This window comes from Cynocephalus volans, chromosome 6 (genome assembly GCF_027409185.1).
Source record: "Cynocephalus volans isolate mCynVol1 chromosome 6, mCynVol1.pri, whole genome shotgun sequence".
Classification (NCBI taxonomy): Eukaryota; Metazoa; Chordata; class Mammalia; order Dermoptera; family Cynocephalidae; genus Cynocephalus; species Cynocephalus volans.
The window spans coordinates 14,483,026-14,551,427 of record NC_084465.1 but is presented as its reverse complement, the minus strand read 5'-3'; the positions used below and the strand labels follow the sequence as shown (position 1 = coordinate 14,551,427).

The 68,402-nt window shown below is 40.6% G+C and overlaps 3 protein-coding genes across 3 annotated transcripts; 1 reads left to right on the top strand and 2 right to left on the bottom strand.

Moving 5' to 3' along the window:
• Positions 1–12,767: 12,767 nt before the first annotated feature.
• LOC134381258 (olfactory receptor 9A4) lies at positions 12,768–13,704 on the bottom strand. The gene is given in 2 exon segments (XM_063101338.1): positions 12,768–12,966; positions 12,968–13,704. Coding segments are annotated over 2 exon segments (936 nt in total).
• A 25,612-nt stretch (positions 13,705–39,316) lies between these two features.
• Positions 39,317–40,261, top strand: LOC134380838 (olfactory receptor 6V1). Its single transcript, XM_063100993.1, has one exon. It carries the CDS (start codon positions 39,317–39,319, stop codon positions 40,259–40,261), a length of 945 nt encoding a protein of 314 aa, XP_062957063.1.
• A 7,881-nt stretch (positions 40,262–48,142) lies between these two features.
• LOC134379941 (olfactory receptor 6V1-like) lies at positions 48,143–49,090 on the bottom strand. The gene has a single exon (XM_063099348.1). The coding sequence runs from the start codon at positions 49,088–49,090 to the stop codon at positions 48,143–48,145; it is 948 nt and encodes a 315-aa protein (XP_062955418.1).
• Positions 49,091–68,402: the final 19,312 nt, after the last annotated feature.

Sequence of the window (68,402 nt, the reverse complement as noted above, 5' to 3'; positions counted from 1 at the left end):
TCATTGTGAGTATTAATAATGCATGCAATGTCTTGGACGTGACTGCTGAAGGCATGTTTTCAATGATGGTGGATAGTTATTGTCAAAAGCTAAGTTTCACTCTTAAGTGGATTTGCTCTATCTGTGGTATTTAGAGACACTCCCTTCCTTTCATACTGGACCCTGGTTTTTCTGTCCTATCATCAGCCAGCTGAGCTAGTGGTGGCCTGGATTTTGTATGCATAAACCCTCCTGAGTTTCAGCAGCCCCAGTCTCTGCTTCTCTCTCCTCGGCCCTGTCTCCTTGAATCCGACCTTCAGTTCCTGAAGTCTTATCTAGTTCTGTTCTAAATGGAACCGTAGTTTCTAATATCATGTACTTTCTTCTGTGCTCAGTCACCAAGTCTTCCTCCATCTGTCTCTTTCCCTCTGCACACCTCATGGTCTTAAGTTTTCTTGATAATTGTTCACCATCTAGTTTCTCTTCATCGTCCTCATCTTTCTAGTTTCATCTTCAAATTTACACCAACACACAGTATGTTTATTTTAACTCAAGGGAAAGAGTTTTAAATATAATACACTTATAAATAAAAGATTGGCCTATTTATATCATTAGACACAGTCAACCTAAACTTTTTCTAACACCTCAATTCTGCATGTTGACTTCTTTCAGAGTGTTTACTTGTATAATTCATCTCACAACAAAGCAAGGTCTATGGAGATGGTTTACACTCAGTCTCCCTCCCTCACACACAATATTCTGGAAGCATCGCTTACCATCAGCACCACCTCCCTCTTTTAGAGACCCTGAAATCACTGCAGCAACATTTTTTTTTTTTTTTTTTTGGTTTAGGACCCATCTCTCTTATCCTGGCTTGAGCTAAAGCTTCCAGCTTATAAAGAAACTGATCTCGGCACAGTGAAAGGAGAACAGGGAAATGGTCAACAGACTTGGGCAGGTAGATGTCTTCCTCTGCACTCTGGCCCCCAGCCTCGTCCCTGCCTTTTTCTTCTGTCATGTCCTGCCTGCCCTCAGAGAGACAGGGGGCATCTTACCTTGACGCTGTAGTCCTAGTCAACAAATCCCTTCATCAATCATCATTCATCTACTTTCTTTGTTGTTGTTATTTCATATGTTATCTACACTTCTGCTCCCTGGAAAATTTGTTCCAGGATTTGACCATGAACCTTTCCTGATTTCCATTGGTTACCTAGCAATCTAACCAATTTGCAGTGTTTGCTACCATGAAATTGCTTATTAAATACCTATTTTCTCTCCATTGCACCTTTTCCTCCCAGTTCACCTTCTTCTTTGTCATTCAGCAGACCTAAGTTTAGTTTCTACCATAGACACTGACTAACCACGTGAAATCAGACAATGATTTGTATAAAGGAAATTGCAGATGAGCTCAGATGCCTGATCGACCTCTGAAACTTATTGAGGATCTGATATGTACCTGTTCCTTTAAATATTGTATTTTTTATTTTCTCCAACTCCTAAGAAATGAATGCTGTACCACTCAGGGAGGTCGGATGTCTGACATAAGGTCACACAGCTCAGAAGAGCAGAGAGACTTGAGAAAAGCAGAGACTTGAGTGTTTTCCCATTAGTCATCTTCCAAGGGCAAGATGAAGTTCAGGGGAAAGAATCTGGGCCTCTGGGAAGACTACTCTTCTGCACTTACAGCTTCTCTAACCAGAGTCGTTTCTTGTTCAAATTTTAGAGTGTTCTCAGAGGCTTCCGGAAGGTAGCTCATCCGTGAGAGAGAAATAAAATAATCTGGCAGGAGCCAGTTACCTTCTGGAACCCGTACTCCTAAGGGGGAATTTCCTGCTTATGAGATAGCTTTCCAAATGTTCTCATGGTTGGTTTAACACCAGCTGGGTCTTCTATGAAATGTCTATTTAACATGAGTAGAAATACATGCCAAGAGATTAACCTTGAAGGAAGCCGTGTCCCAGTTGAAAGTGAGCATGAGAACACAGGGGAGTCTCCATTTCCTGCCTGATCACACTTTTTTTTCAGACATGAGGTCAAACATCATTTAACCTGAGAAGCTGTCCTTTATGTCCCCCCTGGCTGAGATGGACATTCCTCCTCTATGCTACCACCCCCCATCCCAGTACATAACTCTGTGACTCAGTGAGGTCCTTGTTACAGTGTGATGTTCTCTGACTTGTCCCTCGCCCACACTGGACTCTTTGATGGACGACCCCGGATTTCACGTCTGTGTTTTGAGTGCCCAGCAGAGGGCCTGATACAGAATGAGTGTTCAGTGTGTGTGTGTGTGTGTGTGTGTGTGTGTGTGTGTGTGTGTGTGTGTGTGTGTGTGTGTGTGTGTGTGTGTGTGTGTGTGTGTTTGTGTGTGTGTGTGTGAGGGAGGGAGAGGGAGAGAGAGGACTTGGGGGGTAGGTAGAATCAGAGGGGAAAAGAGAAGAGAGAAAGGGATTGTATTAGTCCATTTCTGTTCCTTGTAACAAAATACATGAAACTGGGTATTTTATAAAGATACCAAAATTTATTGCTTACAGTTTCTGAGGCTGGAAAGTCCAAAGTCTAAGGAATACATCTGGTGAAAACTTCCTTTGGTGGTGGCTTTAGTGATGGCAGTGTATCACATTGCAAAAATGGTGAAGCAGAGAGAGCAGAGAAGGAAAGACTCCCTCGTCTCTTAAAGCCCTCAGAACCACGCCCCTGACCACCATTTTTAATCCATTCACTACTGCATGGTCCTACAATCCAATCACCTCTTCAAGGCTCCACCTTTCAATTACCACAAAAGGATTTCCCACCATCTTAAACGTCATAGTGGGACTAAGTTTCTAATACATAAAAGTTGGGGGACACAATTCAATCTTCAATGTGTTTGGGGGGGACATAATTCAATCCACTACAGAGAGAAAGAGGGAAAAGGGAGAAAAAGAGAGTGAAAAACAGAGGAGCCAGTGGAACCACTGTTGGAAGGATGTAGATCGGCACTCCATTAATTACCTGACCATTGATGGTGCTTTGGTTCCTTGTGTGTTAGTTTCAACTCACATACTACTATATCATGCAGCCCTCAAAATATCTGAATGTCCCCCTGTGTTAGTCCATTTTCTATTACTTATAACAAAATACCTGAAACTGGGTAATTTATAAGAAAACAAAATTTATTTCTTACAATTTTAGATGCTATGAAGTTCAAGGTCTGAGGGCCTTCCTCTTGGTGGGAACTCTCTGCAGAGTCCAGAGGTGGGGCAAGGAATCACAGGGAGGAGGGCTGAGCATGCCAATATGCTTTAATCCTCTCCTTATAAAGCCACTAGTCTCCTCCCATGATAACCCATTAAGCCACTGACCCATTAATCCATGGGTGGATTAATCCATTCGTAATATTACTCTCACAATCCAATGAGCTATTAAAGGCCCTACCTTTCAAATACCATATTGGGGATAAAGCTTCAACATGAGTTTTGGAGGGGGCAAACATTCAAACCATATCACCTCGGACTGGGGAAATCGCTACTGGGTACACTTATGGTGTCACTGGGTTCTGCTTCTAGTGCCTCAGATTCCTCTTCATTTAATAGATACTGGGTCTGAGAACTGGCTTGAATCTGGAGACTGATCATGACTTTCCATCGGGATGACTGCTCTTAGCCTTCTTCTCATTCATTCTTGATCTCTTTTGATTGTGCATATTAAGCAATATTCTTGCTGGTTGCCCATATATCCTTCCCCATGAATACCGTGTTCTATTAGCCATCCCCAGACATCCATGCAATTCATACTCCTCCTATCTGCCATCGCAACCTTTCTGTCTAATAGGATAAGTATGCACACCTTACATTTGACAGTTAAGTGATGCCACCTGGCCTCTACTATTCTAGTTACCCATGTCTCCTTGCTGCTAGGAAGCTCAGTTTTGTAACAGCAGTTCTTAGCATAAGCTGCTTCAGTTGATAGCTCCTTTAGCAGACTTTTTATTTTAATCGCCTTGCTAGGTAGAGTGTCCTCCAGGCCTTCTGAGGAACATGATCAGCTGGTAAGTTTCTCAGTTTTATATAGTAGACCCATTAAAGAATTTCTACTTTTGTAAGCCTTTGGTCCTTTCCTTCATAGTATTATGAGGTGATTTTTGGTATCTCTACTTCATTTAATGAAGGCTGTTACTTTTTCCAAACTTCCATGAGTCAGCAAATAACATATATTAGATTCATTTTCCAGGCTCCTTGTCAACATGTTAAATCCTGCATGATGGGAAAGTGGCTCCATATCAACAAACTCTTCCTTATCCAACTTTACATCCCAACCATTCCTAGATCTACTGCTCTCTGGATGTGCCTGTAGGCATTATCTCCCAGTGCCTGCTAGTGCATGGTATCTAGTTCTTATAGGAGCTATGAGGTATAGTATTTCTTTTCTGTTAGCAGTCTCAATTCTTCCCCAGCTTTTGTTGAGACTTAACCTTATTTATGAATCTGGTAGAAGTGAAATAGACAAGGCAGATTCTAAGAAAAAAAAGCATTATCTTGTAAAGCACCTTATTTGTAGAGCACCTTATTTGAGCTCTGTGTATATTCCTAAAGTAAGAGAGGGGGCCATATCTTCCAATAGGAGAGTGGGACATTTCTTCAGGCCAAGTGAGTTCAAAGGAATCTGGGTGTTCAAGGTTCTCAACTGTATCTACATAGATATCTTCATACCAAGACTAAGAGTTCCACTCATTCCCTATCAGAAGCCTGTCTTTGGTACAGGAGACTTGGTTAGGCTGAATGAATCTTCCTAGAAATTTTGTTAATGTTACAATTAAGTTCGCAGTCTATCCTTTGCTTTGCCTTCCCTCTGACTGCAGAAAGTGTCTCTTTAAATGCTGCCAAAGAGGCCTTCTGATTCTCATACTTTGCTTTAAATAGAGCTGGGCATGTCATTTTCTCTTCCCAACAATGGCACTTAGATACATCTACCACACTTCATGGTCCTTGTAGGTACTATTTTCCCCGAATCTCTCAAATATTAGTACACCAGAGGGAAAAAATGTTAATCACATATGCTCCATCACTGAATCATTCTAACAATGGTGGGGTTCTCGTTGACACCAGCCAGCAAGTGATCCACCTCCAGATCCCCTGCTTTCAGGACCCCTTCCAAATACCAACTGACTTGGACTGGGTACCCTAGACACAGAGCCTGAGACAAAAATTCCATGGAAGTGATTCATTGTGGGAGTACTGTCTGGAAAAGGAGAGTGAGAGAAGCAGGATAGGTAAGGGAAGAAAACTACCCAAGGATGTGATCTCAACTGGAGACTAGTTCAGCCTGGTCCCATGAAGAAAGAATTGGTCCACGTAGTTGGTCTCATGGAAAAACAAATGGAATGCCTTTTTTATCTCTCTGTCAGCTGGTGCGTCTCAAGCTGTGGGCTTTCCTTGGGAAAGTTAGAGTATAAACTTCCTGTATAAGGTGGTTCCTGTCCAACCAAAATGCAATTCTCTGAAGAAGAGTAATTAGCAGTCAACCCTCACAAGAGTTGGGGGATGGGTGCAATAGCCTGACAGAGGGGACAGTGAGTAGGGACTTCTACAGCTCCCAACTCCACAACAATTTCCAACAAGTCATCTAGGAGAAAACAGACTGTTTGATATCCAGTGAGAGAAAGGTCTAATATATAGACAGAGTTGGCTCATGTAACTAAACAGAAGATTCCAACATTAAGCAAATTTCAAAGAGGCTATAGATAAGCTATTTATTTATTTATTTATTTATTTATTTATTTATTTATTTATTTATTTATTTATTTATTTATTTATTATTGATTATGCATATTCATGGAGTACAAAGCTAACCATCACCATCTGTGTCCAAGATGTGATGATCAGATCGATACTATCAGTTTATCCATGACCACAAATTGCCGTTATTCCCCATGTTCTCCCTCAGCCCCTCCCTGACCTACTTGCCTCTCCACTACTTAACCCCGGGCAACTCTAGGTATGTTTTCTCCCTCTGTAAGTTCAAAGCACCATTGTGGTCTTTCTTTCCTTCTTTCTCTCTTAGCTCCCACTTATGACTGAGGACATGTAGTATTTCTCCCTCTGTGCCTAGCTTATTTCACTTAACATCATTTTGTCCAAGCTCATCCTTGTGGCTGCAAATGGCAGAATTTCATTCTTTTTTATGGCTGAGTAGCATTCCATAGTGTATACATACTACATTTCCCTTATCCAGTTGTCTACCAATGGACACTTAGGTTGGTTCCATATCTTGGCTGTTGTATATAGAGCTGCAATGAATATGAGAGTGCATGTATCCCTTCAACATGATGGGAAATTGGAGTTTCATATGCAGAAGAATGAAACTAGACTTCCACCTCTCACCATATACCAAAATCAACTCAAAATGAATTAAAAACTTAAATATAATACTTGAAACTATAAAACAAACTGCTAACAGAGTACACAGGGGAAACACTTCAGGAAGTAGGACTGGGCAAAGACCTTATGAGTTAAAACCTAAAAGCACAAGCAGCAAAAGAAAAAATAAATAAATGAGATATATCAAACTGAAATGCTTCTGCACAGCAGAGGAAACAATCAACAGAGTGCAATGACAACCTACAGAATAGGAGAAAATACTTGCAAACTTACATCTGACAAGGGATTAATACCCAGAATATATAAGGAACTCAAACAACTATACAGTAAAAACAAACAAACAAACAAATAATGCAAGTAAAAAAAATGGGGAAAGGAGCTGAATAGACACTTTTCAAAGGAAGACATTTAAATGGCCAACAGGTACTTTAAAAAAATGCTCAACATCTCTTATCATCAAGGAAATGCAAATTAAATCCACATTGAGATATCATCTCACCCCAGTTAGACTGGCTATAATCAAAAAGACTGAGAATAACAAATGCTGACAAGAATGTGCAAAGACAGGAACTCTCCTGCACTGTTGGCGGAACTGTAACGTGGTACAGCCACTGTGGAAAACAGTAGAGTTTTTCTCAGACAACTACGGATAGATCTACCATATGATCCAGCAATCCCACTTCTAGGTATATACCCAAAGGTATAGATAAGTTATTTAACTGCCTGCTGTGTTGGGTTACAGCCCTAATTAGTCTTCATTAAATTATAACTTCTTGTAGTCCTCAGTACTGCTGCTAACATCTTATTCTCAAAAAGCAAATAGGAGGTGAAAATAAAAATAAAAAAAAAAGTTTTGTCTCCTCTTCCGTAATTCTAGAAAAAGTACCCAAGTCTTTATGTAGTAGTAATAAAAAGAAAACAGATTTAAAACCTGGTCACTTCTCTAAGAATAATATCTAGTTCTCATCATATGAAAGAAAGTACCTGTAAGTCCAGTGAAATTAAGAGGACATTTGTATATATGAGTAAGTTTGTGGAAGACTGCATAAAACTGTTTTGAACTGCATAAATTCATGTCCTTGTGAACAATAGAAAATAAATTCAGGAGAAAAGGTAGTGAACAAATTGTTTCACCAAGACCAGACTGTCTCAGAATACTGGAAATAATGACCAAGGGATGGGGGATTACCCCTCACACAAATAACTATCCGGGTAGGCCAAAAAAAGATCAACATCAAAAACAGCTGTGATAACACTCTGAAGATTTTAAAACACCTCAAAAATGTAAAGTATTAAGGTGGTTATTGTTTCTGCATTAAACCCAAAGTATTTACCCAATCTAAATACCCTAAACCCAAGACAATAGCAGCCCATGACTAAAGGAATTTGAAGACAACAAAATACCCCAACTGAGATCAACTTCTTGACTAGATTAACTGAACCCCTCAAACTTATAGCTGAACCCCCCAAAAAAATTGTTTGTCTATTTTCAGGTATAAATACTCTTTACCTCAAACTCAACTGTTCTATATACAATTCACAACTTTTGATTTATGAGACAGACAAAGAAACAACAACCCATTTTCAAGAGAAAAAGCAATAGAACAAAATGCTGAGCTACTCCAGATACTGGAACTATCAGTGAGCAACTTTAAAATAACTATGATTGACAGGGGAGTTCTGCAGTTTGCTTAGCCAGTTAAACAAGAATATTTGGTTTAAAAAAATGGTAATTTAAGAAAAACATTGAGTCTCTGAAAATTGTACTAAGAGCATGCAGCAGGAAACATTTATTCAAGAAAATCTACTAAAACTTGGAAAAAAAGAGTAAGAGTCTGTGACATCTGAACCATAACCCACTATTTTCCTGACCCCTTGCTCAGTGTGATAGAAAATTCACCCCAGACATGTGTAGCCAAGGACATTAAGCTCCTTTTCCCCCAGCTCTCAGCCAAGAACTATGGTATCTTCCAAAAAGGAGCAGGTAGCCAGGATTTCTAATTTCTTGTTTTCCAGCTACACATTGCAGAAGCTAATTTCCAGGAGAGGGAAAATGAGAGGTCAGAGACTCTACTTCTATACAGTTCTCATTCATAGAGCATAGGCTCTCTCTCAGAAGGAGCATGTTGAGAATACTGGAGTCCCAATCATCCTCATTGATAGGACTAAGGTTTCACACCAGGAGAGAAGGCCAAGAAGCTCAAAAGCTACTACCCCTACCCAACACCCTGACACTAAAGCAGAGATGTCACTTAGAGAGAATTGCACCTCTGCCCCTCAGCCCCCAAGACATGGCTCAGATATTTGCTCAGGGGGGAAAGACAGGTCATAAAACAGACAGCTCAGAAGGAACTGACTTTATTTGAAACAGACTGTGGGAAAGTTCAAGTCTAAGGACACTTTCAAAAACAATGGAGGTTTTAGTGGAAATTAAGTGAAGGCTGATAAATTCATAAGAGATGCCAAATAAATTATAGGCTAGACAGTTTGAAAGAACCAAAAAACATAACACTAAGAAATACCTTTCTGGCATCAGAACAAATTTCAAACTCTAATCTCAAAAACCACTCTTGTAATGAGATCCAAACTTAATTGGATCAGATGGTGATGGTGGAGTGATTTATACCCTAAGCATTATCAAAAATAATAGAACAATCAACTGGCAATTAGTGGAGCCTAACAGTTGAATGTAATCAAGGTGACAGTCAAAGAGGCCTCTGTTAAAACCACTGAAACTTCAGGGTGACTGTGTGCATGCCTGACTGTACCCTCTGAGGAGTGACACTAGAGGGTACACATAGCCAGGGAAATACACTTCACTGAAATAGTCCAGCCAGAACACTAAACAAATTGACAAGAACACTACAGTAATAAGCTGGGAATGGGTTATTAGCATTCATACTGGTACAATATAATATCCAAAAAGGTCTAGCTTCAAAAAAATAATTATAAAACATGCAAAGAAACAGGAAAGTGTGACCCATACACAGGAGGAAAAGCAGACAACAGAAACTGCATGTAAAAGGGGCCAGATGTCACATTAACATTCAAGTTCAAAATAGACATAATAAATATGTTCAAAGAACTAAAGAAAACAATGTTTAAGAAGCAAAGGGAAGTATATTGACAATGTTTCTCTACATAGAGAATATTAACAAAAATATCAAAATTATGAAAAGGACCAAATGGAAATTCTAGAGTCTAAAAGTACAATGAGTGAAAAAAAAAATGCTAGAGGAGTGCAACAACATACTTTAACTCACAGAGACATAATTAATAAACTTGAAGCTAAGTCACCAGGAATGATACAATCCAAAAAACAGAGAGACAGAGTATGTTGGTGGTAGAATGGTGAGCATGGCTGCCTTCCAAAAAACAGACAAAAAAATGAAGGAAAATGAAAAAGCCTCAGAGAGGTATGGGACACCACTAAGTGCACCAACATATATGTAATGGGAGTCAGAAAATGTGTGAACCAGAACAATAGGAGAGACATGGAAAAAACATTTTTTTAAAAATTTGAAGAAATAGTGATTGAAAACTTTCCAAATTTGATGAAAGACATTAATCTACATACCTACAAATGTCAGTGAACTCTTACTCGGATAAATGCAAAAAGATGTACAAAAGACTCATAATACTAAAATTTCTGAAAGATAAAAAAATCTTCAAAGCAGCAGTAGGAAAATGACTTCTCCCATGTAAGTGTACCTCAATAAGATTAACAGCTGACTTCTCATCAGAAACAATTGAGACTAAAAGGCAATGGGATACTATATTTAAAGTGACAAAAGAAAAAAAAAAACAAGGTCAACTGAGAATACTACATCCAGCATAATTATCTTCCAAAAATAAGGCAAAAGAAAGGTGTTTCCTGATAAACTAAAAAATAAGATCTATTGCTATCAGACCAATCTTACAAGTTATAATAAAGGATGTTCTTCACACTGAAAACTAGCAACTTCAAGCACTAATTAGAATTTACACAGAGTAAAAGAGCACTGGTAAAGGTAATTCTGTAATTATTAAAAAAAGTATAAATGCATATATCTTCTCCTTCCTTCTCTTAACTGATTTAAAAAGCAACTAAAACAATAAATATATAATTGTATTGTTGAGTGGAATCATATAGAAATGTAATGTGTTTACTAATAATAGTACAAAAATGAGAGATAAGAGTAAAGCTGTTTGGGAGCACAAAAATGACACTAAATTGTAACTTGAATTTGAAGAACAAATGAAAAGAACCAGAAAAGGCAAATATGGTTACTGTAACAAATGCTAGATATATGTACTTTCTCTCCTTTCTTCTCTCAGCTTCTTTAAAAATTGTAAGCAATAATTATAACAATGTATTATTGGGTTTGTAACTAAATAGATGATATATAATAGCACAAAAGAGGGGAAGGGAATAGAGCTATATAGGAGTAATTTTTTTATATTTCACTGGCATTGTTAGTATAAAGTTGAAGTCAATTCTGATAAGTTAAGGTATATATGGTAAGCCCTAGAGCATCCACTAGTAGTAAAAAAAAAAAAAAAAAAAGAAGAATAAAGTATTTAAAACGTTATAATAGGAAATATTCACTGAATGCAAAAGTAATATAATTAGTACGTTAATTAATGTAATGGGAAAAGTGGACAGCATGTGTAAGATAGGAATTTTTGTGAGAGACAAAAACTATAAGAATCAAATGAAAAGGTAATAAATAAAATACATGATATGAGGAATGAGAAATTCTTTTCATGGGCTCATCAGTAGACTGAACATGGCTGCAAAAAGGATTTAAAAACTTGAAAACAGGCCATCAGGTATGCACAGTTTATGTTTACTAAGTTTGCTACTATCTAATTATTTGGACCATACTATTTTATATTCCCATAAGAAATGCATAAAAACTCCTATTCTCAAGCCTTCATGTCAACACTTAATATTCCCAGGGTTTTCCTTTTTTTCAGTCTAATGGATGTGTTACAGTTTATTGCTAAGTCAACTCTGGCAAGTTATTTAACCTCTCTGAGCCTCTATTTTCTCATCTGCTAAAGTCTCCTTTTCTAGGTTAATGAATTAGAAATATGATATTACTTCTGATGATCTGAGCTTGGATACAAGGGGCACCTTAAGTTTAAGCAAAAGGCTCTCTTTTCTCCATCCAGTGCAGTCCCACCAGGGCCCATTGGTTGGCTCACAGAACATGGGCTGGCTGGATTTAAGGCACACTCACCACCTAGTTTGATGACTTTGTACAGTGCAAACTACCCAATCATACATGACGGTCTTGCCTTTCCTTAATAGAAGAACGGGCATGCTCATACGGTATTCTTTGAAACCCTAAGTAGCCCCATCACCTCACTGCAGGGCAGCTCAATTTCCCCACCCACTTCAGGGCTGGAAGGATCTGCTGATTGTTATATTTTAGGCAAACCCCTTTCTTCTAAATCCTTCTTCCAACTTTTTGTGAAATTCTCACAATTACATTGCCTAAAATCCAAGCCTTGGAATTGCTCGGGAGTTAGGAGACAAAAAAATAGCCTCTCTTTTTTAAAATTTTGGCCACAGAGAAGATATATGGAAGGGTATTGAGACTGTTGGATTTGGGAGACAGAGAAACAAAAAGCATTATGAAGTTTAAAGTGTAGGTCTGGGAGAAGTTGTTTTAAGCACTGTGATACACAGGATACTTGCTCTAGAATTAGTCATTTAATTTTTATTTACTCTATCTCTATACCGACCACAAGAAGGAGCAGTTTAAGTAATACTTTTAAGTTTAGTGAAAGGAACTTTTCTCCCATTCATATCCCCAGATATTTTCATCTTCTTAATACCAGCCTGATTCTTTGAAAGAGAAGCATTCCAATCCCAATATCACTACTCTAGGTTGGTTGTGAGGCAGTGTACAGAACGCTAGATTTATTTTGCAGTAGCAATGGAGCCAAGATGATACGATCTACAATCAGAGAAAAAGGGAGCTTTACGATGTTTAAAATGCATTTAGCCAACTTGTCAAAAAATTGCACAAAACTATAAGGAAAGACTTAGCAACAGTTGACAAAGGCCCAAAGTAAGTGTCTCTACCTTTGTATTTGGATTCCACCTCTCTCATTCCACATACTCCCTCAAAAATGGGTTAGAAACAAATTAATTGGGCTAACAGACCTCTTATAAAAATGTATTTGTTCCTCCCTCATCACAAGAATATGCTTCCTTGATTTCAACAGTGGAAACAAGCAGAAACTAAGGCTTTTAGATTCTGGTGGAAAGAGACTGGATTTCATTTTTACCTGTCTTATCTCCTTTCATGGCCCTATTGGATTTGCACACACTATCTGAGTTTTGTAATGATGATAATGGAAGACAGGAGTTAGGATTTTCTAGTTTACTGAATAATCCACAGTGAGGACAATTCCACCAAAAACTAACTTAGAGAAGAGCTAATCTTTGAGGAGTTAACAGCAGCGTTTCACTCCATCTTGAAGGGCCTCTTTGACTTTGTCATTCCGAAGAGTAAAAATGAAAGGGTTCAAGAAAGGGGTTAACATGGAAACCATCAGAGAAACTATCTTATTGTACTCGGCTGCCTGCGTTTGCTTGGGTCTCACGTAGAAGAAAAAGCAGCTGCTGTAGCTGATCACAGGTGCAGTGGGAGGCACAGGCGGAGAAGGCTTTCTTCCAGCCAGAGGCTGTGGGGATCCTGAGGATGGTGAAGATGATGTAGGTGTAGTAGACAATTACAGGGATCAAAGAACCAAAAAGAACAAAAAGAGCCATTAAGAAGAGGGTAAACTCTATGAAAAGAGTATTATTGCAGGATAGTTTAAGCAATTGGCCTCAGTCACAATAAAAATGGTCTAACAGGTTTGATTTGCAGAAAGTAAGATGAAACGTGGCATAGAAGCACCAGATTTGAAAAATGAACCCAAACAACCATGACACAATTACCATCCAGATACAGGTGATGCTGTTCATAATGATGTTTTATCTCAAAGGGTTACAGACGACCACGTAGCAGTCCACAGCCATCACTCCCATTAATGCCAACTCTATGGTCCCCAGAGCAAGGTACAGAAAGAGTTGAGCAACACTGGCACTCAAAGATACTGTCTGCATCCCAGGGAGCAGCAATCCTCAAAGCATTATGGGGACAATTATGGAAGTGATCAGGGTCTCCAGGATGGGGAGGTAGCTGAGGAAGAATTGCATGGGGGACCGTAGACATTTATCAATAAAGACGATCATGATGACAATCGTGTTTCCCATTAATGTCACTAAGTAGAAGAAGAAGAGGATAGCAGAAAGAATATGGTGTAGTTCTTGGGACCCAGGGAAGCCTAGAAGGCAGAATTCAGTGGCGCTAGAGTGATTGTCCATTGTTTAGTCCTTGATTCTGGTGAAATCTAGAGATCAGAAGAGGCAGCATCATCCACATGGTTCTGCTCTCAAAAGAGAAGAAAGAAAGATGAGGGTGAAGAACTATTTCCAACCTGATAGTCAGGTGCCATGCCCCTGCTACTGTGCTCTGCACACAACCACAGCTCAATGTTGTCACCTCAAGTCTATAAGTGAGTCCCCCACTTTACTGTGGAGATAACTCCCTGAATTGGATGAAGACACCTTTTTCTCTGTTGGTGTGAGAAAACCCTTCCTTGTCCTTTTTCTCACTGGATGCACCTTCTCGCAGGAGTAGAGGCTAAGACCTTATAAATAGGCTAATTTTAAAGCTGAGTCAATCAGAACCCCCTGGTCCTGGGATTGTCCTACGTTCTCTTAGGTTAACTGTACCAGATGACATTAAGGCATTCAAGACGATGTTCGAGGGATGTAACTTTAAACCCTAGCCCTCATCCGTAAGGGTAGTGCAAAGAAAGACCCACCTTGGGGACAGCAGAAAAGAAACACTGGGTCTAAGACCAGCATCCCTACTGTCCCCAGATTCTAAAACCTCTATATTACAGAGCAGCAAGATCTCCAAATGAGAACTCTGGAGCTTGGGATAATTTCCTAGAGCAGATTCATTCTTCTCTAATTCTATTTTCTCTCCAAAGTCCTGGGAGGAAGGGAAAATGACACCTGGCACAGACAAGGAATAGATCTGAGGCCATCTGCTGCTTGGGATGTCTGGCTTCCTGCCTCTCACTTCATTTATCTCATTACTCAATGTCACTCCTTCAAGGGACTCTTTCCAATCATCCTACCCAAAACAGAAACAACATGCTCATTATTGGACTTCCATTTTCTTCACAGCACTTATTACCTGATATTATATGTCTCATTGTTTATTTTGTTTTTCATTTAACATTAAACAAATGTAGCCCAAAACACAACAAACAAAAATCCCTGCTCTGTGGAGCTTATACTCAAGAAAGGTGTGGGTGCTAGAGCATACACAGGGCAAGTAAATAAAATATATAAATGTTAGTTTATTGATCATGCCATGAAAAAAAAATAAAGCAAATAAGAAGGATAAGAAATTTAATTTTATTTATTTATTGTTCATCGATGACATTAGAATATAAACTCCCTGAGGGCAAGGTTGAGTCTTCTTTAACCCTGTATTCTGAGACTGGCACATAAAATTTATATATACATAAAATATTGTTTAGCCTAATAAGTAGTACTGAAAATGCTGGTGGATGACATATGAACGAATGGATGATATATGATTAAATAATCCTTGTCCTGGCCAGGGCTAGTTAGGCCACATTCCGTCAATCCTACTCTCCTTGCCTTCCATTCCTGCCTCATATCACCATTTTCTCTTCCTCCCTTCCTTCCCGAGGCAGCCCTCTCAATATCCCCATGGTGGTTTTACTCATGGGAAAACAGCCTTCAAGGACAGAATTGTTGGGAGAGCTCAGTGGTCTGCTTTCCCACAACCTCTGCATAACCAGCACTAAATGAAGGAAAACAAGAGAAAAGGACCCGGCTAATGTCAGGGAGCTGTGCCTGTGTCCAGCACTGGGTCAGAGAAAAGCAGAAAGTACTCTTTGCTGTGCAGGAGGGATTTGGAGATGCATTCTGCAGTTCCCCTACCCCTCCAGGCTCTGAGTGTCCTTGTTCTAGAAGCCCAGACCTTCCCATCCTGATCTCCTATCCTTCATACAGGAGAACCCTTAAGAAGACACTCATCTCTGTGCAGAGGTTTCCTCAACACTTATAACGTTCTCCAGGACTCTGCCGAGGTTAACTTCTGCCTGGCTAGTGTTGAGCCGTGCTCAGGGGCCACAGCAAGTTCCTGCTGTCTTCATTCATGGTGAAGAAGAAAGTTGACCTCACAGAGGAGCTTAGGAAAAAGCCCATAAATAATAGTGTTATAATAGTGTTCTGCAGAGTTGAGAGTCTCTCTCCTTCTCTCTCTCTTTCCCTCCCTCTTTCCTTCTTCCCAAGGAGACTTAGTCACTGAGGTCCCACTTCTTAATTAGCCCAGGTTCAGGGAGTCCCTAAGCAATCAGTCTAAGGAAAGCAGAACAAACTTTTAGTTATTCCCACTTTTGACCAATTAAGTTTTAGAACTTTTGAAAGTTACTGATTCATGGGAAAACCTGAAATCTCAACAATCAGGGATTTCTTAATATCAAGGCTGCCTTCCCCCAAGGCTCCAAGTCCAGGTTTCCAGAACGTGTCTTAGACTTTAAGCAGATAATTCCCATTGTCCTTTATCCCAGGCCCTTCTCAGGATTCTCTGTTATTTGGATCTAAAATCAACTCCCTTCCCCCAGTGAGAGAGATCATAATTGGCCTGTAAAACATCCACCCGTACCTCAAAAAGCCTGCATATTGGTCTCAGTTGAAGCCTTGACTTCACCGAAAATCCCCGAGGAAGCCTGATGACCTTATTCATTTAGGCTCCTGCTCCTCGTCCTGTGAAACCTACAGAATACAGTAGAGAGGTTCTATCCCTAAATCTAGCTCCACTCTGCAGTATTGCCTCAGGTTTTCACTCTTCTAAACATATGTGCATCTGTATGCATTTGAACAAGATTCTTCCAGCCATTTTTTCTATGGCATGTCCCTGACGACCAGCTGGGCCACTTGGAAGTGGAGAGAGCATAAGGACAGCCTCTGCAGGCAGTTATATTTGCAACCTGGAAGAACTGTCAAAATGTAAATTGGAAATCTGCTTGGTCCTGGAATAAGACAGAAAAACAGAATTATAAAACACATATCTGGATTTTGGTTTTCATTTCAAGTGTACCTGTTAAATCTGAGAATGTCAATTGGTGCCTAAGGATATAAATTGGGAATAATCTTTCTTTCAGTTTCTTAAATTGCTGAAGCCCAAAAGGTTTGCCATATAATTTTAGAAAAATTTTCTAAGCATGTACCTCCATATTATTTTTAAGAAAATGCTTTGAAAAATTTGTTTGCAATCTTTTCTCTCTCACTTAACATATAAATGATACCTTCCCACATCAACACTTACTGCTGTACCTCTTTTTTTTTTTTTTTTTGGCATAGTATTACATTATATGGATGGTCAATTCTTTATTAGCTAGCCCTCTATTAATCAATTTTTGTTGTTCCCATTTTTTATTCCATGAAAAATTATGCTATAAATCTTCTTAGACATTTATAAATACATGTGCAATTGTATTTCTGAAATAAATGCTTAGAACTAAAATTTGTAGGCCAAGATATAGATGTATTGAAGCTAGTACATTTTATTGGAAATTATGTTCCTAAGATTTAGATTGTTTCACACAACCGCTAAGACTGTAAGATGGGAGAGCTTTTGTTTTATAACCTACTATGAACCAAAGGTATAATTAAATTTTTTTTAAATTTTAAATTGGAGAGAACAAAATAAGTCACCTTAAAAGAGAAAGTAATTGACAAACCTGATAAAATACAAAATCTTTTCAAAGATAAAATTTACCAAAACTGACTCAAAAATAATTGGAACAACTTAATATTCCTAAATATGTGAAATAAATTTAATTAATAATTAAAAACCCTCCCACAGAGAAAACCGCAGATCCAGATGGCTTTACTAGCATATTCCATCAAATTTTTAAGGAAGAAATAGTACCAATCTTACACAAAATCTTCTAGAAAATTGAGAAGAAAGGAACACTTCCCACTTCGTTTTGTAAAGCTAGAATTATCTTGATACCAGAGACATCTTGAGAAAATAAAATCTACAAATCAATATCCCGCATGAACACAGATGCAAAAGTCTTTAACAAAATATTAGAAAAATAAAATCCAGTAATATGTAAGGAAAATAACACAGCACAACAAAGTGGTGATTTTATCCCAGAAATGCAGGGTTGATTTAACATTAGGAGATTAATTACTGTAATTCATGATATTAACAGAATTAAAGAGAAAAACCATGTGATCATTTAAACAGCTACAGAAAAGGCCTTTGACAAAAATCAACATCCATTGATTAAAACTCTGAGCAAACTAGGAACAAAGGGATCTTCCTCCAACTGATAAATAGAGTCTATGAAAATATCTGGCACTAACATCAAACTTATTGACGAAAGATGCAACACTTTTGCTCTAAGGTAGGGAAAAAGGCAAGGATATCTGTTCTCATCATTTCTATTGAACATTGCACTGGAATGAACATTGGAAATGGAAATATATAATGTACAAAAATATCCAAAAACATGAAGAAAACTAAGATATATATTTAACAAGCTATATGTAAGACCTGTGCACTTAAAACTATAAAACATTGCTGAGAGAAATTAAAGAAGACCTAAATAAATGGTAGTGTGTTCTATTTTTATAAATCAGAAGACTCAATTTTGTTAAAATGCCAATTCTCTCCAAATGAATTTATAGATTTAATGCAATTTCAATCAAATATCAGGAGGCTTTTTGTTAACCCTGAAAAACTGGGTCTAAAATTTATATACAAATGTGAAGGACCTAAAATAGCCAAAACAATTTTGAAAAAGAACAAATCTGAGGGGTTCACAATACTTAATTTCAAGACTTACTTTAAAGCTACAGTAATCAAGAAAGTGCGGTTTTGGCACAATATCATGTAGATCAATGAACATGTAGATAAACAAAATAGAGAACTTAGACACAGACCCAAGCATATATCTTCAATTCATTTTGACTACTCTAAACATTCAAAAAGATGCCAAGCAACTGAAACTCTTATACATTGCTGGTGAGAATGTAGAATGGTACAAACAACAGAAGATAAACATGCACTTACCATACATACCTGCAATTACACTCATAGATATTTTTTAAACATAAATGAAAACATGTTTACACAAAAGACATGTTTATGAATGTTGATAGCAGTTTTATTCATAACAAACTGCAAATAATCCAAATGACAATATATAGGTGAATGGATTAAATAAATTGTGGTATATCCATACAGTGGAATATTACAAGGCAATGAAAAGGAATGAACTGTTGATAGATGGATGCATCATCCTGGGTCATGCTGAGTCTCTAAAAGGTTCTATTAATCCAATGAATCATGCATTAAAGTAAATGCTGCATTATTCTATTAATAAACTCAAAAAATGAAAAATCTAATCTATAGTAAGAGAAAGCAAATAGTTGCCTGAGTCTGTGGTTGGAAATGGAAATTGACTTGGAAGGGACATAAAGACATCTTCTGGGTGATGAACACATTCCATAGTTTGATCATGGTGGAGATTAGGTTTGTGTATACATTTGTTAAAACTCATTGAAACTTACACTTAAAATAGATGTGTTAATTGTATATAATTTAACCTTAATAAAGTTGAAAATATTTTTCAAAACTCCAAAATATATAACAGAGGATGTAGCTCATCATTAGGGGCCTGATGGAGAGTGAAATGAGATAAAGGTAGGAAAAGAGTAAAGATAACATTGGAGTGAATCAGAAAGGGATTAGAATAGGTGAGACAAGTAGAATCTGGCTGTGAGGTGGGCATAGAGATGTGGGTGGGAGAGTGAGAGGAACCAGGAGGAGGAAAGAGTTTATGTAACCCTAATGGATATCTGAATGTGACAGGTAACTCCTGGACCTTTCCACAAACAGGGGTCTCTTTGGCCAAATTCTATCAAAACGTTTTGAGTAACTCTCTGCAAACACCTCTTAAAGGGATAGAAAGTTTTCTTTGTAAAAAGAAAGATAGGTTTACAATAGCCAAGAGTTGGAACCAGCCCAGATGTCCATCATTGGATGAGTGGATACGGAAAATGTGGTATATCTACACAATGGAATACTACTCAGCTATAAAAACGAATGAAATACTGCCATTTGCAACAACATGGATGGACCTTGAGAGAATTATATTAAGTGAAACAAGTCAGGCACAGAAAGAGAAATACCACATGTTCTCACTTATTGGTGGGAGCTAAAAATAAATAAATAAATTCACACACACACACACACACACACACACACACACACACACACACACACACACACACAAAAAAAAAAAAAAAAAAAAAAAAAAAAAAACCGGGTGGGAGGAAGAAGATATAACAACTACAATTTCTTGAAGTTGATACGGCAAGCAAACAGAAAGGACATTGTTGGGTGGGAGGGAGGAGAGGGAGGAGGGAGGGAGGTTTCGGTGATGGGCCAAAATAATCAACCACATTGTATATCGACAAAATAAAAAGAAAAAGAAAAAAAAAAGATAGGTACCTCCCACCACTACAGTCTGTAATATTGGGAGCATAATTTTTAAGTGTACAATATCTTCCCTACCCGACAGAAGGCAGGAGCACAACCGGGGGCTTCACAATACCGCAGCCCCCTCCACTGCCATCACCACTGCTTCCGCACAGGTGGTCCACCACAGCCACAGCCACTGCCACCACAAGGGTGGCTCACTGCCACAGCAGCAGCTATGGCCACCATGCATGTGGCCCACTGACCATTCAACTACATTGACATGAGCAGAGTCACCAGCTCAAGACAACTCTCTCTATACAGTAAGTTCCCCTCACACTTGACTGAATTTTTGTTGGTTTGCAGAGGAAATTGGGCTAAAAACCTAGTGGGCTTGTCAGAAGCTGTGGGGGTTCCATTTTTGAAGCTTTTAAATAACTGTACTAAAGTAAAAGAAAACCAGTTTCTCTGATGTGAAATTATGAATTATGAACTTATGAAACAGCATACTATGAAAATATGCTGTTTTCTGTGCATTGGGAATTTTAGAAAGGTACAAGTATGTAAGAAGTAAACAAGACAAATTTTTGCTTCAGAAAGGAAGAGGGCAGGAAGGAGCATATGGACAGAAGGAGAGGGAAAGAGACACACCAAAAGAAAAGACTTTGGGAAGCATCAAAGTTCAGAGATCAAAATGTCTTCGGAATCAGAGCAGTTTCCAGATTTCACTCAACAGACGGAACTGCTCTCCTGTCCTGAACTTCAGACTTGTCTATTTAACTCAAACTCAGCAAGTCCCAAACAGAGCTATTTATCTTTCATCCATCCATCCGTCCATCCGTCTCATATCGTCATATGGTTTACACCAAATGGAGCTTTTGATGTTCACACTCAAACTATTCCTCCCAGTTTTCTCCAACTCAAGAAATGCCAGCTGCTCATGACTAACATCCAGGAAACATACTTGACTCCAGTTTTTCCTTCATAACATACATCTAATCAGGCTGGAAATTCTGTTGGCTTTAACTCTCAAATATTTTAGGAATCTGATCATTTCTTGATCTATCTCCACCACTCCCACTCTGATTATTCCAGTGGTCTCCTAACTGGTCTTTCTGCTTTTACTCTGGCCCCACTTCTGTCTGTTCTTGACACTGTGGCTCTTGTGATGTTATTAAACTGTTAATCAAATTATGTCACTTATCTTCTCAAAATCCTCAGTGACTTCCCATATTCCTAGAGTAAAAGGCACATGGCCCTGTCACATGCTGTGTTATCTAGACCCTTGAGGGCCTGCAACCTCATCTCCTGCCCTTTTGTTTCCTCCTCTTCTGGATTTCTGGCCCCTTTATCTTGAATAGACCAGGCAGACTCCAAATCCAGGGCCTTTGCATTTGCCGTCCCCACTTCCTGTAATGTGCATCTCCCAAAATGTCAGTATTGTTCACTGCCTTGGATTGAGTGTTCCCCCAAAACTTGACCCCACTGTGACAGTGTTAAGAGGATGGGAAATCCTAGTATAGTAATTGAAAGGTGGGGCCTTGTAGAGGGGGTTAGATTGCAAGGCCTTGCCTAATGAATGGATTAATAATGGTCATGGGCATGGTTCTGAGAGTTTTAAAAAAAGAGTGAATATAGCACAGTAAGAAAAGTTAATTGATATGTTTTCAAATTCCATGTGGCAACTACCCTTTAAGAAAGTTCAAGAAACTTGTTGAGCTTTAGTGAAATTTTTACTGAATCCAAGTCAAGCTGTCTGCCCCGTACAAAAACCCTGGCTTGGCTCGACAGAATCTGTTACCCAGGTCATTCAGCTCGTGACTTGGCTAGCCAAAATCTTGTTATCAAACCAAAGTCCAGCTGCCTGCCCCAAACAAAAATCAAACAATGTAAAAGTCAAATTGATGTTGGAATAGGAAGTCAGCTTTATTCAGGAATACCAGTGACCTGGGGAGAGATATCAGGCTAACCCATCTCTCTGGTAAACCTGAAGGAGAACCAGACTAAAACACGTCTCAAAGATTCAGATTTACTGAGCAGTTTTAATTTTTTAATTTTTTTTTACTTTTTGGAGACTGGCCAGTGTGCAGATCTGAGGGGGTTTTAAAGAGGGGATTAAGGGAATGGAATGTGGGAAGTGAAATGCAGGAGGGAGGGAGATGCATAAGGGGCCAGATGTAAATTCTTGCCAAAGCTCCATCTGGCTTCTATTCTCGTCCTTGACTTCATCTGAGGGTCCTGCAAGATTTTGATTTGCTTTGGGGTGGAATCAGCAGAGCTTTATTGATGTCTTCCTTGGTTTCTCAGGGTCTGGATAGAATGTGTCTCATGGCAAGTTTGCAGCTCCAGGCTGACTGCAAAAGAACTTTACATTTATGTAAATAATGTCATCTTTCCCCTTAATCAAAGTTGAAAATATCAAATAACCATGGGAAAAGAGGAAATTCAGAGAAATGCATGCTAAGAAAAAACAAAAAACAAACATTGTTTTTTTTTTTTTCCCTAAAGTGCTTGCAGTTTTATATCCCAACATGGCTTCAGTCCTCCCCTCTCCAACAAAGCATCAAAAAAGAATAGTTCCAATTTTCTGAATGGCTGTTAAAATACAGCTCTTTTCAACTACATATCTGTGTGAGATTGCATTTACTTCATATACTTCAACCAAAAGAGGATATCACAACAGATAAAAGCAAAAGCAAATATAAGAATCTAGCCCTCTTCTGATAAGCTAGACATTAAAAAGATTTGCCTAAATGTAAAACAATACCACTTATCTCAGTGATTGTTTTTGTTTCAGAAAAGCCATTTGTATAAAAATATTATTTTTGCTAAAATGTAATGGGTTGGTTGATATTTTTAAATAAATTAATGTTCTCACTTTTACTTTTGAATAAGGTAAAAATAAATAAATAAATAAATAAATTTGTTTGATGAAAGTGAAAGGATTCCAAGATAATGTAGGATCATGGATAAACCACCAGAATTGGAGTCAGGAAACCTGAATGCTAATTCCTTTTCATACTTGTTAGCTGTGTGATCTTCAGTGTAAGCCTTAACCCCTCTGGGTTTGATTTTCTCATCTGAAATATCAGGGCAATGATGTATATATGTGATTTTTCTTTCATCTCTATCTTGGCCAAATTCAAGGAGCAGAAATGGAGCTAGTCCTTGAACCACCACTTTTTAATGCTAGACTACACTCTCAGCCTCCCACTAGGCCTCCACTCATTACTCTTGTGATGAGACCTCTCTACAAAGATTTTTTGTCAGAATCAGCTCTCTCTAGATAATATCATGGACTGTTATAGGCCACACCAGATCCAGTACATAAATTTATCCTAGGCAACTAATTATATAGGTGAGTAAAACCATTCAGTGAATATTCTTTAAGCTCAAGGCCATCTCATGTCTATGTGTGACTTTCCCACATGAGCACACGGAGGACACAGGTGTGAAGAGAAGTCATCATGGCCCAGAGAGAGAAAAAGCCATTTTAGTGACCCAGTAGGACAGAGAGGGTATTACCCTGTTATATATTATTATATTAACTATAGAAAGAGATAGAGAGATAGATGATACATAAATTATAGTTACTATTATATTGTATATTATTATATCAATTAGATAGATGATCAATACATAGTTATTCAAGGTGCTCTAGTGCATGCTGCTTTATCTCTCAGAGAGCTCGTTCTGTTTCCCACCAAGTTTTACACCAGATATTAGTTAATGATCAACCTCTTGTAGATGTTTCCCCTAACATCCTCAGACACATCCAGGTTACCTGCCAGGTGCTCTGCAAACACCCTTAGAGTGAGTGCTGCCAGGTGTTGCTTAGACACCTGTTCAGGACCAAGGTACTCATTTTCCCAGCCTACAACCAAGGCTCTTCCCATAAATTACTCCCAGTCAAAGAAAAATGCCTTCCCCAAGGTTACAGGCCTTCCTGTAGGGCAACCCGTATCCAGTGGCCTGTTGATGCAGGGGTGTAAATGCCCAGGTATCATGTTTCAATTCAGGACATAGTTCAGGACAACTCTGAATATCCAGCCACCTCCAGAGCTCCCAATGGGCTTTAAGCCTCTGTTGCAGTCTCATCGCAGCTCTATCCAAACCTCTTCTCCCTCATAGCATTACAGGGATCTTGTCAAAGATCACTCCCACACATAAGGTAACTGTGCAATTTCTTTCTCAAAATGATTCACTATTTGTAATTGTGTGTGTGTGTGTGTATGTGTGTGTGTACATGTTCTTATAATGCATGATAATATCAGTCTTCATCAAATGTGTTGCATCAAGGAAGAGACCATGTCTGTTCCGTTCACTGCTGTATCTTCAGTACATTGTCTGAAAAATAACTGTTATTTAAAAACTATTCTTGTTAGATTTTCTGTTCTTTAATTTTTAGTAAGACCGAGCTTCTTCATATTTTTAAAAACCATGTATATTTTTCTTAATGAACTTATTGGTTTGTAAGAGAACTTTATGTATAAATCGAATAAACCTTTCTTTCATGTGCTTTTATTTTTGTATCTTGTTTTTGTTATGTGTAAATATTTCATTCTTATGCAGTTACATTTAACAGTCTTTAGTCTCCTGGGATCTGTGTTTTCCTTAGAAAGCCTATGTTCATACTCCAAGGTAATTAAAAAGGGAAAAAATTTCCATTTGTTACTTTTCACATACAAATCTGTTTGAACCATCTGTAATTTATGTTTTTGAAAGCATGGGGTATAGATCCAGAGTTATGGTTTTTCCAGGTAGTCTGTGAATGCAATACATATTTCTGGGCTAAGGGTAAAAGGTGAAGAAAGAAGAAAGCAAGAGAGACAGATGAGAGAGAGAAGAAAAGGGAACCAAACAGCTTAGAAAACTACCGCAGCAAAAAAATACTGGGCTGGGGCAAGGAGTGTGCCATATCTGAAGAAAAAGAGATTAGAATGACTAATAACAATAATAAGGGCCAGAGAATATCAGCAGTGAAAAGATAATGTCTTCTAACACTTTATTTTACATGTGATGAAACTGACACTCAGAGATTGAGTGACTTGTTGAAGTCATGCAGCAGTTTACTAGCTGCGTTGGGATGAGCGATCAGGAACTCCTGATGCCTAGATCAGCCTTCCACAGAGTGGAGAGAGTGTTTCCAACACAGATTGATGTACTAGGTAGACCGTTGGCTGGAGTATTCTCTAAGGGTCCTACCAACTCTGAGATTCTAAGACCCAAAACTATGCTTTTGAAGATCATACTGCCTACAAAAGTCTCACAATCAAAGACAGATGCTATGAGTTGAATAAATCACACTGGCACGGAGTATGTGCTCAGTAAATACCACAGCAAAATATTAGCAAACAGGATTTGGCAACACATCAAAAAAATTATACACCATGATCAAGTGGGATTCATCCCAGTGATGCAAAGATAGTTCAACACACACAAGTAAATAAATGTGATGCATCACATCAACAAAATCAAGGACAAAAACCATATGATTATTTCAATAGATACAGAAAAAGCATTTGACAAAAAATTCAACATCCCTTTTTTATCATGATAAAGACACTGAACAAATTAAGTATAGAAAGAAAGTTACTCAACACAATAAAAGCCCTATACAACAAACCCACTGCCAATATCATCCTGAATGAGGAAAAGCTGAAAGCTTCTTCCTTAAGAACAGGAACAAGACAAGGACACCCACTCTCACCACTCCTATTTAACACAGTATTGGAAGTACTAGCCAGAGCAATCAGGCAAGAGAAAGAAATAAAGGCCATCCAGATTGGAAAAGATGAAGTCAAACTGTCCCTATTTGCAGATGACATGATCCTATATAGAGAAAAACCTAAAGACTGTACAAAAAGCTCTTAGAGCTGATAAACAATTTCAGTAAAGTTGTAGGATACAAAATCAACATGCAAAAATCAGTAGCATTTTTATACTCCACTAACAAACTAGCAGAAAAAGAAGTCAAGAAAGCAGGCCCACTTACAATAGTCAAAAGAAAAGAAAAAAAGCAAAAAACAAAAAAACAAAAAAAAAACCCAGGAATCAATTTAACCAAGGAAGTGAAATATCTGTACAACAAGAACTACAAGTTACTGCTGAAAGAAATCAAAGAAGATATAAAAAGATGGAAATACTTTCCATGCTCTTGGATTGGAAGAATTAACATTATGAAAATGTCTATGCTACTCAAAGCGATGTACAAATTCAATGCGATCCCCATCAAAATACCAATGACACTCTTCATAGAAATAGAGAAAACAATCCTAACATTTATATGGAACAACAAAAGATCTCAAGCAGCCAAAGCAATCCTGAGAAAAAATAAATAAGTAAAGCCAGAGGCATAAAACTACCTGACTTCAAGTTATGGTACAAAGCTATAGGTACCAGAGCAGCATGGTACTGGCATAAAAAGAGACACTCGGACCAGTGGAATAGAATAGAGAACCCAGAAATCAGTCCACGTACTTATGGCCAACTGATGTATCTTTTTTGGTTCTTTTTTTTTTTTTTTCTTGGCCAACTGATCTTTGACAAAGGCACCAAGAGCATATATCAGGGGGAAAAATAAACAAACTGCCTCTTCAATAAATGGTGCTGGGAACACTAGATATCCATCTGTAGAAGAATGAAACAAGACCTCTTGACATATACCAAAATCAACTGAAAATGGATTAAAGCCTTAAATGTAAGACCTGAAACTATAAAACTCTTAAAAGAAAACATAAAGAAAATACTTTAGGAAGTAGGAGTGGTCAAAGACTTTATGAGTAAGACCCCAAAAGCACAGGCAACAAAGGAAAAAATAAACAAATAGGATAATGTCAAACTGAAAAGGTACTGTGCAGCCAAAGAAACAATTAACAAAGACAATCTACAAAATGGGAGAAAATATTTGCAAACTATGCATCCAACAAGGGATTAATATCTGGAATATACAAGATCTCAAACAACAGAAAAACTACAAGTAATCTGATTAAAAAATGTGCGAAGGAGCTGAATAGACATTTCTCAAAGGAAAACATACAAATTGCTAAAGGGAAAGTGAAAAAATGCTCAATATCACTCAACATCAAGGAGATGCAAATTAAAACCTCACTGAGATATCATTTCACCCCAGTTAGACTAACCATTATCAAAAAGACAAAGAATAACAAATGCTGGCGAGGATGCAGAGAAAGAAAAACCCTCCTACACTGTTGGTGGGACTGTAAATTAGTACAGCCATTATGGAAAACAGTGTGGAGGTTTCTTAAACAACTACAAAAGAACTGCCCTCCAATACAGTAATTCCACTGCTGGGTATATACCCAAAGGAATGGAAATCATCGTATTGAAGGGATACCTGCACAGCCATGTTTAGCATAGGTCTATTTACAGTAGCTGAGATATGGAATCAACCTAAATGTCCATCAAAAGACAATTGGATAAGGCAAATGTGGTATATATAAACAATGGAATACTACTCTGCCATAAAAATGAATGAAATTCTGCCATTTGCAGCAACACGGATGAAATTAGAAAAAATGTTAGTGAAATAAGCCAGGCACCGAAAGAGAAATACTGTGTGTCCTTACTCATAAGTGGGAGCTAACAAACAAACAAACAAGCAAACAAACAAAGAAAAAGAAAGATACAACAATCACAGTAATATGTTGAACTTTCAAAGGGAGAGAATGGAACTGAGGCCACCAGAGTCTGGGGGGTGGGGAGAGAAGGAGAAGGAGGGTGGCAAGAAATTGGTAATGGCCCCCTAAAGAATGATTACATTGTGTAATGTCGAATATACTAATTATCCTGATTTGAACATCACATAGTGCACACAGGTATTGATATTCAACTCTGTACCCCATGGGTATATATAATCAATTATGTTTCCATAATAATAATTAAAAAAAACTTTTCTATCATGAAACATAATAAAATAACATGAAAGCATCAAATCTGTACTGAGATGTTTTGATAATATTACATTTCTAATCATTTTTTAAAAATTAAAAAAATAAAATTTCCTCTGGATATAAGGAACACTTTCTCCATAAGTTTAAGCTTATGGCTTATGACAATCTCAGTGCCTAGGATGGTTGATGGTGTGCCAAAGGGACTTAGACCAGTGTAACTGAGGAATTGGGGGAGAAAAGGGGACCTCACAGCTGGAGATCCTTATGCTTCAGACTTGAAGCATGAGGATCCTTATGCATTCAACCTGTAACACTGGGACAGATGGCTCAGAGAGGCCAAAGGGCAGGAAACGGCTAGAGGACATCTTCCACTAAGAAATTTTGGCGTGATCTTCTCAACTTATTAACATTTATCATGCTCTTCTATGGTCCAGGAACACTTGTACTAGTGCTTTACATATAATCTCATTTAATTCTGGAAATAACCTTATGAGGGAGGCATTACTATCCTTATAATAGTGGAGATATTTTATGGGAAAAAAATTCCAGATTTTTATCTGGGATGCGCTCATTTAATGGTTGTTTGGTGAACATCTACCATGGAAATGTTAGATTTCAAATCTAGACCTAACTCCAAAGCCCCCCACCACATACAGGTACGTGTGCATGCACACAAACACACACACACACACACACACACACACACACACACACACACACTTTATGTGTCTCTGTAGACATAGGCCAGATGCAGTTTCCGCTTGCTTCTGGGTGCTGTCTGAGAGAGAGACTCATTGCTAGTTTGAGCATAACCTCAGCAAGTCCAGAGGGCTCCTTGCTTTCCCTGTCATTCCTACCCTGCTGGAGTCTAAAGTTTTTTATCCCTCCCAGCTAAGTTCTAAAAATCTGCAAGACTCCAAATGTTTAGAAACAGAGTGGATAAACAGCATCAGGAACACTCATCCTTGGGAACACAGGACAGCAAGAAAACTGTTCTCATGTCATTGCCCTGCAGACTCCATTCTCTCTTTCCAGGCCCACATCAATCACAGGTAGTTCTGCCCTAGGTTGTCCAGGGAGAAACGGTAAGTCTTTCATTAGGAACTCAATATAAAAGGTTTTGACACATTTTTAGCTTGTGGGGTTACTTGCCCGGCAGTGCTAGGGCCATGTGCCCTATCCCTAAGAGTCTTATATCTCCATGTCAAAATCGGGGTTCCACAGTCAGGAGGATATGGAAGTGAATGACATAAAACAAGCACTTCAAGAAAAGCTCACTGTGCTTGTGAGCTAAGATACCTTGGCAAGGTCTGGAGACGGAATGAGTTAGGAGTGGTGCAAATATAAGGATTGGGCTCTGATTCAATCAAGAGTGGCTGTGAACTTCTGACTTGCTGTTGAGGTTTGTGAGAAGGCTGCATGCTTCTCTGCTTAGGGAGACAGATCTGCTTCTGCAGTCAGATGCCATTGCTGGGGACCAGCACAGCCCTGGGAAAATACCAGTGATGTTGGAGAGACAGTGTGTTTTCTCAAAGCATTTTCTCCACTCTCAAGTGTATTTTTTTTCATTTCTGTTTTTTCTTTGTTATTTATGAATATCTAAAAGGATCAGTTCAGACAAACATAATCAAAATGTGCTGTCAGAAAGAAATGTGATGATCTGCACATACAAAGACACATAAACACTCTCACAGACACACAAGACGTCACCTTCACATCAAAGAAGGGAAGAGTCAATGAGAATGAAGTTTTCGTGCCAACAATAACAACAGCGAAAACTGCTATGATTGAACTCTTACGAGGTGGCAACCATTATCCAGTTGGATGCACACGGGAGCCTTACTGCTTTTATTTTGCATATGAGGAAAATTCTGCTCTGGTAGGGTTAGTATCAGCCCAAGGGGTACTACTAGCAATTAGTAGAGCCAGGATTTAAACCTAGACAGTCCAGGACAGGTGCCTCAGCCCCCGTGCAAGTCTCGGGGATGGGGCAGTGGGATGCCGTCGCAGCACTGCAGGCAGCAGGGCCAGGAAGCCCAGTGCGATCCACATGCATTCCTGCACATCTTTCCGGACTGTTAGAGCATCCAATGGGTCTTGCCTGGATCCCAGAGCTTGAATCTAGATGTCTTGATTTCCTTTCTGCCTTCAGCCAAACATGTCACCCCAAAGAAATCTTACAGTTGCTTCTCTGCTCTGGCTCCCCCTAGATCCATGAATTGAATGGCTCTGTTGTTGACAGAAGAGCTGGAGATGAACGCTTGTGGGTAGGTGAGCGTTTTCAGCAGAAGCCCATCCGGAGAGCCTTGCAGAGATGCTCACAACCAGTTCTGGGCTCAGCCCCAGCCACGTCCAGTCCCTGCAATGCCAGCTCCCACATGAGGACTTCTGGGTGACCCCGCTCACTCTGTCTCTCCCCGCCTGCATTTCCCGCCTCCTGCCTCATGATTTTGCTCCTCCGTATCCTACTCCCTGATCTTTTTCTGATGATTCTCTTGGTCTGCTTTTTAGTCCCTTCCAGCATTCTCTCTGGATTTCTGGATCCACTGCATTTTTCTCTATTCTTCTCTCTCCTCATTACTGCTTTTCTAATTCCTTGCCTTTGGTTTTATGATTCTCACACCCACACGTTTCTTTCTCTCTCTCACTCTCCCCTGTCAACCTCTGCCTTTTTCTATCTCTGACCATAAAAGTAAATAGAGCTTAACACAGAAATGGTAAATGGGACCCAGGAGATCTGGGTGGCATAACAGCAGCGTCTGCTACAGCAGGTCATGTTGAGGTAATAAACCACTCAAATATTTCAACAGCTTATAACAGCGAGGTTTATTTCTCACTCATGCTCCATGTGCATCACTGGCAGGAAGTAAACTTTGCCCAGTATGGCCCCTCAGGTTGCAGATCAATAGTCGCTCCACTTTAACACATTCTTCCATGACCACTAAGGCAGGGAAGGGCAGATGGTGAATTAAAGGTCAGGTCTTAAGGCTTCTGCTAAGAAAGGGCTCCCACTGCTTTCACCCACAGCTCAAGAGCCCAAGCAAGTCATTTGGTCACCCCTAAATCCAATGAAACAACAATATATGGTATTCCTACTGTGAAAGTCGCCTCCAGGAAGGACAGAAAATATGGGTTAGCAATAATAGTCCATTATAGGGTTTGGGGTTTTGTTTTTTGTTTTGAGGAGACTTTTTCCCCTTCCTTGTGAATTTTCTCTTTAGCTTATCAAATAATGTGGATACTTTCAGTTACACAGTTTCTGTCGTTGCCAAGCTACAGAATATTTGAAACAGTGATTGCATTACTATTCTTAGTGTGATGGAGAGGAACAGCGTTGCTGAAATCAGAGCTTCAATCTCAGCTCCCAACACGTAATGACCTAAAAACATCAGGAGTTACTTAAGCTCTGTGAGATTCTATATTCTTATCTAAAAAGTGGATATGATAATTCTTCTCTCTCAGAAAGGGAATTCTAGAATTAATATGTAATCAGTACATGTGAATTCCCTTTCTCCTATGTCTCTTATATTTTTCCCACACAATTAGCAAAATACCTTTTCTGTAATAGATACTAACTAAACAGCGATCTATTGAATGATACACAAGTTCTGTTTATGTTTAGGTGGCGAGGCAAAATAACCTGAAAACCAAGAGCAGAGTCTTTGGGATCAGACCTGATTCAAATTCAAATTCTGCCATGTAGTACTTGGTTTTAATAGCTATTATCAATAAGATTGGAAATTGAAGGCCATTCTAGTCAAGTGCTGGGGACAACAGTATTCGTCATGGCTAACAGTGGAGCCCATCATATTCATGATAGATTTGCCTTGTTCCAGCTCTTCCTTATTCTGAAAAATTAGAGTATTAATGGAAGACAGATTATAAAATCAGTTTTCATATCATACAAGCATTTACTAATGCTTGAAACTTGGATATGGAGGAAAACTTGTGGAAAGACAAGCACAGTTGTGTAACTTGCATTCCTTTCTTAGCAAGAAAATCTCCACAGATGAAGGAAACTTTTTAGAAGTCTTGTTTCTTGTTGAAACCAATGTTCTTTCTCTAATCGTAGAGGAGTAAATAGATGACTCTGAAAAATAAACATTCATTGACAGAGACAATGTGTTACACAAATAAAAATTCACCACACGTTTGAAGTGATACATTACAATATCTGCAAAATCAAGACCGTCCTGTGTGGTTTTTAAGCATATGTGACAAATAGTCAGATAACGTCTATAATTAGTATTTGTTCCAGACGTCTAAGCAAACTATGTCTGGGGTTAGTTGTCAGGGGCTAAAACAGGGCAAAGCAAGATGTTAATGAGGCCTCATGAAATGCGTGCGTGATAGAGGAATTAGCGTTTTGTTCTTCGAGGGATACGCATGGCTTGGATGACGTAGAGATCCCAATGGAGCTTATGTCTGCCTTCCTTGTACGTGGACAAGGAAGGAAGGAAGACACTGTGCTGTCAGAATAAGCCTGGCTTTGGATACTACAGCCTCCTGCTCTCTGTCGAGGGGAGCGAGAAATGGGGGTGGGGTAGTGACGTTCCCTGCATTCAGGATCAGACATCAGACCAAACAGCCTAAGCATTAGAACAAGAGTATTTTGTTGGCTTACGCATGACAGGTCTTAAAAAGGACCACAAGTGCTTTGACACTCCTCCAATTAAAACATAGGATTGTGTCCTCTCCCCTTGAACCTGGGGAGGCTTGTACCACTTTGACTAATAAAGTATGGCAAAAGTGACACCGTGTGACAGGTGAAGTTAGAATATAAAAAGACACAGTGTCAGACTCTTTTGCTGGGATCCTTGATCTGGGAGCCCTGAGCCACCATGTTGTGAGTTCAGCTACTGAGATCACCAGCTGAGGTCATACAATCAGCTGTCCAAGCTAATTCCAGCTCCTACGCATCTCCACCAAGGCCTCACACAAGTGGGCAAAGTCATCCCGGATCCTCCAGAGCAGCCTATCTGCCAGTTGAAGTCACTGAAAACCTCCAGTGTTACCACTTGGAACCACAGAATCACCTAGATGAGCCTGGCCCAAATTCCACACAATTTGGGGACATAACAAAATTGTGTTGTTTTAAGCCACTAAGTTTTGGGGATAGCAATAGATAAGAAAGAGATAACTGGGAAACCAGCCCGTCTCCTTCAATCTGGAACTCTGTTTACCTCCCATCCTCAAGGTTTGGCCTTACAGAATTACTCAGCCCTCCTGTTTGACAAACTTATTTAAATAAATTATAAAGATTCCTGCAGCATGTAAAAGAGAAATTTGAGATATGTTGCCAGAGATGCAGGAGGGTAATGAAGGTTTGCTTGTGGACCATGGAGGGGAGGGGCTGGCAGATGCAATGTGGGGTCAAGGCATGGGGGAGAGGACAGGTCCACAGAATGGCAGCAATGGGGCTGAGAGGTCGGGCCATGAGAAAAAACTGTGGGAATCTGGGGGTGGGTGAGGAAGGGAGATATAAAATATAACATTGAAGCAGGAAATGTGGGCCGCAAGAAGATAAAATAAAAAGTCAAAGTGGGAAGCTGGAGGTGGCAGGTGACACAGATGACAGGATGAAGGAACGTGAATTAGTTGCACAGAGGGAGCCAAGGGCTGAGGTTTTGCTCTGTGTCTTCCTGTGAACCCTCAACTCGTCCCCACCAGCCCAGGGCAGTGCCTCCACACCACAGCCTTGGGTAGACTAGGAAAATGGTCCCCCTCTGAGCTGATGTAGTTGGGAAGGGCAAGGCTCAACAAGTAAAGCATATCTTTGGGCATAAAATAGGTGCCCCTTTCATCAAATAGCTCCTGACCAGAGCCCAAAGCTGAGCTAAGGAGTCAGGCTTTCAGCCTCCATATGCCCCCAAAACTCAGTCAGGACATTTTTGCAGTCTACAACCCATACGACTGTATTCAGTGGCCCTGCCTCAGCCCCTAACCCCATCCACCACCAGAGAAGCACCCTCTTGATAGATTTTCACTTCTCCAGGTCCACATCAACCCTCAGGAAAGCTCCACTTCCTGCCTGCTCCCAGCCTGCAGCCTGCAGGTATTGTCACGTGAGAGAATGTCTTCCTCCAATCTGTCTGAAAACCCAGCAGTTCCATATTCCTGAGCATTTGCGAGCAGTCACTCCATCTCTTGCTTTGTTAGTGAATCAGAGGTGAGGGGGCAAACTCCCACTCTCATCTCTGCCAGCAGTGAAAATCTACAGGCAGAGATGTGCTGATAGACAGCTGGAGATTGGAGGAGGAGGTCATGCAGCATACAAAGGACAAGAAGTTCAGGCACCTAGTCGGTATTCAACTCTTACTTGCCTCCTTCCCTCACCACCAACAACAAAAAGAGGAGGTGAGCTAAGTAGTTCCCTAAAATGTGATCACAGACATTTCTGTCTCTACCACTAAGCATGTTCACCTTCTCTATCCACCCCTTCCCATATTGCCTTCCTGCCACTCCAAGTTGGTTTTATGGCAAAATCTAGGGAAAAAAACAGAGATGTTTTGCAGTAAAAATAGAACCAAGATTCAAAGCTGCACATCCAAGAAAAATAAAGTGCATCAGAGAATTATCTGTGTCTGACTGAATGGCCAGGCACGGTGTAATGAGGATGAGTCTGACAATGCAAATCAAAGTGTCAAGAGATCCCAGGATATGACAGGGCAGAATCGGAGCAGAGGGGCCATAATTGTTATCGTGGTTCCTGGGCTCTCCTCTTTCATTCCCTAGAACTGCACATTCAGAGATGGTTATGGTGTAATTTAACTTTCTCTGGGAACATATACATCCCCTTCCTCAAGCTCCTCCACCACTTTAAGCATTTCCTTCCTTTAGCTTTTCAAAAATAAAACAATAATTTTATTTTAAAAAAACTGAAACAAAAAGTAGCTCAGATTATAAGTGACTGGTAAGCAGGTATGTTTTATTTTTGTGTGTGTCTTACCCAGTTCCAAGGGTCTGAATGTGACGATCATATACTACCCGGTGATGAATATAAAAAAGTTTTAGTTTAGACATTTGCTAGCATTTTCCAGATTACTTTAGAATTCAGTATGAGGATGGTCCTACCTAAAACCAATTTGGGCCAGAGTTGACAGCAACATTGCACAACAGCCCAGAGTGTTTCTTTGACTTTGCTGTCCCAGAGGATGAAGATGAAAAGATTCAGACAAGCAGTCACCACAAAAATCAGCAGGGAAACTACCTTGTTTTCCTTGGCTGCCTGCCTTTGTCCGGGTTTCACACAGAAGAACAATCACCTATCATAGCTGATGACCACACAGGTGATATGGGAGGCATAAGCCGAGAAGGATTTCTTTCAGCCAGAAGCTGAGGGGACCCTGGAGATGAAGTTTTTATAGGAGCCCATCCAAGGGATCAAAGAAGTAGTAACAATGAAAATGTTAAATTAAAATAAATTGTATGAAAAAATGGAGAGGTGCCTGAGGAAGGAATCACAGGAGACTGCAGACTCCATCAATTCAGACAACCCTGAGAATGAGTGTATTTCCAACTAATCTCATCAGTTTAAGGAAGAAGTTAACAAGCAGGATGTGGGGTGATTCCTCAAAGCCAGGGAAGCCCAGCAGACAGAATTCAGTGGTATTAGAGTAATTTCCCTAGCTCTTTCAAGCCTAGCTCTTTTTCTTTGGGAGGCTAGAGAGAAAACGAGGATTAACGTTGCTTCGCATGCCCCTAATCTCAAGGGAGATGGGGACAGATTCAGGATTATCCTTCTGGATTATGGAAGCTGCTGCATGGTATGATCATTTAACAGAGCTTATGCTACACATTTATTGATGAACAAACACAGTCGTACGTAGACAAATGACTCTGGCAGAGAATTGATTCAGCAGACACCAAAGCTGCACCATCATCATTGTGATGAGTAGATAATGACCCGTCAAAGATATTTATGCCCTAATCCCTGGAATTTATGAGTATGCTTTATGTAGAAAAAGGGATTTAGCAGATGTTATTAAGGACATTGAGATGGGGGAGATTGTCCTGCATGTTCCAGATGGGCTGAATCTAATCCTGGGGATCTGTCAAGTGAAGTAATTATCCCAGAAAGTTTCCAAGAAATGTTTCCTCTTAGTTCAGTCAGAGGGAGATGTGACAACAGAAGAATGATCAGAGATGAATGATGTTGCTGGCTTCGAAGGTGGAGAAAGGGAGCCATGAGCCAAGGAATGTGGGCAGCCTCTAGAAGCTGAGCAAAGCAAGGAACTTCAGAAAGGAAGACAGCCCCGACTAGACTTTGATTTTAGTCCATGAAGATCTGTGTCAAACTTAACCTGCAGAATTTGTCAAATAATATATTTGTATTTTTTAAGCCACAAAATGTGTGCTAATTCACTGCAGAAGCAATAGAAAACTAATGCAGTCATGAAGGCCCACAAAACTCCAGCCTACAGTCTTGTCCTCTGGATCTGAAGATATCCTGCTTCCAACTCTGTTTTGACTGGCCACTGTGCCTGCCCACCTGAGCTTCCTGCTAGCAACATGCTTGCTCCTTTCTACATCATCCCCCATTTCTATCCAGAACGACCTAAATACTTCTTTGCTATCAATGGTGCAAGCCCTGAAAACTCAGTCCCAGGCTGAGGTCCTGCAGAAAGATGACTCACCCAACCCCTCCCAGCCCTGCTTGTTCTTAAGCTCAGGGCCAATTTGCACTATCTTCCTTGCAAAGCTTTTGCTTGATATCTTTGTGTCGTTATTTCTGTCTGTGGGTGTGGGTGGGGTTGAGTTTGGTGTCACCCATAAGGTCTGAATGTCTCTGAGATGAAGGACTGTGCCTCAAAATTTACTGGGGAGCTTCATCCTTGGGGTGTGCCTTTCCACATTCCCTTCATCTGTGTCCCCAAGATGTGTATCTTCTCACAGGTGTCAGAGACAAGTTCTTCCATCTGGCCAGGGACCAAGATGAGTCTATCAGGGACCTGCCTCCAAGAGGTAGAAATCCCTCTTAGGCTTACTGTTTTGATTCCTAAACTTCTCCAGATGACACTTTGGAGAATTCAGACTAGGGGGTGGTATGATCCAGGGGCTCCATCCCAGCTACCCCTAAAATTCTGGTTCTGGGAAGGAGACAAAATCTCCAAATGGAATCTCTGGATCCAGCCCTGGCCATGTACCCTGCCTGCCATAATTTTAGTCCAGCTGGGGAAATTCCTTTGCACATTTTCCATGATCTCATTTTTCTTCCTCAGTCCTAGGAAGAAGAAAAGGGTCAGGAGGCAGGCACTGCCGTGGAACTGATTCTAAGCTACCTGCTGCGTGGGTGTATCTAAGTCTCTTTCCCTTTCTTCATGCAGATCTTTTTCTCAACTGTTACTTGCTCAGAACAAAAGACCTCTCATTATTCTAAGGAGTAACACCAGTGGTTCATAAGTCCCAGAGGGCGTCTTGCTTTCCCGTCATTCCCACAGAGAACTCTCTGCTGGAGTCTGTTTTCCATCTAGTATAAGCTCAGCTCTACACATCAAGAAACCAAAGACAGAGAGAATCAAGAACACGCATCCTGGGGAGAGAAGGGATGGAAGCAGTGCCTTCCCCCTCTGGTCTCCGGCAGGACTTCTTTCCCATCTCCCAGCCCTACATCGCTGTGGCTGGCCTCAGCTTTGCAGTGCAACAGGAGTGGGCTTTGAATTAGGACATCAGCATATAAAGAGTGGCAATGTTTTAGCTGCGGAGTCACTCATCTGGCAGTGCCACCCTTCCCAGCTGTGTGTGAGGCCTCTGCCTGCCTCTGATGGCTGCAAGACACTACCCAAGGGCAATGTACTGCATATCTGAGGTCACGCATGTCACGGAGTGGGCTCAAAAGGCAGAAATCTCCAGGCAGGAGTCTCCATGAGAGCAGCTCAAGAAGAAGACACTGTGCTTAGAGGCTAAGGTGAGGGGCAAGTTTGCGCATCAGCCAGCTTCTCCTGCAACACAGATGGAAGGACTGGGTTTGAATTTAGTCAGGGCTGGGTGTGGATTTTAGACCTACTGTTAAGGCTTGTCAGTGGCGTGGGTGCAAGGCTTCTGTATGTTGGATACATTACTGGGTGGCCAGGATGCAGCTGCAAATGAAGCTTTTGTGAGACCAGAGAAACAGCCAGAGTGTATCTATTCACAGCCTTGATCTTTCCATTCCTGATAGTTGTGTCATAATACTTATGTTCTTTTGTGTCTGAAACATTTTAAAGTATCCTTCTAGTCAACTGAAATTCTAAGGAAGAGCATAAAGCTGTGGAGATATTCACACACGTACATGTTGGCACTAAAGAAGTGTGGAGAGATGACAGTCCATAGAAGCTTGAGTTTCATTGTCAGCCTACCAATAGGAACAGTGACGACAGTTGTTTGTTGAGCACTTAGTACGTGCCATTCACTGTTTTCATTATTTAATTATTATCATCACCTTAGAGCTAAGTACTATGATTCTCTTTGTTTTATAGCTGAGTCAGCTAAGGCTCAGGGAGAGAAGAGCAGGTTACAGTCCATGACAAGCAAGTGTTAGAGCCAGAACTCAAACACAGGCAGTCTGTCCCCACAGCTCATAGTTGACCCCACAGTGGAGAAGGAGACTGAGGCGCGGGGAGACCGCAGCAGCCTGTGGCATCATTGGGTAGACAGCAGGGCCCGGCAGGCCCAGGCAGAGCAGCCGCCTGGATTCCTCCCTGACCTGCGTGCCCTTTCTACTCTTGATCTTGGCAAACACATGCCAGAGGGCATCTCTGAAGGAAGCTAATTTGTTGACTCAAAATTTTTACTTTCTATGAATTTTATAATCATAGATAGAGAAATGTGAATGAGTGAGATCCTGAGAAGACAGACAACCCAGAAAGATTTGCAGGGACTCTTTAAAAGGGATCGTGGTGCACAGCCTCTGGCTCATGACACAGACCCCAGCACCAATCTACACTTGGGGGCTTCTGGGTGACTTGCACTAATTCCCTCCTGCTCTTTCCACTTTTCCCTCCACTCCCTGTATCTCTCTTTCTCTCTCTCCCATATGTTTCCACTTTTCCCTCCACTCCCTGTATCTCTCTTTCTCTCTCTCCCATATGTGGCCTTCCTCTGTTCCTTCTGTTTCTCCTCTGTTTTCTTCTTGTCTTCTCTCTAAGTGTGTGTGTCTTTGGCTGTGTTCTTTCTTAATCTGCTCGCCTGTTTTTCTCTCTCGCTATCAATGGCTTGCCACATCTTTCACTTCTCCAGCTCCCTAGCTCTGTTCCTGTAGGATTCCCACATTCCCATTTTGTTGTCTCCCTGTATTGCTCTTTCTCTCTGTCCCTCTGTTGATCACTGGCTGCCTATTTGCCTTTTTCTCCCTGTTCTCTGTCTCTGTCCTGTCTATTGCTGTTTATCCCTGTTTCATGGTGAATGGTTCTTTGTCTCTCTCTCTCTCTGGTCTCTCTGCCTCTGCTTCTCCGTCTCTGTCTCTTGTTTCCCTCACATGCAGGGAACCAGACCCTGGATCATGGCCAATCTGAGCCACCCCTCTGAATTTGTCCTCTTGGGCTTCTCCTCTTTTGGTGAGCTACAGGTTCTTCTGTACGGGCCTTTCCTCACACTGTATCTTCTCGCCTTCGTGGGAAATACAATCATCATCATTATGGTCATAGCTGACCCCCGCCTACACACTCCCATGTACTTCTTCCTGGGCAACTTTTCCCTGCTGGAGATCTTGGTGACCATGACTGCAGTGCCCAAGATGCTCTCCGACCTACCAGTCCCCCATAAACTCATTTCCTTCGCTGGCTGCATGGTCCAGTTCTACTTCTACTTTTCCCTGGGTTCCACTTCCTTCCTTATCCTGGCAGACATGGCCCTGGACCGCTTTGTGGCCATCTGTCACCCACTGCGCTATGGCACTTTGATGAGCTGGGCTGTGTGCATCTGGCTGGCTGGGGCTGCCTGGGCAGCTCCTTTCCTAGCCATGGTACCCACTGTCATCTCCCGAGTTCATCTCAACTATTGCCACGGCAATGTCATTAACCACTTCTTCTGTGACAATGCACCTCTGCTGCACTTGTCCTGCTCTGACACCCACCTGCTGGAATTCTGGGACTTTGTGATGGCCTTGGCCTTTGTCCTCAGCTCCTTCCTGGTGACCCTCATCTCCTATGGCTACATTGTGACCACCGTGCTGCGGATCCCCTCTGCCAGCAGCCACCACAAGGCTTTCTCCACGTGTGGGTCTCACCTCACGCTGGTCTTCATTGGCTACAGCAGCACCATCTTCCTGTATGTCAGGCCTGGGAAAGCACACTCGGTGGAAGTCAACAAGATTGTGGCCTTGGTGACTTCAGTCCTCACCCCTTTCCTCAACCCCTTTATCCTGACCTTCCGCAATGAGACCATTAAGGCAGTGCTACGGGGGGCGGTGCAGAGGCTGAAAGGCCTTCACAAGGTGCTGCAATGAGCCCATGGGGGCTGGGTCAAGCAGCTCTGAGAGAAGATGGAGGATGTGGCTGGGTGGAAAGACCACTGTCGAGTTTCTGTGGTTTTTTCCTCTGTGACTCTGGGTGATAACTACAGTGAGTCCTCAGTGCTACCTTGTCTGCCCAAAGCTCTCTCAGGCCACCACGGAAGTGCTCCCCAGGCTCACTGGCACCTACAGACTCTGAAAGTAGCCCAGACAGAGCTTGGGGAGCCAGGAGTGGGGCTTTCAGGGAAGAGGAAGTATGTGGGCTTCACATTCAAGGAAGAGAAGCCAACGAGTGCTCTCTGTTCAAGAGGTACCATCTAGCCCCAATGTGCACACATGCGCGCATGCGTGTGTGTGTTTTCAGGTATGCTTCTCTACCAAGGTGTGTGCCCCACTGCTAATTGTAGAAGCACAGATGTCTGGGCTACATGCAGCTAAGGAGAGGAGCAAGACTCACCAACGCATAGTGACTGTCTTCTAGGGTGCGTGCGTGCGTGCGCGCGCACGTGTGAGTGTGTGTGTGTGTGTGTGTGTGTGTGTGTGTGTGTGTGTGTGTGTGTGTGTGTGTGTGTGTGGCTCATTATATAATCATTCATCTGTTTGTTCATTCATTTCACCAATGTCGAGTGGACTCTGTGTGTCAGGCACTTCACAGGTACAGGATAAAAAGGTAAAGGAGGCACAGGTAGTACGTGTCCTCTCAAAGCTCTCAGCCTGATGAAGGAAAAGCACGGTAAAGAGCTGTTTACAGCACCACAGGGGAGGTGGGACGCGTTCACAGAAGGTTTTGTGACAGCACGTGAGAGGAACACGAAGATCAAACGGGACTGAGGAGCGACTTTCTGACAACACCCGAAGAACATGCTGAGGATAAGTAACGGGCTGACGGACATGTGAGGATGCAATTTATCAGCTACCCTTGCATCTGAGGGGAAAAAAAAAGAAAGAGCAAAAGAAATCTCCATTGATATAAGAAGTAAGAGCAACTCTTTCAGGAATTATGTGGGTTCCAGAGTGGAAATATTTACAGAAAGTTTTAGAAGGATAAAATAAAATTTTCTGCTGTAGAGTTGGAAACTTTCACTTGCCTGAAGGCAGAAAATTGTAATAAATCTAGTAAGTTACTTTGTCCAGTCATTGTATATACATTTGTGTGTGTGTGTGTGTGTGTGTGTGTGTGTGTGTGTGTGTGTGTGTATAAAATTCCTGAAAACCTATTATGTTCCATTCAGACTTTTAGAAGATCAGCTATGTGGAAGAAACCACAGCAGGTACCTGTGGGCTCATCAGGAGGACAGAGAGTCTTGCTGTGGAGACTTAGGTCACCTAGCGGCCCCTTGGTTCTCATTAGGTACCTCCTGTGTCACCCCAGACTAACACGTTCCTAATCCAGGCTCCTCTTTCTCTGGCTTTCTGAAAGTGTTTCTTTCTTTGTTTTGTTTTTTCTTGCTGAGATGCCCCTCACCCAAGCCAGAGGTCTCTTTAGGTTCCTAGTTTCAGTTTCTGGTCCAAAATTTTGCTTGTCTTTTAATCACACATCAGAGCAATGACTCTAGTGTTGCTGTTGAACCAATTACTTTTTTCTTCTCTGTTATCTGTCCGCTACCTTACAACGTTAGGTATTTGTAGAATAAATGAGAGGATGATAATGAATAAGTTAAGAATAAATCTACTGATACTACTTTACTTTTTTGTGCCTCACACTTTACAAACCACTTTTACATGTTCTTTGTATTTGGTTTTATCCCCTTAGTAATTCAATTAAATAAAATGGTCACCCATTCTGAGCTCAGCACTGGCAGGTAGAGATGGAAGAATGTGGACACTGACCTCAAGGGGGTTCCCCATACACTGAGAGAAAGGAAAAGTGCAGTTAATTGTAATGCATTCGACAAGGGGTTTTCCAACTTAGAGTGCTCTGAGAGCACAGAAGAGAGTTTTCCTTTCAGAGTGCTCTAGGAGCACAGAAAGGAAATACTGCACTGACTCTTGGGCTGCAGCCAAGCAGTGTTTCTGTCACATTTTAAAGAAAAAGGGAACCACGGTTGGGAGGAAAAATGAGTTGGTCACAGATATGGCAGCACTGACAACAGAATCTGGTTCTTCACACTTTTCTTCCATCTCCTCATCTTTGGAATTTCTTCTTCCATCTGGACCAAAGGTTAGATTAATTAAAAGTTGGAATCTCCCAAATCTGAAGCTGTTCAATTTGACCTCCTCTAGCATCTTATTTAGCGTGTTTCCATCGAGTTCCTCTCAAGTTCATAGTCTTGTAGTGACAATCATCTTGGTAACCCCTTCCTGACAGTGATCGTTTACTGTCCTTCACTTGAAAGAAACACATGTTGGCAGAAAGATTTGTGTTTTATTTATCACAAGAACATGCACAAACATTTGAAAGATAGTAAACGTACATATGTAAGATAATTTTTATTTTGAATAAATACTTTTATTCAGTTCATATCCGGTGTTACTCGCATAGTGGATTCAGAGTCCCTTTGCTGTGATACCATTTTCCCTGGGAGATGAGAACACTTGATGTGGTTGTGAGTCTGTGTAAGGTCATCTGACAAAGTTGCACAGCAAGCAGCAGACTTACCACTCCAGAAAGGTGGCTTCACTGGCTTCAGGGTGTTAGGAGGGCAAGGTTGTTAACACCCAGAACTAATTGAAGTATAGGTAGAATCAGTGGTGGGAGTTTATGATTCTAAAGTGCCTGCCCTCTCCCAAAACATCCCCCCACTCACCCTGCACTTGTCTGGCATTTCAGCCCCGGGATGCAGTGTTGTATTGTAGTAAGCAACCAGAAGAGTTCTGAATGGTAACAACAGAATCCATCGTCATATATGTGATTCTCAATGAGAAGCCAAGAAATAGATTTATTCTTTCCAGGTGGAAAGATTAGAGAGCAGAAATTAAGGGCATGGAAGTTTTCGAGGCAGGAAGATAAAGTGATCAAATCATTTTTCAAAGGAAAGTCAGGCCTGGGTTCTGTGCTGGCCAGTGGTAACATGAAGCCCCTGCAAACATGGGATTTCCAGAGTTTAGAGAGGTGAAAAACCCTCAGAGACAAAGTAGGAAAATTGTTGCCTATAGAGAACCATATCCATATCAGTCTGGTTCATTAATTCTTTAAGCATTAAATTTCCTGACGTAGATATGGTTCTTGCAATGGCACCTGATGGGTGTGAGAAAAGATGGCAGTGGTCCCATGGGCGGTGGGGAACGTGAAACCAGCGTCTCCATTTGCTGACTTCCAGCAGTTGCCAACTTCCACGGTGACAACACTCCCACCATGTCTAACTTCAATCTACCAACCTGACATCACTGAACTTGGAGTTAGGAAAAGATGCCCCACAGCGCAGCCTTCTGCAGTATTTCCACGTTCTCATCCAAGTGACATAAATAACCTCAATAGCACGGATGAAAGTAAAATATAGTAAAGTAACTAGGAGTTTGAGTTTTTGTCACCTTTGTTTCTAGCATAACTAATTTTATTCTAAGTTTCTTTTATTTAATCTTTCATAATGGCTGTGTATAAATCCTGACAATTAACAACCGGTTCCCAGGAGGGCTCTAGAGCGTGCCTAGCATTTTGCATCTGGTTTTCCCTTAGATCTTGTCCCCCATTCAACCCAGAAGCTTTGTCATTCTCCTTCCCTTGAGCCAGACGTGTGCTGAGTCCTATGAAAGCAAACTTGCACGTTCCTCTTTCTGACCACCGCCAGTCCCTACGGAGGTGAGGGGACCTGCCTTCTCCACCAGCCGCTGGGCAGCTCACAGTTCACACCTACATTCCAGTCACCTCCCTCACTCTGTGGAAAACTTACCTGGAAGTTCTCAGATCCCCCACCGCTGGATGTGAGTCCAAACGACTGTGTAGTAGGTCCTTGTCTTTGTCATGGAACAAACTGGCCATGATGGAAGGAGAGGGGACACCACAGATTTCCTTCCCTCTCTTTCTCCATAGACACAGAAGGAAAGACCAGAAGAGAGATACCCTTAATCCTCTCAGCCCCATCCCCATGCCTCCGCCTCACTGGAGAGGATCTGACCAAAGTAGCCCTAACAGGCCATAACACTTAACCAATTCAGCTGCTGGCAGAGGGGGAAAGAAAACATTAAGAGAAGCTAAGCTCCCTTTGAACTTAGGTTATTTGCAGAATTGAAGGCAATAAAATTCCAGCACTGAAGGTAAATAGTGCCTTTTGTAAATACAATATAATTGCCCTAGCATGCAAAGATTTCCACCTCAGTGCCCCCTTTACGCACCCGGAAGTTTGCTGTAATCAGATATAACCTTTATTTCAGTGAGTGGAGCACCTTGCAGAAGACACTCATGAGTCCCCTGAGGGACTTGGATCTGATAAGTGACTATATCCACTGGCCACTCTCCAGAAAGCCCATTCATTAATTTCATCTCCCCAGGCTTTGGTTGCCCACATGATATACCATTTTATGTCTGTTATTTTGCACACTCAGTTACCTCTCTCAGGAATTCACTTTTCCTCTTCTCAGCCTATCAAAACTGTTCTTCATACCTCAAGGCTCAACTTTAAGAACAAAAAGTCATTTCAACTTAACTTTCAACTTATCCAGAGAGAATGATGCATTTCTTCCCCTGAGTTCCCAGAGGACTTTTTCTATAGTAACTAACAGTTTTGTCTTCCCAAGCTAAATTCTGAGCTCCTTAGGTTAGGTGCAATGCCTTAAATAATTTTTCATCTCCTGTGCCTAGAATATAATAGATATTCAATAAATGCTAGCTGACTTTAATAATAAAGTTTGTAGATGAATTTGGAACACGAGTTAACACTATAACCTAAAACATAGAACACCGTCTTAGTTGGTGGTAATAGAAATTTGCAGTGAACAAAGAAAGGAAAGCGGTCATCTCACTGCACTCTGTCTCAGTTAGTTGTCTGAACTAGTACCACAACCAGTTTCAAGACCCACATAATCACAGGGACCAGAAGAAGCAATTTGAATGTGTCTAGAACTTGTTGAGCGGCAACATCTCACTTGTAAATCTGAGTGTTTTGTGGGGGGTGTGTAGATGTCTTCACTTATTTGCTAGCCTGCCTGTGTAACTCAAAAAGGCAGAACTTGGACAGTGGGTGAGTGTGAGAGGGAGACACACTGAGGCTTACCAGAAGGGTTGCATCTTAAAATGGTGTAGCAAAGGAAAAGTCTGGCTTCCCCAGCTGCAAGGGTTTCACCCCTGCATGTGGTGCAAGCCAAGACTTTCACGGGGACGCCTGCACTCAGGTGGAAGGGGTAGGGGCTATGTGACCAGCAAACTCCCTTGCGATCCCACGAGGCTGTGAGTTAGTTACATCACGACTTGAATCTGGGGAGACTTTCAGTTCAGCAACTATGACTTAGAACTGGAATCCCAATATTCCTTCCAGCAAGTTGGAAAACAGCTTCGTAATTATTTTCCGGTTGATGACTATCGAGGAGCCTCATTTGACATCACACACATTGAGGGCCCCTGTCACACCAAGACAAATGTATGGAACAAAACATCTCTAGTTAATGTCTACACAGGATTCTAGCAGCAAGTCAGAGGATGGGCCATTTGGGTAAAGTTGCTCGAGAAGTCTAAAGTCAGACTAGAAAGAAAACCTTGGGGGCCTATATCCTGGTTTCTGTCTCCAGAAATAGGGCCTGGGATAAGGAAGAATGACTAATAATACCAATAGGAGTTTGTGACCTCAAATTCCCTTTTCCAAGGTCCTTCACATTGTTGAAATTGGGACAAGGGCTTATACAATTTCCCAATTGAAAATTCTACCAGCAAATTGTCTAGATTAGCTCTGCTCAAGTATTAACATTGCATAGGAATCACCAAGGATCCTATAAGACACAGGCTCTGATTCAGTAGGCAGGGCCTGGGATTCTGCATTTCTAACAGTGTCCCAAGAAATGTTGATGCTGTCCCAAGGATCCCATTTGAGCAACAAAGGATCACAGGTGAGTTTGTGGAGAATGTCATACTGTGTGATGCTGGTTGTGATGGGGTGACGATTGTGGAGGCCCAAGACAAGTCACACCATCTGCAAAACTGACCAATCTGGAATCCCACTCCTAAGGAAACACTATCAAAAGCAGGCAATAGCCTGCTACTGGCTGTTGATTATTTTTCATTTTTAAGAGGAGAATGTACACAGATGAGAGACTAACAGGAAAGGGTTCCTCAGGAGGAAACTCTGGTGGATCTGTGTGCTGATTATTTTCTGGGGAGAAAGTGAAAGAAAGTATCTGCGTATCAGAAGGAGATAATTGCCTCCCACTTAGTTCTTCAGTTTTTCACAAAGTTCACAAAGAGTGTGAGTAATTAGTCCCTTGAGAGGTGGAGGAAACAAAGTTCTCAGGATAAAAAACTGTTTTCCCTGCTGACCTTTGCTGCAGAATCAGAAGAATCTGTACACTTTTGGTGAGGCCCACACATGTGAAAATGTCCTGTGGTCGTTTAAAAAAACAAATAAAAAGCTTAATTGTAGATCAAGCTAAATGGCAATGGCATGAGATTGTTAGCCCTAGGCCCTGCATCCTGGAAGGCTTCCCTTACAACCTCAGCATTTCTGCACTATAGGATGGCCCTCTGGCTGCAACTAACCGCACTGCAAATTATGACCAGGGCCTCTCCTCTAGTATCCTGTGGATGAAATTAGCTTCAGAAGTGGGAGGAAGTTTGCACCTGCTCTTTGCCCTGCTTTGCTAATTCCAGCCCATCTCATCTGGTATGAGAAAGCAGACACCGCAGGTAGTCCTAGCCCCATGACTTCCTAAGCCATGTACAGGTTTGCAAGGAATGCCTTCCCTGTCTGCCCTCCCACCCCATGACCCATAACAGCAGCCCCTCTCCATTTCCTACTCTTGTGTGGCTTCTACCACCTCCACATCACCAGCCAGGGTCCCTGGTAATACAGCCAGGCCCCTTTTAGGAAACCCAACCTCAGGGGCCCTCTGCAGCTAGAGCTTCCTCTGGGGTCTGAATCTGAGGTTCTGTGGCGGAAGAGAAGCGGTGGCCCCTGCAAAGGGGGAGGCAGCAAGTCTGAGAGGGGCGACGAAGCTCCCACGCCCCCCACCCCCTATCCCACCCTCCGTCTTGAGTGCATGAAAAAAATGAGGCGCTCACAACTTTTTGTAAGAGGGCGTGAGAGCGACCCTGAGAACCATTCCTGTTGAAAGGCAAGAGGCTTTGGGGCCAGAAGGGAGAGGCGGACAGCCTGGTGTGAGTGGAGTTTCTACAGCCCTGGCAAGGGGAGCCCACCCGGGCACAGGTTCTCTTCTGCACTGGGGTGTCAGGCCTCTCCGATCTCCTCGGATAACCCCATCCCAGCACGTGAAGCCAGTTCCTGAGAAAGGAACACACCCATAATAAAAGTTTCAAACAAAGAACCATAAAGGAATGTAAACAAAATCAGAGTCAGACTGGGGAGGAGAAATTTCAGTAGCACATTTTAATAATAATAGCTCCATGTGCAGAGCTCTTACTATGAACCAGACCCTGTACTAGGAGCTTTGTTTGGGTTTTCTCATCCAATCGATGCCACTCCATCATTTTCACTCCACAGCTCCCTCAAAGTCATCTGTCCCTTAACCACCTCAGGTTCGCAGACACTGTCCTTGGAGACATTCAAAGTTCACACACTTTGAGACATGCACAAAAAAAAAAAAAATACTTTGAGACGTTCAAATTGTGTCCGTCAGCTCTCCATAGCATGGAAGCAGAGACCTGCATGGGGATGAAGGAGCGAATGAGACTAAGAAGGAAGAGATTGACGAGCTTCAGCCTGCACACCTGGGCTTCCACCTGCAGGGAGGATCCTTACTCCTTGTGACTTGGAAGGTGTCCCTCCAGCTGCCTCATCTACGGGCTGCTGGGTCTCTGACGAGAATCCTTCTGGTCACATCCTCAATGACTTCCTTGACCTTCTCATTCCGGAAGGTGAAGATGAAGGGATTGAGGAAAGGGGTTACGACTGCGGTCACCAGGGCCACCACCTTGTTGAAATGTGTGGAGTGGCCCTTGCCTGGCCTCACATAGATGAAGATGGCACTGCCATAGCCCAGAGCCACCACCGTGAGGTGGGAGGCGCAGGTGGAGAAGGCCTTCTGACGCCCAGAGGACGAGGGGATGTGGAGCACGGCTGCCACGATGAGGATGTATGAGACCACGATGAGCAGCATGGTGGCCAGAACAAAGAGCAGGGACAAGAAGAAGTCCATGCGCTTGATGTGGTGCGTGTCAGAGCAGGAAAGCTCAAGGAGCGGGGCAGAGTCACAGAAGTAGTGGTCGATGACTCTGGGGCCACAGAACCAGAGCCGTGTTTTCTGCACAGTGGGGGAGACGATGGAGAGGAAACCAACCACCCAGCAGGCCACCACCAGCCTCACACACACTGGACCGCTCATGATGACTGGGTAGCGCAGAGGGTGGCAGATGGCCACGTAGCGGTCAAAGGCCATGACTGTGAGGATCAGGAAGTTGGTGGAGCCCAGGGAGAAGTAAAAGAAAGACTGTGTCAGGCATTCGGCCAGGGACATGGTCTTGTGAGGGGACAGCAGGTCTGCCAGCATCCTAGGAACCACAGTGGAGGTGACCAGCATCTCCACGAGGGAGAAGTTGCAGAGGAAGAAATACATGGGTGAGTGGAGGCGGGAGTCCAGGCAAGTGAGCGCGATGACAGCCAGGTTCCCCAGCACTGTCAGCACGTGTAACAACAGGACGAAAGCAAATAGGAGGACCTGGAACTCATGGAGATGAGAAAATCCCAGGAGCACAAATTCCCTGACAACGCTGTAGTTGCTCATAACATTTGACGCCAGTCCTCCGTGATACCTGTTAGAAGTCAGGAAATCTTAGCATAAAATCGCCATCAACCCCTCTCTTGGCCAAGTACCCTGACAGCTAGGCTGGTTTGCCAATCATACTAGCCTGTGTGCATGGTTAATCTCAGTGTCCAGAGACACATTCCAAGGGGCAGACGTTTCCCTGGGGTGAGGAATAGACTGTCTGTGATGGACAGGTTTAGGAGCAGGCCACCTCTACATTATCACCACTTCTGAAGTCTTCCTCTCCTGTCTTGTACTCACTCATCATTTCATTCAACACATTTATTAAGCTCTAACTCTGCGAGACATTTGGCTGGGTCTGGGGATAAAGTGGTAAACATTTCCTAGCTGCCAAATTCAACAGTCTTTTAATCAAATAATAGCACATAAATATATGCAATTATCATGGGTCAACTAAGAAAAAATAAGTTAAAAAGCAAAAAAAAAAAAAAAATTTAGAGACAGAAATAGATTGGAGGTTACCAGAAACTGGAGAGAAGAAATAATGGGAAGTCATCGCTTAATGGATACAGAGCTCATGTTTAGGATGACAAAAATGTTTTGGAAACAGTTGAGGTGATGGTCACACAGTACTGTAAATGTAATTAATTCCACAGAATTATGTTTTTAAATGCTTAAAATGAACCTGGCCATCATCACACTCACTTGTTTGGACTCCTGCCTCCACTCACCCATGTACTTAACCTTATGTTAAATATATTTTACCACCATATAAAAGAAAATAGCTACTATTTACTGTTTTCTCCTGTGCTAGGAACTGTGCTAGGTCCCTTGTATTTGTATCTTACTTCTTTCCATCTTTTGTGCCCAGTCCTCATCCTCTTTTTCTTCTCTGTGACATTTTGGGTTGCAAATAACCCATTTCTGAAACTGCTTCCAGCCTTGACTGAAAGGACCCAGCACTCTTTAAGTTCTTCTACGATTCTGACTTTTCCTTGTCTGGCTTCTTCTCCGGCTCCTTGTCTCTCTACCATTTTCTCAACATGGATGTCCCCACATTTCTCTTCTCATTTTTTTTTTTTTAATTTCTCTGTTCTCTCCTTCAGAAATCTCACTTTCCTCTTTAACCAAAACAGACTTGAAAATGTAAATGAACCTCAAATCTGAACTTTTGTCCTCCTCTAACTGCCTGGTGACCACCACCACACCCTCAACATGTCTAAAAATACACACACAATCTTCCTCTCCCCACAAAAATCATGTCCATGGCTCCCAACTTCCCAGTCATCCTGGCTCAAAGCTGGAAGGCAACTCTGATTTTTCCCTCTCTCTTCTAAACCTCTTGAACTGCTGTCCTTAGAAATATTTTTTCATAGTCTCCCTTTTCTTTTTCATAGCCACTGCCCTACTTCAAGAATTTGTTTCCTCTTAACTTGATCACTGAAACAACATTCCTAGTGATTTTCTTATTCATAGATTCCCCTATCTCCAACCTGTCCATATACTGCTTTCATATTTATTTTTTGAAGTTATTATATCAGTTGGCTGTTCTAAACAATCTGAAGCAATGTGATTTCATTTATACATTACTCTCAAATTCAATTAATTGAACTAGCTAGCCATCTACCTTCATACAGAAGAAGACTAGAAAGATGCATTTTAAAATATTAACAATGGCTATCTCTGGGTGTGGGTTACAGACATTTACTTTCTAAAAATTTTTGTATTAAAGTTTTATCTATTTAAGATGTCTAGTGTGATGTTTTGATATACATAGGAAATGGATTGCTACAGTTAAGCTAATTAATATATCCATTTCTTCACATAGTTACCGCGTGTGTGTGTCTGTGTGTGTGTGTGTGTGTGTGTGTGTGTGTGTGTGTGTGTGTGGTGAGTACACTTAAGAGCTACTCTCTCAGCAATTTTCAAGTATATAACATAGTATTACCTACAGCCTGCACTTATGCACTAGGTCCCTAGAACTCATTCATCCTACACCACTGAAGCTTTGTACACTTTGTTCTCCTACGTGTATTTGTTTGTTTCCAAATTCTCTTAATTTGAATTTGAATTTTCTTCATCTATTATTTTACTTATTAGAAAAAATAATTAACAAAAACACCTATTCCTTCCCAGTCCTGGAACCAAACCTACCCCACCCTGCCCCAGCAATCCCCACCTTCCACAGCTCTTCCCAGCCCTGCCACCAGCTTTACCCTCACCTCCTCCTTGCCACACACTTTGTGCTCTCACCAAACTGGACAACTTGCTACTCTGCAAATATTGTTAGTCCACCCTGCTTCCACACGCTCCCCTTATTGATCTCTGTACTTAAAATACCCTATCGCAACACCTTTGCCTGACAAATTCTTATTCACACTTCAAGGACTCTCAAATGTTCCCTCCTTGTGAAGTTACATTCCACCCCCCAGATGTACATCATCCTGCCTGGAATTCTCAAGTGGGAAAGTTAACGTGTGCTGCCTCACATCATAAGGACTTGTGTGCCAGCTGTATCCCAAATCCTCGCTTTCTAGTTTCTCGGTGGCAGGGCTCTCATTTCATCTTCAGAATCCTCGCAATACTTGGCCATATGTCTTACACAGTGTCACTATTCGGTACATTTTGGTTAAACAAATGCATGAGCATATCTGTCGGGTTTTTAGTCCTAATCCAAAGAAGGAAAGATTTACCAAATGGAAACTCACATCGTCTTTATTGATTATCTGTATATGTACATTATGGACTTTAGCAGAAGGTAATGGGGCAATCACAGCCCCACAATTTTTTATCAGGAAGATAAGAAGGGACCAATCCCAGAAGGGTCTGAGCAGCACCCTGTAATCAAACACACTATTGTTTCTGCAGCTAAGTACATAAATACTCACACTAAGTGGAATAAATAAAGGTTAGAAATAGCCTCATTTTAATTAGTTCAGATTAGGTGTAGCTGTCTAGTAAATTTGACACAAAATTTTTTTAAACTTTCAGTTCTTAAAGCACATTGATTACAGAATTACGGAAAAGGGGTTGTGAGTGGGTAGACCCCACCCATTGAGGGCCTACCCTGTACTGGTTCCTATGGCACAATTATGCTGTGAATAGTTACCAGCTCTATATCACAGGTGATAAAAACTGAGGCTCAGGGTGTTTCAGGATCTCAGCCACAACTCACGTGTTTAATAAATGTGAAGCTAGGATTTGAATACAGAATTTTCTAACTCCAATACGTATTCGTCTGTAGTAATTAAAACTACAAATATGCGTAATCTGCAAAATTTTCAGTCACAGTGCCATGCCAATCTCTGAACACAAGACTCAAAGCCTATTGCTTATATCTGCAAATAGAAAAAGCATTTAATAAATGCAAATGAAGGAATGTGTTAAAGAGTAAATACCCACCATCAGCTGCTGACTGTCAGTAATAGGTAGGAGATGAAGAGTGTGTCCCTCTCCCGGCAGGAAGGACCTAACTTGGCTCTCTAATGCTATGGCAGGACTCATTAGAGGCCCTCCAAACTGGGCAAGCCATCAGCCCTCCGTCTTCCATCAGGAACCCACGACAGTCAGGCACGCAGGAAGTTCCTGCTCCTCCAGTGATCACTTCGCTGATGGCGACCTCATCCTATTTGCTCCCATATTAATATCTTTCTTATTCTGCAGGTGTCATAGATTGTAGAGTCAGAATGAAGAATTCAACCATGAGCCTATTTTGTGTTTTATTTGCTACCTGCCACCCAGAGAGCAACATCTGTCTTACCTGACAAGTTTCTGTGACATCACATCCTGAGGTTCCACAATCTAAAACACTTGAAGTCTTGGAATCAGAGCTCAAAGAACTAATTGAGGGGCCACCTCAAGTTGAGTCGACCTTGCTGCGCACCACACCTACTGGCATCCTTTTCAACTGGGCTCCAGCATGGCCCTCAGCCTTGTGCCCTCAGTCTTAAGCCCTCATTCCAATCTCTCTTGCATTCCTCTCCCCAACCTCCTTCCAGCCTCCCAGACTCTTCACTCTTGAGCTTTCCTCTTCCTGCTCAAGATCTTGCCTCCCCTCCCAGGTCTGATGCTTGGTGCTCCCTTCTTTGTCCTTGATTCATGCTTGTCCCTCTTTCTTTAGCTGCTTCAAGACTCTGGGGCACAAGTCTCCAGCTCCAACTCAGAAATCTAGAGCCCACAACTCAGGAAAACCCCCCTGGAGTATGTCTTAAGACTTTCAGTACTTGCCAAATAATTGTATATTACAAGTTTTTATTTTAAAAAATTGATAGTTTAATGCAAGCAAAGCTAACATAGGTCAAGTCTAACTTGAACATAGAACAGACTTTTCTCTGCATCGGGGTCTACAGAACAGGTTTCCCTCAGTGAGACTCAGTGGCAGGTCTTGGGATGTTCCCTTTTCTTGCTTCAGAACAGGTGCTCTCAGAACAGCCTCACAGTCCCATATCCCCATGGACCAAGTAAACTCAACTGGTCTGATCAGGAGACTATTTGGTGCCCTATCAAAACAGGCTATCAAGCACAGCCTTAGCCAATTCAAAATAGACTGGCCATTTGGTGCATGCTTTAGACAGGGTCACACATTATTAGTACTTGACAGTCTAGACTCCCCAGAGTGTCCTCATTCCCCTTAAGGATTTTCACTGATATGATATTGTGTTCCCCTTTGTCCAAATCCTTTATGCCACAGGTTTTGCAGTTTGGATCTCTGTTAAAATGTCAAATAGCAGATAGCTCACTAGTCCCCATAAAATAACCCTCCAGAGATTTGGGACCCACCTGAAAGCCCCTCCCTTTACTCATCATTCTCTCTCCACCTCAACCTTGTCAATTCTCCTGGCTGCATTATCCCTGTGTCTTTTGACTTCTGAAACAAATTTTCTACCCCAGCAAATGACTTTTTTCTAACACATTGGGAATGAAGAGGTAGAAATATTGTCATCTTGGTTCTTTGCAGCAGTAATTTTGATCATCAGTGTCCTGGGGCTTGCTGAGCTTCTCAAGTGAGTGAAAGAGCAGGACTGAGGAATAGGACAGAGGGTTGGGCATGGAAAGTTCCTGAACATCCCTTTACTATGGCCAGAACTTTGTTAGGGGCAGGGGCAGGGGGAGGACGCTGGGGTGAATGCCACACTGGGGCGAGGAGACCCACTGGCAGCAAGAATTAGAGGCTAAGAATGATGCAAGAGGACCATGCGCCCAGCAGTCAAGAGTCTAGAAAGGCTCAAATAGAGGAAAGAGACAAACCAGGAAGGAACCTAGGCTGAACATCCCCACCCCCAGTCTCTGAGCAAGGAGCAAGGTGGGACAGAGACCCTTAGCTTCTCCTCCAAATGGATGTAGGGAGTGGAGTCTTGTTATGATGAGACTCATGGATATGCCCAAGGTTAGCAACAGCACAGTGAGCAGGAGGTCACAGGCAAGTGGAGTCACTCACTCACTCATTCATTGAGAAAAATGGGACGAACTGGGCCATATTCTGTTGGTGCTGTAGAAACACAGCAGTAAACTAAACATTCCTAGTCCTTACAGCCAAGTTGAGAAAACAGACAGTTAAATAAGTTTTAAATGAGAAATTGTGCTCAGTGCTGTGACGGCAATGAAAGGGACATAACAGGGGAACTCACTGTGCCAGGTCACACGCTGCCACCCAGGTCCAGATGCAGGACCCCGAACTCTGACTTTGCAGATGTAAGTGCACGTGCGATGGGTCGAGTGGGCGAAGAGACCCCTCTCAAACTCCCTGCAGGCACGTTCCTGAACCTGGGACCTCTGGGGCAGTTCGCAGCAAACAGAAACAACACAACACCAGGATGGAGATGCTGCACCCCGGCTGGGCCTCACTACCTCTCCTCTCCACACCGTTCAAGCACTCCTGGTGGAAGACATGGAACCAAAATGCACTCAGAAAGGTGGAAGTCTCCTGCTCTCCTCAGTACTGCTGGTGTGATATAGCAGGGTCTGGAATAGGAGCATGACAGTGCCTCCCCTGGGGACGTGGGCACACACCTGCACCATCCCTGGTTCGGGAAATGTGAGCTCCCGGAAGACTGGGACTGCTCTCCCGCTCTCCTGTCTCCTGTGGGCACAGAGCTTAGCATGGCCTTGACAGACCCGGGATCTGGGTGCAGGAGACATGGGAGTTGGGGCAGGGAGCTGGGCACTAGTTGCTTTAGACACAGACAGTACAGAAGAACAATGAGCTAAAAACCTCTGATCACCCAGGAGGAAAAAACCCAATCAACTGTCTTGTTTTCTTATAAACTACGAATGAAAAGGCTGCTGAAGTAGGCAAAACATCTTCTGTAGAAAAAGGAAATGACCAGGGCCTGAGTATTGAGATATGGGGTGAACCCAAATGAAAAAACTGAGAACTTGTTTATAATTATGAAATGGTGATGATATACATATACACTCATATGTATGTATGTGTATCTACGTGTATACACAGAGAACGTCTATGTGTATGACAAAAAAAATTTGTTTTTAACTTGTAGTTTTGTATATTATACACCTTATAAAAAATAGAAAAAATATGGGAATGAAACGCTTTAATAGAAGTAGAATGCCATTACTGTGAATGCCTAAACCAAAGGGATTTTGTATCTTTATCAGCGACACTAACTTCCCAACCTTTCCACCAACCCAAGGACGTGCATCACCTCCAGGGCCTAAAGAAACTACATAGTCCTTCTCGCTTGTCCCTTGATCTACTTCATGGCAATAACTGACTTATCATGTGCTTTCCATAGACATTGTCTCATTTGAATCTCTCAACAGTGCTGAAAGCACCTGTTATTGGTGTCTTCATTTCACTACTGATTGTGCAGAAAAAAGCCCTTACTCTTGGGGCATGCATCAGTTTTGTGATATCCAGATTTGAATCCCTAAGAGCAGAGTCCAGGTGATCTTTGACCTGTGAACTTTAGACTTGTGTACAACATGACCTTGCATACACTCCATACTGACATATCGCACTCACTTTTCACATGCCACACCCGAATTTTCATGTATTTGTTGGTCAATGAGCATTTCAAGTATCATATACACCTGCTCTAATAGTTCACTTTTGTCTGTTCAATTACTTAAGTAATTTAATTGAAAATATTAAAAATTGAAAATAGAAACTAGGCTTGGTGAACTTTTATTTGCATAATGCATTTACATGAGAATTTTGTCAAAAAATAAACAACAAACAAACAAGTACGTCTGTCTCAAAGACTGACCTCAGGGCAGAGTTCCAAGAACATGTGTCTAAACTCTGGAAAGGTCTGAAGGAAGAATTGACAGGAAATACAACAGTCGTGCTTCTGTGAGTCATCTGTCACTCTTTCTCTAGACTATTCTTCTTTTCCCCAAATCTATGGGGAAAATGTTTGTCCTACTAAAGCTTCAAATTCCTACTTGGCTTTATGTTAAATTTGGTCATAGACACCACTCTAATCTTCAAATGACAATGTATACCGAAAACGGTAAGGGATTTTGAACTCCCAAATCATTTTTAAGCAGTTTTGTAACATATTTTATGTGTCTCTAGAAGCTATGAGTGACACATCTGAGACTTGAGAATGGTGATAGAGAGAGATTGAGTTGAAGAGGAGAAATTGAGGGTGTGGGACTGTTTTTAAAAAGCCAGATTTAGAAAGCAATCAAAAAGAAGAGCTGAATGCTGCTACACCTCTCGCTATGTAACAGAGACGCAAAAAGATTACTCAAAGCAACATGAATGTGATAAAAGCCTGAAAGGACTGCCCCTCTGCAACTCCTCTGATAGAAGGAGGAACTGGGTAGCAGTCCCCAGTCGGTTTTTGCTTCAATTTTTACTGAAAAGACAAGAAAATTACAGGAAAAGAACAGATGGTTAATCAATCATAGTAAGAACATACAGAAATTGTCTATGTAACAATCTTCATCCAAGCATGCATGGCTCAAAATAGTTTAAACAATATACCAAAAGGAGTCATAAATCTAAGCTAAGTAACATGCAAAAGAAACAGTAAGACAATCATGAAAGTGCCTGACTTCTTGAGAAACTCACAGAAACAGCTTAAAGCAAAATGTGGGGAAAAAAAAAAAAACCCATGTACTAACTAATCTAGCAAAACGTCCTTGGAAATCTTAACTCGCATGTTTTCCCAACATTTAAGCTTTGTTGTATTAAAGGTTATTGCCCACAGAACAATCCTTGTTCTGTTTCAGTTTTCTTGTTCACATCAAAGGCTTTAAAGCTGTGTGAGTTTCCTTTGCACAAAATCTTCCAAAGAACCCATTAGATTAACAATTAGTGTATATAATCCCTTACCTAAACAGTGATTAGAGTTGATTTGGTGGGCTCTTGCCCTGCTAGCTGTAAGCTCTTGCCTCCTATCCGAGGACTTTTGTCCCATACATGCATTACCTAAAAACCCTATGCTAAAAATCAACTGAGAATCAACATATACTTGATTATAATTGATTTGCTGGAAAAGAAAGGACATTGTTGGGGGGGGAGAGAGGAGAGGGAGGAGGGAGGGAGGTTTGGGTAAGGGGCAACAATAATCAACCACAATGTATATCGACAAAATACAATTAAAAAAATAAAAATAAAAAAGAATTGATTTGCTGGGCTCTTGCCCCCGTAGCTGTAGGCTCTTGCCTCCTATCCAAGGACTTTTGTCCCATGCATGCATTTCCTAAAAACCCTATCTAATAATCAAATAGGAATCAAGATTTCTCACCCTCTACAGAATGAAGCAGAAGTATTGTAATAATCAGCCTGAGAGAAAAACACCAAAGACAAGATGGGAGAGGAAATGGAGAAAAACCCCAGAGAGATTCTGATGTGTGCTGCCTAAGGTAGGATGGTCAGCAAAAGGAACATGAGTAACTATTCTGAGGGCCCAGAATCTGGAGAGGCTGCTCAGAAGGGTCCAAGTTCATGGGCAGATTTGCAACTCTTGCAGAAAAATATGTTTTTGCCATAGATTTGTGGGACAAGCTGGCTAGAAAAGAGAGTGGAGCAATAACATGAGCTGGTGAATGAGCTTCCTGGTGTGAGGGGTAGAGATGCCCTAACTAGAAAAAATAATGAACCCAAACCATGCTAAAGGAAGAATGAAATAAAGGAGTCTGCCAGTGACTGTCACCTCTTTGAGATTGTACCTGATAAAGATGAGGCATATATAATTGATCTCAACTGTATGTAAACTCTGCCTACATTTCCTTATACTGTTCTCTCTGTAAGCAGATTCTGAGCTTGTTTTATTTCCTGAGGATTGATGGATGGTTACATGAGCCATAGATGAAAAATGAGGGAAGTCAGGCATTATAGGACATTGTTTAAGGAAAAGAAAATTGCCCTTTCTGGTATCTTCTCCATTTCTATTGCATAAGCAGTAGAAAACGTTCCAAAGCCAATGGGGTGAAAATCTGGCTGGTAGAGAATCTTGGACTTGGGACTGCTTGGGGATGGTTTGATCAATCACTGGCCTGCTTGGAGGGGAATACTTGGTAGGTAAGTGAATGTCATGGTTAACATTTTGGAGAGTTTGGGAACTGGGGGCCACAGTTTCTGAGCTCTGGCTCTCATGGGGCTAATTATTCTATTTCTTTGTGGACTTAGAACCTAAAGAAATAAGTGGAGAGCAATGACCTCCGCTGAGATGCAGCACAGCTTTGCATACTACCTCCTTGTGAAATAATAATCCTCTCCTAGGACCACTCCCTCCCTTTGTCCACGTGCACACATTGCACAGATGTGCACACACATGCGCACACATACATGAACACTTGATTCCCTCTTCACCGTTTAGACATGGATCTTTTACCCACAACAATTGGTTTGGCCCCAAGGCTGAGACATCCGGTGTCCTTCCTCCACAGTCCTCTAGAACAAGCATCACCAACAGCTCAAAAACTTGAGTTCCTTATTAACCCCAAAATCAAATTCACAAGCTGCACTCTGGCAGAAGCTCTTGTTGACCTAAAAGAAACTGAGACTAAACATACAAAGTGTAAGATTTATTGATCCAGTATGACGATTGCAACTGGGAAAACACATGGGTCAAGTAACCTTGAGAAATGCACTCCAAAAAGGGCCAGTAGGGCTTAGCATTTTATAATCACAAGAAGGGAGAAGAATCAAAGGAAACAGAGATGGGACAGCCCCCCTAATCACTTTATCAGGTTTTCTATTGGTCATACATGAGGTACTGATTTGGGATTGTTACTAAGTAACATCCTAAATGCAGGGATCTAGGGTAAGGGTTACAAGAAGGATTTGAGGTTATTTTATGACTTTTTTGTGCCATTCTGTCTGCTTCTAGGTAAAAATGGTTCTAATGATGTTTTCCCTGACAGACAGATGTGACTACTAAGGTATACGAGATCTCCCAAGGCACTGCTGACCAGGACATGGCAGATTTTTTTGTTCTTGTACTGTTCTGACTCTTTACTACCTAGTGACCCAATGTCACACCTCATCCGTACTCCCACTCCATGTTACCAACAGAATCTCTGTTCCTATCAAGTAAATCAGTTTACTCTCTTTATCATGAGTGGTTCTCTCTGCTTGGAACTCCTATTTAGTCACTTTCTCCTCCTGCAGATGCTGTATCACAACATCCTCCCCACCCCACATTTTACCACACAATTAAAAAAAAAAGCATGCCACCAGCCCTTTTCCACTACTGTAAAAACCCTAACTGCTAATGCCATTTCATTTCAATCTTCTGTTTAGCACTTAGGGATGCAGATTATACAAGCGTCTAACTCACTTTAACATCTTATAGAGGTTGGGAGAAGGGAAAAATATGCAATTAGCAGGAAATTATAAATTAACGGGAATTAGTAAAGTAGCTAGTATACTGTTGTTCTCAGATATTCAGAAAATTAAATTACCCAAGATGAGAATAAAGTGCTCATTAAGTGCTCTCCTCATCCCAAACAAAGAGAGCATCTCCTGAAGAGGCAGGCCTTTGCTGGTTTCTGCTCAGCTCTTAGTTATCAGCCCAGGGTACTATTTCCAAAGGAGTAAAACATCATTATCACCATGTATTACACATTCTGACAATAAAATTGCCGTGGAGGAGGTAGGCCTTCCCAAAAGGGTGCTAAAACTTACTATGGCAAAATTATGAATGTCTGACTACAGTCTCCTAGCAAACAATTGAACACTATTTAGGAAATACACTTAGACATAAATGGAAAATTCAAGAACTTGAGGCAATAGCACCTTTGGTTCAGGAAGTTTAGGTTCAGACACTAACAGTACAAGTATATAGGTTAAAAAAACTGAGATTATGACCCAAATTTACAAATGTCTTTTAAACATAAAGAGCCTGTTGACCTCTACCCCTGCCTAACATAAGCACCTTTCTTCATGTAGGAGCTGAAGTCAAGAACTACCTGACGAGACTCCTTCCAGCCACAGAGTAGCTGCACATAAGCCATCACCTCTCTCCCCTTCCTTCTGTCACCTCTAACCCCTTCCTTTTGTCACCTCTCACCCCTTCCTTCTGTCACCTCTCACCGCCTTTAGGCATTCTTTCTCACACTCACATCTGGATCTTCTTTTACCCCAAACTTCTGAGTTCAGATAGGGCTCCTTCTCTCTACCTCTTTCCTGTCTCTTAGTCAAAACCTCACAAGTCCAGACCAAGATATAAAGAGTGGCGGTAGCAAGGTGTCTAATAAAGAAAAAGAAAAATGATTTCTTTTAGAAATAATTTGTGCTTTATTGAATTACCAGAAGATAGAAAAAAAAATCACTTATAATCCCTCTACCCACAGAAAATGAGTTATCATTTTAGAAAATTATAGGTTTTGAATTAAATTGAAAATGATAAATATTCTGGGGAATAATTTTGTAGCCCCTCGGACATGTGCACGTGGATTACTGCAGAGAACCAAGAAACTTCCCGTCTCTGTCCTCACTCTCTATTTACTAATCTATGTTTTCCAAAGCATCAACTTTCAACACTGAACACCTTTTTCTAAATTCAATATATAGTTCTTCCATTTTGTTTAATTACAAGTGTTGCATAAAAATAGAATTAATTATTAAAAATTTTTATTTTTAATTGACAAATAATAACTGTATATTTTTATGGGATACAGTGTGATGTTTTGACATATGTATACATTGTGAAATGTTTTTAGTCCAACTTTAGGTTTATTTAACACCGAGGCTTTTTGGAAACTTTACCACATTCTTCTCTAGGAAGACATGATCTAGATTTTTAAAAAATGTACAAACTTATTTCATTCACAAATTTTGGACTTCCTCTTTATTAGTCTCATTCTTTGATAATTTATTTTATATTTCTTTGCTATTTCACCTAGCTAGAGTGACAATAATTTCTTCTCTATATCAAGATGGAGACGCATCAAGGTAGGACCATCAAGGCAGGATTAAGGTATCTGTTGTTCCAACAACTTGGAAGATGTTGCAATAAGGATGTAGAGTGGACACTCTTCTTCAGCTCCTACAGTTAGAAACTATATTTCCCATCAACTTCCTTACTTTTCTTGCCACTGTCCCTAAATAAAATTATGCTTCTTCAAGGGTCATACCCTCAAGCTTTACCTTCCCTCACAAACCTTTTCTGTCCCTCCTGGGCATCAGGTGCTAAGTTAGAAATAATGAATTGTGGAGTCAGAGAAAGGCCGAGAAAGACATGGTCTAAATGTCCCAACCGATTGATCGCAGGACTAGAAGTGTAAGTTCTACAGACTTGAATCTACGGTTGAATATCACCAGTTCTGAGTACTTAAGGATTCCAACAGAGCAAGTCATTGGAGTGGAGTTTACGTAGAAATTAACAGAGTTGAGAAGATCGAGAGAGGCAGAGGTGTTGAGTGGGTTATACACACAGACATAGAACTTACCTAGGATAACGGTAGAATATGGGGTGAAAAAGATAATTCTCAGTCAGATGCCAAAGTCTTCAGTGAGTAAGGGGGACTTACCAGGAGATCAATTGTTTACAGGGAAAAGAGAGAGGAGAATATAATCAATGAAATAAGCACCAAAATAGCAGAGATTTTTACATGAAATTCTAAAAGACTCAGCTCAGACATCATCTTTTCCAAGAAGCCTTCCCTGACTCTGCCTCCATCAATTTCACTAAATGAATTCTTGAACGCTTTCATGGCACTCTACAAATTTCTACCACATTGCATACTGGTTGGTGTCTATTAGTTTACATTTCCTCTAGACTATGTCTTTCCTATTTCCTGGTGCATAGAAGGGGCCGACCAAAAATTTGTTAAACTGGGCTTTTCTACCATACTCTATTGCCTCCGTCCAATGGAGTTTATTTTGATGATTTTCTCACCAGCCTAGCCTATTCCAGATGTTCCAACAAATATCAGTTTATAGAGAGGATGCTGAATAGAGTACTAAAGGCCGCTTATGTGTTCTTTTTAAAAAAAGAATGAGTTTTGAACTGAGTATCTTAACTTATCCTGGTTGTGATATTATACTATAGTTTTTCAAGATGTTACCATTGGGGAAAACTGGGTTAAGAGTACACGGGATCTTTCTGTACTATTTCTTACAAATTCATGTGAATCTACTATCGTCTCAAAATCATTTTTTAAATAAAAATACCTGCACACGAATCATCACTACATGTTTTCCAAGAACATGTAGAGAAAATAGGCTGTTTTAAACAGATTAGATTGACTGCATACTGGTACGGAAGGTGAGGGGAAAAAGACTGAGAAATGAGGATAAAGGATATATGTTGTTAATAGAAGAAAAAGTTTTAAATTATATAAAAAAGAACCTCAATTCTGATTGAGGTTTTTTACTCTTGGCTCGTTTCTGGCTATCTGATTAGCCAGTAATGGATTGTAGAGCAGGATCCATTAATAGAATAAGATTTCCTATTGAATGCATCCAAAGTCATAATCAGAGGGCAAAAAAAAAACCTCCCTTTGTAATATGAAGTTTATATGATGCCCATGGAGTTCGAGATATAATCATAGGCGTCATAATTGTGATAGATAGATATACAAAATATAGTTCCATTTCAATTCCAGGTGTCATGTATTTACACATCCACTGATGCAATTCAAGTCACTGTTTATGAAAACAACTGTGTCACTATAGTAACAGTTAAGTTTACAATTTGAAATCTCATGATTTGGGGAGTTATGCTAACTGGCTCATTCTGATTGTTTGGATAATTAAGTTGTAAAGGCATATTGCCATTAAATAACAATACAGTTTCAGTTTAATATCTAATAAACTAATATTTGTCTTTTAGCTCTCATTATTTTTTCTATGAAAGCATTATGTTTAAAGACAGAAGAGAAGAATTTTGTGCTAAGAGTTTTAGTAGATATTTTAAATAAGAAATTACCAGGGGAACTTATTTTCAGTCCTCAGATTCAATTTCACAACGATTTTATTTTTATCAACCTTTTTCTGGGCATATGAGAAAACATTCAGTTCAACAATCTCAGGCCCATTTAAACTTTAAGAACATATTCAATCAAAAAATATCTATTCAGCAATTGCTATATGCTGGGAACTATGTTATATGCTGATTAATATAAATTGTACACAACTTTTATCTTCAAGGAGATCAAAAATCTAGTAAAGGAGACAAGTAAACATAAAATTACAATTTAATGTGGAAAGGGATAAACAAAGACATGGAGCAAAATCCTGTATAAGTAAAGAGTGAGTAAAGAGTAGATTATAATTTGTTCTGGGAGAGCCAACAGGCATGACATTCACATTATCATTATTTTTTTTCTACGTAATAGGCTTTATTTTTATAGCATTTTTAGGTTTACAGAGAAACTGAGCAGAAACATAGGTCCCATACCCACCCACCCCCACACACAGTTTCTCCTTTTATTAACATGTTATATTAGTGAGCTACATTTGTTACAACTGTAAAGCAATATTGATCTATTTTTATTAACTCAATTTTAAGTTAGGTTTCCCTCATTGTGTTATACAGTTCTATGGGTTTTGCCAAATGCATAATGTCATGTATTCACCATTACAGTATCATACAGAATAATTTCCCTGCCCTAAAAATCCTCTGTGCTCCACCAATTCATTCTTCCATCCTCCCCAGAAAAAAAACTTTGCAATCACTGATTTTCTTTCCCATTACCTCAAACATTTATCATTTCTTTGTGTTAGGAACATACGAAATTCTCTCTTACAGCTAACTGAAAGCATACAATAAATTGCTGTTAATAGCAGTCATCCTACAGTTCTATAGAACACTAGATTTTATTCTTCTTATCTAGCGACAATTTTGTATCCATTAACCAACCTCTCACTATCCCCTTCCCCTTACTCTTTCCAGTTTCTGGTAACTGCCATTCTACTGTCTACTTCTTTGTGATCAACTTTCTTAGCTTCCACAACTGAAAGAGAACATGCGGTATTTCTCTTTCTGTTCCTGGCTTACTTTACTTAACATAATATCCTTAGAGCTCATCCACATTGCCCTGAATGACAGGAGTTCATTCTTTTTTATGGCTGAATAGTGTGCCAATGTGTGTATATACCACATTTTCCCTATCCACTTGTCTGTTGATGGACACATACACTGATTCCGTATCTTAGCTATTGTGAATAGTGCTGCAATAAACATGGGGGTGCAGATATCTTTTCAACATACTAAATTCCTTATTTTGGGATATATGCCCAGTAGTGGAATTGTTGGACCACAGGTTATTTGTTTTCAGTTTTGTGAGGAACCTCTGTATTGTTTTCCATAATGGCTGTACTGATTTACATTCCCACCAACAGTGCATCACAGCTCCCCTTTCTCTGCATCCTCATTAGCATTTATTTTCTTTTTCAAAATAGCTATTCTAACTGAAGGGAGATTATATCCCATTGCAGTTTTGATTTTCATTTCCCTTATGATTCATGATGTTGAACATGTTTTTAAATACCTGTTGGGCATTTGTATGTCTTCTTTTGAGGAATGTCTATTCAGCTCATTTGCCCATTTTTAATTGGGTTATTTGGTTTTTTGCTGTTGAGTTGTTTGAGTTCCTTATATTTCTGAATATTAATCCCTTGTCAGATGCATAGTTTGCAAATATTTTCTCCTATTCTGCAGATTGTCTCTTCATTCCGTTATTGTTTCCTTTGCTGTGCAGATGCTTTTTAGTTTGATTTAATCCCATTTGTCTATTTATGCCAGTACCATGCTGTTTTGGATACTATAGCTTTGTAATATATTTTGGAGTTAGGTAGTGTGATGCCTCCAACCTTGTTCTTTTTGTTCAGAATTGCTTTGGCTACTTGATTTCTTTTGTGATTTCATACAAATTTTAGAATTTGTTTTCTATGTCTGTTAAGAATGTCACTGGTATTTTGACAGGGATTGTATTGAATCTGCAGATGGCTTTTGGTAGTATGTCCATTTTCTTGATATTAATTCTTCCAGTCCATGAACATGGGATATCTTTCCATTTCTTTGTTTCCTCTTTAATTTTTTTAATAAGTGTTTTATAGTTTTCCTTGTAGAGATTTTTTAGCACCTTTGTTGAATTGATTCCTAGGGGGTTTTTTTGTTTGTTTGTTTTGTTTTTGTTTGTTTGTTTTTGTAGCTATAGTAAATGGGATTGCTTTTTTTGGTTTCTTTTTCATCTTGTTCATTATTGATGTACAGAAACTCTAAATATTTTTGTATGTTGTTTTTTTTATCCTGCAACTTTTCTGAATTATCAGTTTAAAGAGCTTTCTGGTGGAGCTCTAAAGGTTTTCTATGTATAAGATCATGTCATTTGCAAACGGGGACAATTTACATTTCTCCTTTCAAACTTGGAAGCCCTTTATTTATTTATTTTTCTCTTTCTTAATTGCTCTGGCTAAGACTTCTAGTACTATGCTCAATAAGAGTGGGAAGAGTGGGTATCTTTGTACCGTTTTAGTTCTTAGAGAAAAAGTCTTCAGATTGTCCCTATTCAATATGATATTAGCTGTGTGTAGGGGTTTATTGCTATAAACTTCCTTCTTAATGCTGTTTTTACTGTGTCCCATAGATTTTTGGATGTTGTGTTTCTATCTTCACTTGTTTCAAAAAAACTTTTTAATTTTCTTCTTAATTTCTTTTGACCCATTGGTCGTTCAAGAGCATGTTGTTTAATCTCTGTGTATTTGTACAGTATCCAAAGTTCCTCTTATAATTGATTTCTAGTATTATTCCATGGTGATCATAAAAGATACTTGATTTGATTTTAATGTTTTTAAAACTTCTTGAGACTTGTTTTGTGGCCTAATATATGGTCCATCTTGGATAATGTTCTATGTGCTGATAAGAAGAATGTGTACTCTGCAGCTGTTGGATAAAATGATCAGTAAATGTCTATAAGGCTCATTTGGTCTATAGAGCAGTTTAAATTTAATGTTTCTTTGCTGATTTTCTATCTAGATAATCTGTCCAATAATAAAGTGTGATGTTGAAACCCCCAGTTGTTATTGTATTGGAGTCTATCTTTCCCTTTAGATCTAATAATATTTACTTTGTATATCTGGGTGCTCCAATGTTGGGTGTATACGTATTTACAATTGTTATATATTCTTGCTAAATTGACTTTTTAAACATTATATAATAACTTTCTTTGTGGGTTTTTTGTTCGTTTGTTTGTTTGTTTGTTTTACAGTTTTTGACTTAAAGTCTGTTTTATATAAATATTGCTACTCCTGCTTGCTTTTGGTTTCTGTTTGCATGGGATATTTTTTCCCATCCCTTCACTTTTATTTTATGTATGTCTTTACAGGTAAAGTGAGTTTCTTAAAGACAGTGTATAATCGGGTTTTGTTTTTTGATTCATTCAGCCAGTCTATATCTTTTATTTGGGAAATTTAGTCCATTTACATTCATGGTTATTACTGATAGGTGAAAACTTAATCCTGTCATTTTGTTGATTTTTTTTATTGTTTTATATATCTTTTGTTCTTACTTTCATTCTTATTGTTTATTGTATTGGTCCATTTCTGTTCCTGATAACAGAATACCTAAAACTAGGTAATTTATAAAGAAATGAAATGTATTTCTTACAGTTTTCTTGAGGCTGGGAAGGCCACAGTCCAAGGGGTACATCTGGTGAGGGCCTTACTCTGAGTGGGAACTCCCTACAGGGTCCCTTGGTGACACAGGGTATCACATGCTAATGGCATGAGCAACAGAGCTAGTCTTCTCACTTGCTCTCCTTATAAAGCCATCAGAACCATACCCATGACAATCCATTACACCATCAATCCATTAATCCATGAAAGAATCAATATCCATTCATGAGGATGCAGTCTTCCCAATCCAATAACCTTCCAAATGCTCCACCTTCCACTACCATATTGGAGATTAAAGTCCAACATGAGATTGGAGGGACATTCCAATCTCAGCATTTATCACTGCAGTTTGGTGATTTTCTCTAGTGATAAGGTGTGATTCCTTTCTCTTTCCCATTATTGTACCTGCTTGACCAGTGTCTGCATGTGTGTTTTTGTTTTGGGGAGTTTTTTTGATGGTAGTTATTACTCTTTCACTTCCGGATGTAGGCCTAACTTGAGCATTTCTTTTAAAGTCAATCTTGTAGTTAAATATTCCTTCAGTTTTTGCCTGTCTGTGAAAAACTTTATTTCTTCTTTCAGCACTTTGAAAATATCATTCCATTATCTCCTGGCATGTAAAGTTTCTGCTGAGAAATCTGCTGTTAATCTAATGAGGATTTCCTTACATGTGCCCTGAAGATTTTATTTTGCTATTTTTAGAATCCTCTCTTTGTTTTTGAAATTTGACATTTTGACTATAATGTGCCTTGGAGAGAATGGGTTTTGGTTGAATCTGTTTGGGAAACTTTGAGCTTCCTGGATGTCCATACCTCTCCCAAGGCTTGAAAAATTTTTGCTATTATTTTATTAAATAATTTTTTGATGACTTTTCCCTTCTCTTCTCCTTTAGGGATGCTCATAATTCAAGTATTTGTGTCTCATAATTCTTATAGGCTTTCTTCACTCTTTTTCATTCTTCTTTCTTTCTTTTTCTTTTTTTTCTTTTTTGACTAGGTAATTTCAAATGACCTATGTTTGAGTTTAGAGATTCTTTGTTCTGCTTTCTCCGATCTGCTGCTGAAGCTCTCTGTTGTATTTTTATTTTATGCATGGAATTCCTCAGCTGCAGGATTTCTATTTGGTTCTTTTTCATTATATGTATGTCTTTGTTAAATATCTCATTCATGTTAGAAATTGTTTTTCTGATTTTGTTGAATTATCTACCTGTTTTCTCTTTTACCACATTGAGTTTTTAAAGATTATTAAATATAATTTATTTTATGGCAGTTTTAGATTTCCTTTTTGGGGGTA

Coding starts and splice junctions, on each gene's coding strand:
- LOC134380838 (XM_063100993.1), top strand. CDS start 39,317: ATGGCCAATCTGAGCCACCCCTCTGAATTTGTCCTCTTGGGCTTCTCC.
- LOC134379941 (XM_063099348.1), bottom strand. CDS start 49,090: ATGAGCAACTACAGCGTTGTCAGGGAATTTGTGCTCCTGGGATTTTCT.